The 60,948-nt window shown below is 44.9% G+C and overlaps 1 pseudogene; it reads right to left on the bottom strand.

Moving 5' to 3' along the window:
• Positions 1-2,172: 2,172 nt before the first annotated feature.
• On the bottom strand, positions 2,173-59,024 carry LOC141151193 (flavin reductase (NADPH)-like; annotated as a pseudogene).
• Between the last annotated feature and the right edge of the window lie 1,924 nt (positions 59,025-60,948).

Here is a 60,948-nt window from a genome sequence, read left to right as displayed (position 1 = left end):
ACTTTTATTGTTTTTTTTTTTTTTTTTTCATAATAATATTTATTGATGGGTACATTATATTTTTATGTTTGGTGGATTATTTATTTATTTTTTTAAAATATTTTTACAATTTTTTTTTTTTTCACTTTCTGACACTTTTTTTACTTTTATTGTTTGTCCCACTATGGGACTTTCACTTTTTTTATTCTGATCGCCTGTATAGCACAGGAATGCAGCACCATCCCTGTGCTATACAGGCTGTCAGTGCTGCAGATGCAGAAGATATTTTGGTCATGCACTGTGCATGACCAAAATATCTTCCTGCTGTCTGGTGACCCGGATGTTGTCATGACAACATTGGGTCGTCATGGCAACATCCAGGAAGCCGCGGCAGACAGCGCTGGAGGCCGGGAGAGGAGGTGAGTATAGCGATCACCTCCCCTTGCAACCGCAATGCTGCGATCGACTTGGATCGCAGCATTGCAGGGGTTAATGTGCCGGGGGCGGTGGGGGGACCACTCCCAGCATGTAGCACCGGGTGTCAGCTGTGACAATCAGCTTACACTCGGTGGCGATCGCTCCCGCACAGCGTGTGTGCGGACGCGATCGCAAAGACGTATTAATACGTATCAGGCTCTTAAAGCCCAGGGAGCAGATACGTATTAATACGTCTTGTGCTTTAAAGGGGTTAAAATTTAACACAGGGAACAGATTGATAGGGAGGGGAAGGAGAAGGAGATGGGAAATTTATTTTTCAACGTGAGAAGGGAAAAGAAGGGGGGAAGGGTAGGTGAAATAGGGAGAACTTAATTTGCTACAGAGTAGATAGTAACAAGAGCAGTACTGCAGTGAACAAATGAGAAAAAAAACAGTTTAACTAATATCATTAAACATATACTATATTTAAATGACCCTCAAGAGTACCAAAAAAAAATTGAAGATGAGGAATGTATTCATGTGAGTATGCCAAAGAAAAAAAATCTATGGAATTTAGAGGTCCAGCAGTTCCATTTTTTTAATATTTGGGAAGATAACTGTTAATTAGGGCATACCTAGATTTAAATGAATTGTGGAAGGAGATCTTTTCAATGATGTCACAGAGTTTAGGAGGTAGTAATTCTTTCCAAAGAGCAGCAATAGAGTTTTTGGTTACAAGGAAAATGTGAATTAGAAGTTGTCTTTGGGAAGGTTCGAAATTTTTCGAGAGGAGGGCCATTTGAGGAGTAATTGGAGTGTTGTTATTGAATAGATTAGTTATCAGAGAAAAAATCTGGTTCCAAAGCGATTTAATTTTAGGGCATCTCCAAAAGATGTGAAAAAGAGTGCCTGGTTGGCCACAGTTTCTCCAACAAAGAGGGGAGCAATCATTAGAAAAGTGAGTGAGCCTAACGGGTAAGATACCATCTGGATAAAATTTTGAAAAAGAACTCATTGAAAAGCATAGAGATATTTGAAGAGTAGGGGTAATCTATTGCGTTCTCCCATTACTCTGGGGTGAATACTTTATATAAATCTGTTTCCCACTTGAGCATGTAGGAAAATTTGGAAAAAGAAGGGTCGTCATTAAAAGTATTGTAAAGATATTTAGTACTCCAGAAGACCTTGTGACCACCATCATTAATTAGATTGCATGCGACCTCAGACAGAGGAGCTTTATTAAAGGGGTTATCCAGTACTTTATATTACCCCCCCCAATGTATCCCCCCAGGGCCCCTAAGATTTTTTGTAATTACCTTACATTGCAGATACTGCCTGTGTTAGCGGCGCTATCCTTGGCCGCTCACAGGCATCACGTGACCCCCAGCTGCAGCCGGCTCTGACATCCGCTGACGTCACGACAAGTACTGGCAGAAGCCGGGGGTCTCTGTCTTCTGCATTCCACGGTGGATGCCAGGCTGTGGGTGGGGTTATCCCCCCGCGTCACACCCAGCATCCACCGCGCGCTTTGCCTCTCCCCATTCATTGGGAAAGCGCTCTGTGGATGCTGGGTGTGATGCGGGGGGATAACCCCGCCCACAACCCAGCAGCCACCGCGGGGACCCCAGCGCTGAGTCACACCTCACTTGTCGTGATGTCAGCGCGGGGTCACGTGATGCCTGTGAGCGGCCAAGGATAGCGCTGCTCACAGGCAGAAACAGCAACGTAAGGTATTTACAAAAATCCTTAGGGGCCCTGGGGGGATACATTGGGGGTGTAATATAAAGTACTGGACAACTTCTTTAAATAAGATAGTGTTTATATTATCCTTCAGAGATGTATAATATAAGAAATCAGTCATAGAAAGATTATATGTTTCTTTTTTAAATCTTTGAAAGGAGTAAAACTGGAGCCATTATAAATATCTTTGATTTTTTTGGAGACCAGCTAAATTCCACGAAGGGAGTAAATGTTGATCAAGAATTGAGTTGACAGACAGGAAGTAGAGGTTTTTGATTTGGTCTGTTTTTTTTATTTTTTTCTTGGGTTTGGCCAGTGTTTTCCAAGCGAAAATGATGGCCTGTAGAATGTGGCGGTTTGGTTCATGAGAATTTGGATTAAGTAAGTCTTTAAATCGGAGGTTTCTCAAGGGTTGGTAATTATTATTATTCAAGGTCTAGCCAAGCCGGTGTGGACTCAAGGTTAAACCATCCCTTACTTTGTTTAACTAAGTTAGCGAGGTAATAGGCGTGAAGATTTGGCAAACTTAATCCACCGTGTAGTTTGTTTTTTGTAAAGAACATTGGTAGATATTCTAATTTTTTTATGATTTCAAATAAAATCGTTTAGTAACTTTTGTAACTTAGTGAGATAGAACAGAGGAATAACTGTTATGTACTGCAACTTAGAACTAAAGAATAGGAGGGAAATGAATAGCCCCACCTAAACTCCTGCACTGAACTCAAACGAAGACCTATAGGATGGGGAAAGGGGTCCCTAAAAGATCTAAGGACTGGGAGCAAAAGCAGGAGACCTCTTAACAGAAAAGTTAGCTGCAGAAACAAAAAATAAAGGAAACAAAACTGGTGGAACAAGTAGTCCCAGGAGAACAATAGTCCAAAGCAAGAAGAACTAAACAAGGCTACTTAGCCAGAGCACGAGCATTACAACACTGATGTCCAGCAGGGAATGGGAGCCAGGTACTGGGTAATAAAGAGTGTAGAGATCACATGACCAAGAAACCGAGCACCAGAGGAAAAGACTAGAAGCCAGCAAACCACAACAAGATGGCCGATAGTAAAACAAAATAGATCTTAACAGTACCTCCCCTTTTTACGAGGATCCTCTGGATCCTTTAGGCCGAGCCTTACCAGGAAATCTCCTGTGAAAAGCCTTAATTAGCCTTGAGGGCGAGATGTCCTCGGCCTTCAACCAGGAATTATCCTCGGGGCCGAAACCTCTCCAGGAGACAAGATACTGTAACCTTCCTCTATGCCACCTGGAATCCAAAATGCGAGAAATCTCAAATTCACCATCCTCATCAACAGGAGGAATAGTAGGCTTCGCCTGCTTATCAGGCATGTCCACCTTCTTAAGTAACGGCACATGAAACACAGAATTAATCCTCCAGGACGAGGGAATGCCCAACCTCACCACTGCCGAGTTGACAATCTGAACCACTTTGAAAGGACCCACAAATTTAGGCCCCAGTTTTTTGGAAGGAATCTTCAAACGAAGATTCCTAGAGGACAACCAAACCATATCCCCAACATCAAACAAGGACTCCTTTCTTTTTTTGTCAAAATACCTTTTTGATCTCCTTTTAGCCTCTTTAATGTTCAGAAGTACACTGGTCCAAACCTTCTCCAAATCACCAGAAAAATTGTCCTCCTCCGGTGCAGCTGCCCCAACTTTGGAAAATGGACCAAAAGATGGATACCTGCCAGTACAACAAAAAAAAGGAGAACAACCAGCCGAGGAAGAAGTATGATTATTAAGGGCAAACTCCGCAAGTGGTAGAAATTCTGACTCAGATTTGAGTTTTTGTATTGTAGCTAAAATTTCATCAGTTGGGAAGGGAAGGTTAAGAAATTCAAGGTCTAATGGGTTAATTTTAGGAAGATTAATATTGGAAAGAAAGTTGTTAATGGATTCCCTGTTTGGGGGTTTAATGGAAAGGTCAGAATCAAGATGATATAAATTTGAATATTATTCGGCAAAAGAATCAGCGATATCCTTGGGATGATATTTAATTTCGCCTGACAGAGATAAGATTTTATCGATTCTTTGTTTGATTCTGGTGTTTAATTCTCCGGGACATGAACTTAGATGGTTTATTAAGGGAACAATAAGATTTAAATTTACATGATTTAACATATGTATCGTATGGGGAGAAGAGTTCTTTTTTGAGTTCTTGTCTGAGTGTTATTATTTCCTGTTGAAGGGTGCGCGAGGAAGGGGTTAGGTTAGATTGTGAGGCTATTTTGGAATTTAATTGGGTTTGTAAATAGGACATTTTTTCTCTGTATTTTTTCTTGTGAATGGAAGATAATTTCATCATCTAATAACCACTTTATGAGCATTCTTGATATGGAACGGGCTTACTTCATCGGACGTGTTTTCAATAAAATATTGTTTGATAGTTTGTTTGTAGAAGGGTGGAGTTACATCTCCATAATTGTTTGTAGATTATGGCCAATTTGGATTTTTCCCATAACTGGGGAGTGATATGAGATGGATTTTGGTAGGATTGATACCTCTACAAATTTGGAAATAGAGAAGGTGTCAGTAAGCAGTAAATCAATTCTAGAAGAGGAGTTGTGGACATCAGAGAAGTGTGTGTATTCTCTAGAATATTAATTAATACATCGAAAGACATCAAAGAATTCATTTCTTGCCAACTAGGAATTTAAACTGGGGGAGGTTTGTCTTTTGGATGAGGAGGAGTCAATAAAGCAATCGGGTACTATATTTAAGTCGCCAAGTAAAATTAGATCACTCTTTCTTATTAGTTGAATCTTTTTAATAAGCTTATCCGAAAATTTGAAAATTCTTTTATTAGGGTCGTAGACTTTGACAATGGTGCATGGGCAGTTATTAAGATAGCAAACTAATATGTGGAATCTTCCCAGGTCATCTTCCAGCATCTTACAGTTCCAGCAGTGTGGATAGGATTTATAGAAATCTCATGTTCACTGTGCTTTAGCAAATGGGGACCCATGATTTCTATGTACGACCCTGGCTGTAAGACACTTTATATAACTGTACTGTAATCTCTTACATGTTCTGCAGGACTGGTAGCTACCACTATATGCTCACCATATGGCAGTAATATTGGTGTTGGTCTTTGTATAGTGATTTACTTTCAGTAGCATCATGGTCATCTGGTGGCTCAAGTCAAACTCAACACTAGAAATACAATGTAATTGTTCTATTTATGATTGGGATTTTTTTTTTAATAGAAGTAAATGTAAAATCCTGTTTACAAAATTATACATTTGATAATGGACATAGAAGCAAAGCTGAAACAGAATGCCAGTAATAGCACTTGTTGCCACATGCCAGAATTGTGCTGTTCACTCAAGAAGCATGCTTTATCTGAAAAAAAAGTGAACAAAACCAAAATTATAAAAAAGCAATTTCTTGTAAAACGTGTATTGTGCCGGCAAGGTTGAATAAACTCTATTAATGATCACTGCATATTCCTTCTTTTCATTTACATTTTACAACACATTGCCACTATTGTTCTAGTCCATCTGTTGTCGTTCAGAGTTGAGAGCATAAAGCGGGAAACATCTGCTCGCGATACTATATTCGTAATTGGGTAACCTTTTTCATCCGGGACAAAATATCCTTCATGGGTCAATATTTCTTTGTCTGTAAGAAATACAAAATAATATTTAGCTCCAAGCACTAAGACACATGTCACTCAAAACGTACCTATCATTTCTCCTGACAAGTCCGCTTTTCAAAAATTGGGTATTTCTTCTCCTGGAGAGTCTCTTATTACAGCTTTGTGTGGTGCCAATCCTCTGTAGGTGCAGGAAATGCAATTCCTACAGTCAAATGTCCAATCATTTAAAAGGGGTTGTCTCAAGTTCCAAATGGATAAAATTGCAAAAATAAGCAATTTACTCTTTATTAAAAAATCCCTTCTGCTATCAAGAACTGAGGGATTTTTAAATTTATAGTGTACAGCTCATTGTCAAGGTTAACAGCCATTCTTAGGTCTCAGGTCTTAGGTTGGCCGGTTACCTAGGCAAGGAACTCTGTTTTACAGCCTGCTCACGCCGTTCTGGAGCTGGCCAGATCACTGGATCCGACCAACCTCATTCTTCCAGCGCTTCTCCCATTCTGCAGAAGAAAAGCTTCTTCTGTTAGCTCCATGAAAGAGCGTTCAGTTCAGACCGGTGGAGCAAATATGCCTGAACTGTCAATCTTCAATATCTCTCCGCCCCCGGCAAAGCAGGAAGCTGAAGACCAGGAGCAGCATCTTGAGACAAGGCCTTAAATGAGTTTTACAACAGAACTAATAATATTTAGCAAAACCAGAATCTTCTGTAAAACTGAGCTGAGGTCTACTGATAAAGGAAAAGTTACCTGCTAACGGGTGCCTTTTCCTATCTACGAAAACTTTGGTTTGGCAAAATATCCTTAGTCATGTTTCAAGGCTTGTGAACTCATTAATGACCAGGCTGAAAAGGGCCTTAATGACCAGTCAATAAGTTTTTGGAGCCATATTTTTTTTATTTTTCACTGACATGGCTAAATGAGACTGCTTTATGTAGGACAAATTATATATTTTTAACACTGGTTTGGGGTACAAATAAATTAACATGTAATTTATATATATATTTTTTTGCAACACAAATACAGAGAAAAAGCGATTTTTGACCTTATAATTAGTGGTGACCGAGTATGTTCAGTTAACCCTTTCAGCGAGTATACTCGTGCGAGTACCGAGTATCTTCAGCGTACTCGGTGACATGTTTGAATCACTCCCGTGTGCATGATTTGCAACTGTTTGATAGTTTTAATACATGTGAGGAATGCTTGTTTCTTTTGCATTCCTCACATGTATTAAAGCAGTCAAACAGTCGCAAATCATGCACACGGGAGTGATTCAAACATGTCACCGAGTACGCTGAAGATACTCAGTACGCGCACGAGTATACTCGTCGAAAGGGTTAACTGAACATACTCGCTCATCACTACTTATAATCTTTACTTATAGACTTCATACCAAATAAGATGTTGAATGAATTCTCCAGGTTTTATACCTGTGTGGATAACTAATGTGTATATCTTTTTTTTGTGTGAAGAAAAAAAAAATATATACATATATATATATATATATATATATATATATATATATATATATATATATATGCTCTCCCAAGATCTTTTATGGTCACTGAGGGCTGTAGTATTAATTATTACATATTTTGGCCCTCAGAGATCATAAGGGATCTCAGGGGAACCTTTTAGCATGTGATCAACAGGTCCTACAGAAGTATCTGCAGATACTCCTGTTTACAAAATAAAACTTACTGAATGCTATGTAGCTGGCAAAAGAGAAGTTAGAAGCAGCTTTTCACGGTCTGTCTCATTCCTCGCCACTGGGACTGACAGCCAAGGAACAGACTTGCTCCTACTATATTGCAGGAGCTTTTAACCCTACACCGGAAAATTCCAGAATATGCCTTTAAGCAGGCAATTGCTTACAAATGCCAATGGTTAGAGATATCAGTGCAGATTTAGCTTTAGATACAAGGCTGTTTAGACTTATTCATTCAAAAGGTAAAAGTTACTACAATTGCCACAAAAATAAATTACAAGTGGAATACACTCCTTAATACTGAAATAACAGCATCAAGAAGGAAAAGTCATGGAGTTATAAAAATCACAAGATGGGAAGATATCTTAATGATATGCAAATTATAGAAAAATAATTCAAAACCTCCTAATTCAGTATAGAGTACGAGCACCACACGCAGATAAACTTGCACGTCTTGTCATGCTATCAATGAGGTTATTAATGGTTGTCTGAGGAATGTTCTGCCCGCTGAATGCTCATGGGCATGTGAATTATCAAGATCTGCTGCTGGCAATTTGCTTTCCAATTGCTGGCCGATGACGTCCCAGATGTGCGAGACAAGTCCGGAAAGGCTGTAGGCCATTGTAACACATTTAGGCCACGCAAGCTGCTCACAGCATCAAATAAATGTAACGCTGAGCTGTTTGTGTGCCTAAAATGAAGACTAGAGAGGTCAGCCTATCATACATTATGCCAGCCCACACCATACTCTGGGGATGAAGACTAGTGTGACGTCCCTCATGAATGCTTCTTCATGTCATTGCCCACATAGCCCCCAGATGGTCACTGGAATTTTGGTCTATCCTTTTCAGCAATGAGTCCTGCTTTTGTCTTAGACACAATTATAGTCAGAGATTGGTCTGGAGACCACGTGGGCAATGCCACAGAATATCACACCAGTCCTATTCCACCATTTTTCAATATGACAATGCTAGGAAACTACGAGCAGTTTGCATGGTGTAAACATGCTACTATGGCCTGCAGCATCTCGACTTGTTTTCCATCAAGCACATTTACGACGTTATTGTTCGACAATTGTAGCTGCCAGCAGCGGATGTTGATGATTTGCATACCCAAGTGCATTCAGTATGGCAGAACGTTCCTCAGACAGCCATTAATAACCTCACTGTTAGCTTGGCAAGATGTATAAGTGTGTGTATTTCTGCAAATGGCGCTCAATACAGAAAATATCAAGATGTTTTTGTTTCCATTTAATCATTTGCATACCATTAACAGGTCTATAGAACCTGTGATTTCCATAATTCCACGACTTCTTCTTGGTGTTGCAATTTCAAAGTTGAGGAGAGTATATTGGCTGAATGTGAACAAAGAAATAAGTTATTTCCTAACACGGTGAATAAGTGATGTGACAGATGCTATTAGGATTGTGGATTTGTAACTTAGCAGGACCTTCTACCTACCTGTCACTGGAGTATTTTGAAGTCCTGGTGGTCTTACAACTTAAGATCTGAACATTCTTTTTCTAGATATTTTTCCATCTCGAACATGTTTGTGAGGACACTTTTAATTAATGGTATAAGTAGGTTCCTCACGAAGAATGAGGCATTCTGTGCTGAGCCAGCTGTTATAAAAAATATAGATATATACATTAATGTACCAAAGGCAATACAACATGACTCAATTGTCTAGATTTTGATCCATTCCTGGACCAAGTACTAGATGCTGTATACAGACATATGCAGTGTTGCACTGGGGTGCTAAGGGCTCACCAGTAACCAACTCCAGGGCCTCACTTTTCAGCTACTTGCAAATGTGACATTATCCTCAATCACAATTTTATATAACAATGAACTGGGTAGATTGTTAAATGAATAAGATGCTGCCTTTGTCTGTACATAGTGATTAAAGTATATTGTGCCAAGTACTGGTTATATAAGAGAGTCGTGGCCCACTTCTGCAAAGGGGCCCACCGGAGGATTCTCCTCTTCTCCTGTGGGCCAGTCCAAGCCTGGACATATGGATTCTGTAGGTTAAAGCATGCAGCATTAAATTCTGTAGGATAGAAAATGTCCATGATAAAGCTTTAGGAACATGATTTATTAATGCCACTAATGTACAAAGGACCGGAGGACATTTCATATGTATGGGAAAAATAAATGTATAAAACAGTGTATAAAAGGGTTTTATACATAGTACTCTTTTAGTTGTCAAAGAAAAATAAGCTTGTAGATACATACTGTCTGTGTACCAGGAAGTCATTGTCACCATTCTATTCACTCCAGTCTGTCGCATGGCACCCACAATGGCAGTCATGGAGTCTGTGTAACCACTTATTGATGAGAACATTTTATAGGGGAATCCCAGACAAGATACAACTGCATCCTGTCCTTTGAAATGTTCTGCTAATGAGTCTGATGAAAATATATTGGCTTCAACTACCTAGAAAACAGATGAATACATAGTAATATAATGAATTCCCACAGTTTAAGCATAGAGCATGTTCACACGGCACAGATTTACACCAAATATACATATACCACCTTGAAATTCTGCACGTATCTTCAATGTGTGATTATGGCCTAAGATACGCCACTGATCTCTCACAAAAAATGTATGCAGCTCCTTAAAGCTGAGAGAACCCAAGACAAACAAAATAAACAAATACCCTGCTGTAAGTAGATAAGAAAAAGCAATAGTGCATATAAATAACATTGGGTACTTAGTAAACACCGTTTTTCATCAAAAAAGCGTAAGGCTATGTACGCACATTGAGTATTTGATTGCAGAAATTTCTGCAAGGTTTCTGCATTTCTTGGCCACAAAAACGCTGCTGAAAAAATGCGCATTTTTGCAGCGTTTTTGGTGCGTTTTTTGCATGCGTTTTTTGAAGTATTTTTGTACAGCAATGAATGCTTTTTGAAGCTAAATAAAGATATTTGAAAAAAGATACATGGGACATCGCTTTAACCCTTGGATTACCGTCAGACTTGAGTTAATTTAAATGATTAAAGAATGTGTCCGTTTTATTTCAAATAAAGTGTTTTATTCTCTGTGTGTGTGTTTATTTAACTCTTTGCTTACAGGTTTAGTAATAAGGGTTTCTAGCTGACACCACTTCATTACCAAACCTAAGGATTGGTGTCAGTGACACCTAATCCCATTACCCCTAATCCAATTACTCCTAATCCCATTCAAATATGAAGTGCCATTTCTGGGGCAGTTGAGGGCTGGTATTTTAGCCTAGGAAGGGTCCATTAGGCCAACATGTTTGGTTTGCCTTTAGGGTACGTCCCTACAATCAGAAACCAGCAGCGCTTTGGACTCAGCGTATTTTCGCTGTGTCCAAAATGCTGCGTTCTAATGCCGCACTTTTTTTGTCAGTACATGCGGATCCACCGCATGTAATGACATTTCAATCTGTCAAAATCTCCGCTACACAAATTGACATGCTGCGGGTGAGTTTAGGCAGCATTAAAAACAAGCTCAGTGAGTATGGGATTTCTTATATGAAATAAAGTGAAGAATTAAATTTAAAAAATGGTGTGGGCTCCCTTGTCATTTTCATAACCAGCAGAGGGAAAGCCGACCGCTGGGGGCTGATTTTACTAGCCAGGGAAGGGGCCATTAGGCCAACATGTTCCCTGGCTATTAATAACAGCCCACAGAGGTTTGATTAGTGTTTACTCACTAGATTACAGGGGGGACCCCAGAAAAAAATTGACATAGGGTCCCCCTATAAAATCTAACCAGCAAAGGCTAAACAGACAACTGTGAGCTGATATTAATAGCCAGGGAAGGGGCCATGTATACTGGCCCCCTCTGAGGCTAATAATATCAGCCCTCAGCAGCCCCAGAAATTGTGCATCCATAAGAAGTGCCAATTTTAGGGCTTAGCCCTGATGTGGTGGCAAGTGGGGTAATAGGGTTGGGGTTCATGCCAGCCTTGAATTAGCTGCTGACATGAAGCCCAGGTTAGTAATGGAGGGCGTCTATACTACGCTCCTTTTACTAACCCCATAGTAAAGGTTTTGAAATAAACAAAAGGTCTGAAAAAAATCCTTTATTTGAAAATCGCCTCCTGTAAAAATACAAAAAAACAAAAACATCCTTCACCTGTCTGATGTGATGACATAATGCAGAGTGTCCCATGGCGATTGGATCATGTGTAGAGCAATCACATCAGCAATCACTCATGTGACTGCTCTACATGACAGCAGGCTATACACTGACAGGAGCGTGATAGCTCTCGGCAGTATATAGTGATGAGCTGCCGGAAGAGAGGTCACTGGACTCCCCTGTGTTGACCTCATGTGGGTTGGTCTCTGCCCTTCATGGTTTTATTAAAATCTCTAACTTCTGCGATAACTTCTCGCTGGTTGACACTTAAAGCATTCTACAGTGGCAAACCATGCAGCCTCTCTACCATGTGCACAAGGCTCTATATTTCTTATCTTATGATTTTGGCTGTAAAATACAATGCAAAATTTGTGAGAGTTCATAATCTGGCGCAGATAGCCATAGGTTCATAAATTCTTATTTGTACCTCTCCTTCAATTGAAGCTTTTTTCATGGATTCATGAAGAATTAATTAGAAAAATATCCTGGTGTGCACTATCACTTTACATATTAAAAAGTATTTTTTGATATGTAGGCAATGGCATTATACATGCCACACTGAGTGCATATAGGTCTGTGTGCCATATTAGTCTCCATGTGCACGAGGCCTTATCCTCTTTCAAAACTACTTATGGCTTAAAAACGTTCCTAAAACTGTGCTGAAGTGGCATTTCTAGAGAACTGAAAGCGTTTTCCCATCTATAGCTTTTTTAACCCCATCACTTTCTGTAATTAAAAAATATTATATTATGTGTACAATTTTCCTGCTCTGGCATTCTGCTCCTGGTCCCTGTGATTGTTTACATGCTGCTGAAATGAATTCACTACTACAGAGCACATGGCATCTGCAGCCAGTCACTAGGTTCAGTTACTTGTGTCATCTACGTCATATCACAGCTGAACCCAATGATTAGCTGCAGCGGTCACATGCGCTGTAGTAGTGATGTCACCACTGGAGCCTGTAAACTGTCACTGGGAACAGGTGAAGGTGAATAAAACTGACTTATTCATGTTAACTACAGCAGGCTGATGGGAGTTAAAAAAAAACAAAACTATGATAGATGGAAAACCCCTTTACCACCTCAAAAACGGATGCCCATTTTTCTCATAAGTCGCTAGGGAAAGTATGACGTAGAATTAGGAGCCAAGCCTGCTTCATACTAAGCAGATGTCAGCTGTGTTACATGGTTGGCATCTGCCTGTAACTGCAGGGACCGGATGTAATACCAATCACTGCAGTTTAAGAATTTATTTGCCCCGTTAATCTCTGGGATTTAAATGACACCATGACTTCCATCCCTATCCCTCCCCCCACGGCACGATCATTGGGAACCAGTGGGTTACCATAGTAGCCATCTTGGTCCTTTTTTGAAGCTCAGGTTGAGCTTCACAGAAGAACCTCAATTTCACTATATACAGCAATACAGTAGTATATTTAAGATATGCAATCGAACAATTGCAGGTTCAATTACCCTAATAAAGTAAAGAAAAAAAAAAAAAGTCTACAAAAGTTTAAATCACCTCCCTTTCCCCCACTAGATAAAATACGACTAAAAAGTAAATATACTTGGTATTGTTGTGTCCAAAAAAGATCTATTAAAATATTCAATTCTTTAAATCATTCATTGAACAAAGAAAAGAAAAATCAGAATGCTTGAACTCAAATTTTTTGGTCACTGCTGTTACTAAAAAAACAGGTCATATGAGCTCTAAAATAACATCAATAAAATACATCAGCTTAGGGTACAAAAAACAGTCAGCCCCATTAACGAAAAAATAAAAAAGTTAGGGCTCACAAACACATCGGACAAGTGCTATCCGATATTTTTATGGGATAACACTCGGACCTATGTTATTGAATGGGACAGTGCAGATCAATTTTCTCACCCTTATTCAGCATGAAAGAAAATTAGAAAAAGAAAAAAAAAGACATTTGCTGCGAGTGGCTCTGCAAATCGGAGCATGTGCACCCATTCAATGGGCGCGTGTAAAATATCGGACTGCACTCGAAGGTCATTGCTTGCGTTTTATGCCATGAAGAAGGATCGTGACTGATCTGAAGGGCATAGCATATCTGCACTTTGTGTCTTGTTCATGATTTTTGTGGATTGTTCAGTGGAGCCATCGATTATTTTGTTTGGGTCTTGGGAGCTTGATGTTTCTTCATTTTCCATTCAAGTCTATGGGTGCGTATAAAGCATCAAATGCCATCGGAGTGCAGTTCGATTTACACATACACAGACAATGTAGAAAATGTACTCCGATTTTCTCATGCAAGAGAATCGGATCACACCAAGCTAACACTCTGCTCAATCTCGGATCATAGTTTGAGCGGAGTGCCTTTAATATAATCTATCTGATTCTCTCACAGTGAGCCTTACAGGTCTCAGAATATGGTGACAAACATTTTTTTTTCTTTTCCAGGGAAAAAATAAAAATAAATAAAATAAATATATATATATTATTTTTTGTACTGTGTTAGCCAGTAGATAGAAAAATATTTCGATTTGAGAGTCCTCAGTGGTTGATACCTTTTAATGGCTAACTGAAAATATGGTAACTATGGGAGAGATAAACATTTCTGCCTGTAAATATTTTAGCAGTTCATAGATAAGAACTGTGAAAGTTTTATGGTTTGGTGCAGTGTTGTGATATATTTACAGCCAGAAATGTTTATCTCTCCCAAAGTAATAGCTCTGCTATTCATCACCTGTCTCACCTATTGTATTATTTCTGTGCCATATTGTGTATAAATATGTGACTCTTCAGATTTTGGGTTATACTAGGCTGATGAAGAGGCCTGAGTAGTCTTGAAAGCTTGCAACCTGTTACCATCTTTTCAGTTAGCCATTAAAAGGTACTGTATCAACCAGTGAGGACTCTCAAATCAAAATATTTTTCTTTTCCACAAATTTCAAAATTTTTTCAACAGTAATATAATAAAAAGAAACTGTACAAGTTCGACATTATCATAATCATACTGATCAGGAAAATCATATTGCCAGGTCATTTTCGCCATATGTACACCATAAAAATAAAACCCCTAAAAAGAAAGTATGGAATCATGTGTATTTTTTCCCAATTTTCACCACACCCTCAAAAAACAAGTCCTTAGGCTGTGTGCCCACTATGCGTTTTTTAAGCGTTTCCTCAGCGGCAATTCCGCTGCAGAAACTCTTAAAAAACGCTTGGTAGAATGCCTGCCATGTTCCCCAATGATAATCCGCATGTGCTGTGCACATGCTGCGGAAATTTCCGCTGCGGATTATCATTGCAGAAAAATCCGCAGTACTACCATTAATTTTGCGTAAACGCGGTGTTTTTGCCGCCATTGACTTGCATTGGAACGCATGGATTCCGCATCATTGCATCTGTACATGCGGATTCCATGCGTTTCAATGTGCGGATGGTACCCAGGTCTGGAGAAGAGGAGACTCTCCTCCGGACCCGGGTACCTTAGAACCTTTAAAAAATAAGAATAAAATAAAAAATAAATATTATACTTACCTTCTGATGGCCCCGGGTCTCCTTGTCTCTGCTTCCCGGCAACTCGCGGTAGACTAAAGGACCTGCGCTGACGTCATTTAGTCATGTGATGGGTCACGCGACGTTGGCGTCGGCAGGTCCTTAAATCTACCGCGAGCTGCCGGCAAGCCGAGACGCATCGGATAAAGACAGCGCGGGCCATCAGAAGGTAAGTATATATTTATTTTTTATTTTTTACCATTCTTTACTGTCACACTACAGTATATAAATCCATGCCAGTTGCATGGATTTATATAGTGTGACCAAGTTGTCAAGCACTTTCCAACTGATGCTAAAATCGCTTGGAAAGCGCTTGTCAACCCGCATGCGGAAATGTATGTGAAGAACGCTTCACATCCGCTTGTCCCTGGCAAGAAAAACGCATGTACAATCCGCATGCGTTTTTTTCTGCCAGGGAGATGCAGAAACGCTCAGGAAAAATCCGGAGTATTTTTGCATCGTGGGCACATAGCCTTATATAGCTTTGTTGATGGAAAAATAAAGTTATAACTCTTGGAACAAAGGAAGAGAAAAACAATAATAAAACTGAAAAATGAAAAATTCCTTGGTGCTTTAGGGATTAAAGAGCATCTGTCACCAGGTTTCACAATACAAATGGAATACATTAGTGCATAAATGTCATAGACCTCATAACATTGCTGTATTCACTTTGAAAATCTATGTCAGAATGACTGCATAATTATTTATGAAAGTATCACTCAATCTCTGCCACCTACCTTATTGACAGCTCCTCAGTAGAGATGAGCGTTGTTCTACTCGAACTGTTCGCCAATCTCAAATTCGAGCTGTTTTGGGCGGTGTTCGAGCCGTTCGGCGAACACGAACAATTTGAGAAAAATTCGGCTGTTCGAGGTTATGTTCGATAACTGTTCGTGCACCAAAATCATAACTGGATTTTTTTCTCAGTAATGATGAAAATTAATGTTAATACGCAGTTTGAGTGTACAGCGGGGTGGGGGGAGGGGCAGGGGATGGATCTCTGCAGGAACAATGAAGATCTCCATTTTTTTTTCTCTTTCCCGCATTTGCAGTGGGGAGGTGCAATCTGTCAGCCTATCAGCAGCGCACACACGGAGCGAAGTGCTTTTTTTCACACAAGCAAGGGCATGTGTCATTGGCAGTGTATGTCACATGTCCTTGCCCTATAAGACCAAGCCATTTTCCCCGTCGCCACCATTTTCTCACTGCTGCAGCTGCGTGTTAGACGGCACCGCTGTTGCTGTGTGCGCTATACCTTGTTAATTTCAAGCCAATTTTCGCACAAATCTACAGATAGCTTGGGAGTAGGGAATAGTTGTGATTGCAGTCCTTTTAAGGACTAGGTTACAGCATTTCCTACGACTTTTATCAGGCAGGTCTGTGCTCTTAAATAGATAGATTGTGGGAGTAAAGACTAATTGTAATTGGAGTCCTTTTCAGGACTAGGTTACATCAGTTCCTATCAGTTTTTGCCAGGCAGGTCTGTGCCAGTGATGTGCAAGTTTTTTTCACAGCATTTGGCTGAATCTAGAAAAGCTAATCCTTTTTGGCCTATTGCAGAGTGTGTTAGTCAGTGGAGTAGCCTATCTGTGTTGCAAGATATACCACCTGTGTATAGAATACCAATTTTTTTACTGCACCTAGTGAAGTAAAATCTTTTGGGCATAGCATCATTCTATTAGTCCATCTATACTGACCTCCATCAGGTTGCAAACTGAATATATTTTTTTCTGCATCTACCTCTGAAAAAATATTGGGCTTCTAGCTGTGTGTGGGACTTGTTCTATTAATCCATCTATACAGACCTCCATCAGGTTGCAAACTGAATATATTTTTTTCTGCATCTACCTCTGAAAAAATATTGGGCTTCTAGCTGTGTGTGGGACTTGTTCTATTAATCCATCTATACAGACCTCCATCAGGTTGCAAACTGAATATATTTTTTTCTGCATCTACCTCTGAAAAAATATTGGGCTTCTAGCTGTGTGTGGGACTTGTTGTATTAGTCCATCTATACTGACCTCCATCAGGTTGCAAACTGAATATATTTTTTTCTGCATCTACCTCTGAAAAAATATTGGGCTTCTAGCTGTGTGTGGGACTTGTTCTATTAATCCATCTATACAGACCTCCATCAGGTTGCAAACTGAATATATTTTTTTCTGCATCTACCTCTGAAAAAATATTGGGCTTCTAGCTGTGTGTGGGACTTGTTGTATTAGTCCATCTATACTGACCTCCATCAGGTTGCAAACTGAATATATTTTTTTCTGCATCTACCTCTGAAAAAATATTGGGCTTCTAGCTGTGTGTGGGACTTGTTCTATTAATCCATCTATACAGACCTCCATCAGGTTGCAAACTGAATATATTTTTTTCTGCATCTACCTCTGAAAAAATATTGGGCTTCTAGCTGTGTGTGGGACTTGTTGTATTAGTCCATCTATACTGACCTCCATCAGGTTGCAAACTGAATATATTTTTTTCTGCATCTACCTCTGAAAAAATATTGGGCTTCTAGCTGTGTGTGGGACTTGTTCTATTAATCCATCTATACAGACCTCCATCAGGTTGCAAACTGAATATATTTTTTTCTGCATCTAGCTCTGAAAAAATATTTGGCCTTCTAGCAGTGTGTGGGACTTTCTCTATTAGTCCATCTATACTGACCTCCATCAGGTTGCAAATTGAATATAATTTTTTTCTGCATCTAACCCAGCCAATAGTTTTGGCCTAATACCACAGTTTGGCCACTCAGCTCTGCTCGGTTCCCATCCATTGTTTTTTTGTGCAAACAACTCCAGAGTTGTTAATTAGTTAACCACCAAAATGAGTGGAAAAAGGCCTGCTGCTGGTGGAAAGGGGAATAGGCGTGTTGGGAAGGGGAAAAAAGGTTGTGTCCGTGGGGTAGGTGTTAAAGCAACAGTAACATCTGCAGAAGAAAGACCATCTTCCAGCCAAACTAAAATGTCTACTTCTTTTAGCGGACAATGTGATAAGATCCCTTTCTTACGGCCACGCCAATCGCTACAAATTCCAGATGAGGCACAAAAACAGCAGGTGCTTCAACGGATATCAAGTGCTCCTTTAAGTGGGCTCTCCTCCACATCAACTTCAACATCACAAATACTCCAGTCCTCAAAGGTGTCACCCCAATCGCACTTGCTTCCTCACAGCTCCCAAATCTCCAGCTGCCCGTCTGAGTATGAGGTAGAACAGATGGTTGAGTCTGCAGAGCTGTTTACTCATACTATAGCCTGGGAATCAGAGGTCGACTCCAGCGCTTCTGTGAATCCAGACGAGGAAATGATCTGCACTGATGCCCAGAATCTTTATGAGTCGGATCCAGGACCAGACGCAGAAGGTTCTGACCATAATGTAGACCCTCATTCCCAAACTGTAACTCCTGTTGGTGGAGACAATGAGGAAGACGATGATAAGACTCAAATACCTGATTGGAGCGACAACTTTAGTTTTTTGTCAGGGCAGGAACAGGTTGGCTCTGAGGACGACGGGTGTGATAACGCACAGGGTGATGATGATGAGGTTGGAGATCCCACTTACAGTCAACCCACAGTCAGCCAAGAGATGAGGTCAGCAGAGGAGGTGGAGGAAGATGCTAGTGACGACGAGGTCAGGTTGCGCCTTCCTGGACAGAGACGTAGTACTGGAAGCACGTCAACAACTGCATCCTCAAACACAACTCTGCCTCTCACCACAAGTCGTGGTGGCTCTTCAGGTCGCATGGGTGCTAAGCCTTGCATAGCCTGGGCATTTTTTCAGATCGATAAAGATGACCCAACTCGTGTTATCTGTAACATTTGTCAGCAAAAGCTAAGTAGAGGCCAAAAAATACATAGTTTGAGTACTTCATGCATGAACCGGCACATGGACATGAAGCATAAGTTGCAGTGGGAAGCTCAGTGTGCTCCAATGCGGCCTAGCCGGCCGGGCCAACCACCGTCTGCCATATCTTGTGCATCCGCGGCCTCTTCATCCTCTGTGACTGGGGGGACAGCAGTCACACCTGTTTTGGGGCGCAGACCTGCCACCTCTTTACCCGCAACAGTCAGCGTGATTGGCAGGTCATCATTTTCTTTGGAGGTGGTAACACCAGCTGGTGTTGAGCGCTGTCCGACATCGATAGCACCACCTTTGGATCAAGGCAACCTAACATGTCCGCCTGCATCTTCCTCACAGACCGGCAGTTTGCCGGGGACACCCTTATCAACCCCGTCTAAGCACAATAGCCAGCCCTCGGTCCCTCAGATGTGGACAAGTAAAAGACCATTTCCTCCTAGCCATGAGAAAGCTAAGAGGTTGAATTTCACCATCTGCAAGTTCTTGGCTACAGAAATGCTGCCTTTCCGCCTGGTGGACACAGAGGATTTTCGAGACCTTATGTCCATCGCAGTGCCCCAGTACCAGATGCCCAGTCGGCACTACTTCTCAAAGAAAGGTGTGCCTGCGCTCCACCAGCATGTCGCACACAACATCACCGCTTCTTTGAGAAACTCTGTGTGTGACAGGGTGCATTTCACCACAGACACTTGGACGAGTAGGCATGGACAGGGGCGTTACATGTCGCTGACTGGGCACTGGGTAACTATGGTGACAGCAGGACAAGGGGCTGCTGTCCAAGTCTTGCCGTCCCCACGAGTTGTGCGTCAATCCTCTTTATGTCAAAGTTCCTCCACTGCTTCTGCCTCCTCAACCTCCTCTCGGTCTTCCACCTGCACCCAAAGCCTGTCTGGTCATGCCACAAGCTTTCTAACTGCGCAGAAGGGATCCTGCACACCTCCTTACTATGCTGGCAGTAGGGCTCAACGTCATCAGGCGGTTTTTACATTGAAATGTCTGGGAAATGTGAGTCACACAGCTGAGGAGTTGTGGTCAGCTCTGGAGAACCAATTTCATGAATGGTTGTCTCCACTGGACCTGAAACCAGGGAAGGCCGTGTGCGACAATGCTGCAAACCTGGGTGCGGCCCTTCGCCGGGGCAATGTCACACACGTGCCTTGTATGGCTCACGTGTTGAACCTGGTTGTCCAGCAATTTTTAGCCCACTATCCCAGACTAGATGGCCTTCTGCAGAGGGCACGGTCGCTGTGTGCTCACTTTCGCCGTTCGCATCCCGCAGCTCAGCGACTTACATCTCTACAGAAGTCGTTGGGCCTGCCACTTCACCGGCTAAAATGCGATGTGCCTACCCGGTGGAATTCAACTCTGCACATGTTGCAGCGACTGTGGCAGCACCGACAAGCCCTGGTGCAATACGTTCTGACGTATAGCCTGGGCCAACGAGATCTAGAGGTGGGGCAAATCACGCTGGAGGAGTGGTCTCAGATCAGGGACCTATGCACCCTTCTGCACAGTTTTGAAATGGCGACGAAGATGTTTAGTGCTGACAATGCCATTATCAGCATGACTATTCCGGTGATTTACATGCTGGAGCACATGTTAAACAGAATTCGGAGTCAGGTGGTGGCACAAGAGGAGGTGGAGGAAGTAGAGGAGGAGGAGTTGTATGCGGAAGGGCTAACAGCTGCAAGGTCCAGACGGTCGGCAGCACCAAGGCGGCAGGCATGTGAGGGTGGGGGAGATGGTTTTACCAGGGCGCATGGTAGCAGCCAAACTAGTGAGGAAGGTGCAGGAGCCCAGGAAGAAGTGGAGGACGAACTGATGGAAGACTCATGAGGGAGACCTTGATCACATTTCTGTTGTGCAAGGTTGGGGGGAGAGGACAGAGGAAGGAAGCATGATTGTTACCTCGCCACCAACACAACAGGGACTTGGAGCTCCTGGATGCGCAACACACATGAGTGCCTTCTTGCTGCACTACCTGCAACATGACCCTCGAATTGTGAGAATTAGAAATAATCCTGACTACTGGGTTGCCACACTGTTAGATCCCCGGTACAAAAGTAAATTTGCAGAAATTATTCCTGCCATAGAAAGGGATGCACGCATGCAGGAGTATCAGCAGAGACTGTTGCAGAATCTTACATGTGCTTTTCCACAAAATACCAGTGGTGCACGTAGTGAATCTCACAGTTCCAACTTGCCAACCGTGGGACCGTCAAGTGTTCAGCACTCAAACCGTAACAGAACCACAGTATCTGCTGGTAACATCAATTTTGCGGAATCATTTCACCACTTTTTTAGCCCATCCTTTGCAAGGCCACAGGAGACAAGAAGTCTGACACATAGTCAACGCCTAGAGACGATGGTACAGGAGTATCTCCAAGTAAACATTGAAGCCACGACTGTGTCACTGGACCCTTGCTCTTTTTGGGCTTCCAATCTGGATAAATGGCCGGAGCTAGCCACTTACGCCTTGGAGATCTTGTCATGCCCCGCAGCCAGCGTTCTGTCTGAACGTGTGTTCAGCGCTGCTGGTGGTGTGCTGACAGATAAGCGCACGCGGCTCTCCACTGATAATGTAGACAGACTCACGTTCATAAAGATGAACAAATCATGGATCCGAAACGACTTTTCTACCCCTGTGTCATCCTGGGGAGAGTAAAAGCTTGATGATTGGTTAAAATCACCCTACCAACCGTTTTAAGCTTTCAAATTACTAATCATGTTTATCTGTATCTTGGCTGGAAAATAATTTGGGCTTTGTAGCAGTGTGCAGCACTGATTCTATTAGGCCATCTATAATAAGCTCCACCAGATTTAAAATTACTAATCATGTTTATCTGTATCTTGACTGGAAAATAATTTGGGCTTTGTAGCAGTGTGCAGCACTGATCCTATTAGGCCATCTATACTAAAGCTTCACCAGATTTAAAATTAATAATAATTTTTAGCTGCATCTAGCCCGGAAAATAATTTTGGGGCTCCGAGATGCGCAAGACACATAAGTGCCTTCTTGCTGCACTACCTGCAGCATGACCCTCATATTGTCAGAATTCGAAGTAATCATGACTACTGGGTTGCCACACTCTTAGATCCCCCAAACTTTTCGATCAACCTTTTCATTTTAATAAAGACCAAAAAAATGGTCATTTTTGAAATTATAAGCATTAGCAGGTTGTTAGAAACTGAAATCAAACAGTTTTCAACTCAAAACTTTATTCTAGGTGATGTTACATTTTCCCATAGGACCCCTTGTTCGAAAGGAGCTTCTGAACTCTCTCGTCCATTGAATTTGTCAGGTTTTGGATGGTTTCTGCTTCAATTGTTTTGCATGAGGACAGAATACCCTCCCAGAGCTGTTGCTTAGATGTGAACTGCCTCCCGCCATCATAGACACTCCTTTTAATGATGCTCCAAAGGTTCTGAATGGGGTAGAGGTCAGGGGAGCATGGGGGTCACACCATAAGTTTGTCCCCTTTTATGCCCATATCAGCCAGAGATGCAGATGTTTTATGTGCAGCATGAGATGGTGCATTATCATGCAGAAAAATGATCTTGCTGTGAAATACACGGTTCTTCTTCTTGAACCATGGCAGGAAGTGCTGTTTGAGAAAATCCACATACATTATGGAGTTCATCTTTAGCGCCTTCAGGGATCCTAAAGGGGCCGACAATCTCTCTCCCCATGATTCCAGCCCAAAACATTACTCCACCTCCTCCTTGTTGGCGCTGTAGCCGTGTTTGCGTGGGGTGTCCATCAACCAGCCATCCTCCACTCCATCCATCTGGACCATCGAGCGCTGCACGGCACTCATCCGTGAACAAAACAGTTTTGAAATCAGTCTTCATGTAATGTTTGGCCCACTGGAGCCGTTTCTGCTTGTGTGAAGTGGATAGAGGAGGTCGACAGGATGGCGTATGCACAGCTGCAAACCTCTGAAGGACCCTGCATCTTGTTGTTCGGGGGACGTTGGAGGCACAAGCAGCTTCAAAAACTTGTCTGCTGCTATGACAAGGCTTTTTTGCCGCTGCTCTTTCAACCTGACGTAATTGCCTGTAGGAAAGAGTCCTCAATTTGCCCTTATCAGCACGCACACGTGTGTACTGTGAATCAGCTACATACTTCTTGATTGCCAAGACACTTCATCCTGATCATCGCACAATGTTGATTGTAGTCATGCCTTGACCTAAACACTCCACAATTTGTTGCTTCTCAGCAGCCGACACATCCTTTTTCTTTCCCATTTTGGCAGAAAATGTAGGCTGCTTAATAATGTGAGACAGCCTTCTTAAGTAGTCTTGCCTTTCATTGGACACACCTGCCAAACTAATTAGCACAGGTGTCTGCAATTGCTTACAGTGATATAAAGAGCCCTGACACACATCACCATCAATGAGTTTAACTGACAAACAAACAAATTCTTCCCTTATCACTCCTAAACACTTTTTGCATAATAATTTGGAACACAGTGTACATGTGCTTTTCCACAAAACACCAGTGGTTCACGTAGTGAATCTTACAGTTCTAACTTGCCAACCGTGGTCTGTATGGAGTTGTTCAATAAAGGGCCCAAAATTAAGATAACATAGATGGGAGAGGTCTCTATGAATAGGAATTCCTAAGTATTTGATACCCTGTGAGGGCCAGGCAAAGGGAAAGTTGGACTGGATGGAATCCTATATGGATTTGGGGAGGGAGACATCGCGGGCCTCAGACTTCGCTGCATTGATTTTAAAATTTGACCATGTAACAAAGTGATCTATTTCAGCCATAACAGCATGGATGGATATATGTGATTGAGTGATATATACTAGGACATCATCAGCAAATAGAGAGCACTTGTACTCGGTGCCTCCCACCTCAATCCACCTAATATTGGGGTTATGGCGAATTGATGAGAGCAGGTGCTCCGTCACTAGGATGTATAAGAGAGGGGACAGAGAACATCCCTGCCTTGTCCCATTGGTGATTGTGAAAGGTGATGAAAATGTTCTGACGCGCCCCCTGGGCCTTGGGACACCGGAGCCGGACCCTTTTTGGCGGATGCTGGTGGTTGTAGTCTCCGTGGCGGCAACTCGGTTCCGTGGCTCAGGGCGGTCAAACCAGTGGCGGAACTATTTATGTGGTTTTGATGTTTAAATGTCCGACTACGCCACCCGTGGATTGCGGTCAGAGTGAACCGCCACTCCAGGGCAGACCGCTGAGGCTGGTGTTGTTGGTGCAGCAGAGCGTAGCATAACTCCCCACGGGAGGAGTATAGCCTCAGGGCAGTGTATGCGGAGGATGGGGGTGATGGTGCAGGGCAGCAGCAGTAATGACACGGAGTCAGTGATGCAGTCCAGGGCCTTTACTCACAGTTCTTATTATCCAGACCACGTCTGCAGGTAACGGCTGCCCACGTCGTACTGTGCTCACCAGGTGAGGGGCTCAGACAACTCCCAGATAACTTTGGAGTGCTTCACAGGACCCCCTTTGTGTGTCCTTTGTCTGGCCTTTCTTACCAACCCTTCTGTCCGGCTGCCTCGGGCCTCCTCTTGGTAAACTTGGCGCCAGTTTCCCTGACCCTATGTGGTGCCTTCCTAGCGGGTGTAGCGAGGGGCTGCGCCACATAAAATGTCACAGCCTCCTGTTTCTAGCTGAGGGTCGTTTCCTGCCTCCACTAGTTTCGGGGACCGGTCTCCCCCTTTGGCCTGACCCCTCCACGCAGGTGGATTCGGGCGTGCGGTGGCGACTCGCCCGTCCGCACCCCTGAGATCCCTTCGTTCCTCGTTCCTGGAGCCTTCTCCGCTCCTCTTCCGTCCTTCTCCCTCTTCCAGGCCTGGGCCTCTGTTACTAGGCCCGCCTCCGGAGCAGAGCTCATGCAGAGCCCCTGCTCCCTGCCACTTCTGCTCAGACTTCTCTGCACTGAACTAAGATGGTGCCCACCTTTTATACTCCCTTCTCAATGCACCCAGGAACTGCTTCCTCCCTGCTCCTGCACTACAGGGATCCCCTTCCTCAGTGTTCCCTCCCCCCACTCCAGCCAGGGACAGGGACTGTCGTGCCCATCTCAGGGGCATATTGGTCGCCCTGCCCCACGGCAATGTGGTGTAATGCATGCAGGTGTCGGGTCCTGATCCACACTACATCCTTACCTGAGAGTGAGATATCACACCTCTGGGTGAGGTGCAATACCTCTGTAGCAACCGAGCCCTCAGGGTGCTACAGTTCCATTTATCTTCAGCCTAGGTGACGTATTGCGATACAGGGCCGTGATTTTGGCTATAAAAGGGTCCCCTAGACCCCTACCCCAAGCTTTTTAAGAGAATCAAATATGGCGTGCCAGGAGACTCTATGGAATGCTTTCTCAGCATCCAACGAGAGTATCTAATTACAAATTTTTAACTGCATCTAGCCCAGGAAATACTTTGTGCCTAGTAGCAGGGTCTGCTAGTCAGCGGATTATCCCGGCTGTTAAGCAAGCTACACCACCTGTAGCTTGGACACTTCATTTTTTCAAAGGAAATGCTTCGGGACCACGGGATACTCAGTGAAGAGCATCAGGAGGCACCCCAAGGCATAGGGGCTCGGACTGGCAGTAGGATGCCTTGCGGTGGACAGCCGAGCTCGATCCTTATAAAAGCTTTTTAACTGCAGCAGCTTTAGTGGACGCTACTGGAGCTGGAATTACGCGGCTGCTGGCATGAGACTTGCCCTCCAATAGATCCTTGTAAATGGATTTAAAGTGTATTTATTCAAATTAGAGAGACAATTTAAATTAAAAAGCTTAGAGCTGCCTCCACCACAGGGGGGCTCGCTCGACCCACCAGCGGACAGGCACCAGTATTGGGAGAGGGGGGCTGGCCGTCAGGGTTCACCGCGGCTCTGGCACAAACCCGGCGACACGGAGGTGGCACGGGCAGGAGCGGACTGAACGTGTCGGCTTCTCACTTTTTGGATTTTAGAAGGGCATGACATGCCTATATCTGTGTCTCCCCCTCCTTTTACTCCTCCACCTCTTTTCTTTTCACATGACTATATGTACTTGTCACTTTTCCATGTGTTAGTTGTGTCTTCTGAGCAGTTTGTCAGCTTTTGGACACCTTTGAAGGTGTTTTCTATGTGTTTCTATGTGTTTTTGTTTGCCTGCCATTGGTTTTAACGGTGTTCGAAGGTGTTCGACGAACAGTTCGGCGAACACACGGGTGTTCGACGAACCGAACCGAACTCGAACACTACGGGGGTGGCTCAACACTACTCCTCAGTGTCCCTGCTGCTGCTGAGATCTCACACTGCACAGTATAAGCTGCAGCTATTATTCAGGGTGGGTGAGTGGAGACTGAATCCTTGGACTCATAAAATGCTTATCTCAATATCAGGATTACACAGCCGAATGACAGATTTTCTAAATAAATCCACCAGTTTCATTAAATCTAAGAGATTTACTGAAAATTGTACACAGTTTGCTATGTGAAACCTGGTGACAGATCCTCTTTAAAGGGAGCCTGTCATTGTGACTATTATACCCCTACCTAATGCCATGTGTGCAAAGGCTCTTTAAAATGATTATTAAATGCTTACCTTGGTGGTAGAATTTAATTTGGAAAATTTAGAGAAATCCATATTTTTAGCTGAAAGTGCAGTGGGGAGTGCACTGCACTTACAGCTCTCTTGCCTCTCTCACATTTCCCTTCTGGCCTCTGGTCTTTGACAGGTCACTCTTCTCTCAGTGACCTGCTTCCCCTGCCCAAGAATTTGTGCAGGTGCCGTCAATTCCCAGGGTCTTCAGCGGGGTCAACGCATTAGCACATTGATAGTCTGGCAACATCATCAGGAGTCCAACCCACTACACTTTTGGCTAGAACTTAAATGCTGGATTTTTCTAAGGGCTCGTGCAGACAACCGTATTTTTGGTACAGTAAAACATCAATATTCGTATTGCACTCGGTCTTGCAAGTCAATGACTGGGTGACCTTTGCACCTAGCCTAAAACTTGCAAATGAAATTCTACAATCAAGGTAAGAATTAATCAGCATTAAAGAGCCTTTACAAACATGCCATTAATTAGGGGTATAATATCCTGATGACAGGATTCCGTCAATGGGAAAAACAAGTACAAGTAGAGCATATATGGTCTAAATGCATTTAAAAATATTGTGTTAGTGGGGTTGTTCATCCTTAAGATATAAGTCTGCAATCACTCTACCTTGTGAATGCACACAGCATGCGCTGTGAGGATTCCCTGGTGTAGGAGCTGGGAGCAGGCAGCCATGTGACCGCCTTCCGGCCACATTCCAACTAGACGTGTCCAGCCTTGCTCAATACTCTTGTATTATGTGAGACTGCACCCATCTAGTTGGCACGTGACCGCAAATATGCAAATCCCATACTTGTGGTCACACGCCTGTCCTTATCGGCGCCGTAGAATCCTTACAGGGCGCTGCGCATGCACTCTTGGATTCACGAGTCAGCAGTCCTGTAACCTAAGGCCGGACAACACCTTTAACTGGTTCCCGACCGCCCACTGTAGATAAACGTCCGCGCTGCCTGGGCTCTGTGCAGCGCCGACGTTTAAAAACGGTGGGTGGTCTCGCAGCGCTCAGGACCCCCAGGGTCCTGCAAGCGCTGCGATTCCGGTGCAGAGCGTTAGCTCTGACAGGGAACATCATCGGGACCTGATTAGATCAGGTCCCAGTGATGTTAACCCTTAGCTGTCTTCTATATGCTGTGATCTATAGTGATCGCGGCATATAGGAGACAGCAGGAGGAGAGGGGGTCGTCAACTTACCTCTCCGAAGACCTCCGAGTCCTTCCAGGACCTGGGGTTGCTATGGCAGCTGGAGGTCACATGACCGCCTCCAGCTCTGCCATATATGGTGTCCTGTCTGGCTCAGCTGCAGCTGTAGCCAGACAGGAGACTCTGACTGAAACAGTCAGGGAAGATCTCATGTAATGTAATATATGTCTATTACATTACATGAGATCAGAGATCAGAAAAATAAAAATTAATGTCCCATACAGGGACTAAGAAAAAATGTGAAAAAAAGTAAAAAAAAAGTTTTTAAACTATTAATAAAAAAATCACAAAATAAATAAAAATAAATAAATAAAATATTAAACCAATAAATCCGTATATTTTTACAAAACCAAAAAAAGTACACATATTTGGTATCGCCGCGTCCGAAACAACCCGAGCTATAAAACTGTCACACTAATTAACTCCTTCTGTGCACACCGTAATAAAAATAAATAAAAAACGGAGCAAAAAAATATGCTTTTTCATCATATTGCCAAACAAAAAGTGGAAAAAAATGCGATCAAAAAACAAAATAGAAATAGAAATGGTACCACTGAAAACGTCATCTTGTTACGCAAAAAAAAGCCGCCATACAGCTCCATCAGCCGAAAAATAAAAAAGTTATAGCGCTCAGAATAAAGCAATGCAAAAAAAAAATTTTTTTCTATAAAATAGTTTTATTGTGTAAAAGCGCCAAAACATAAAAAAAATACAGTAAGTGTAGTATCGCTGTAAACGTACTGACCCGAAGAATAACGCTGCCTGATCACTTTTACCACACGCAGAACGGCATAAAAAAAAACCTCAAAAAACAATTCCTGAATTGTTTGTTTTTGTTAATTTTACCTCCCAAAAAACGGAATAGAAAGCGATCAAAAAATGTCACATCCCCAAAAATGGTACCAATAAAAATGTCAACTCGTCCCGCAAAAAACAAGCCATCACATGACTCTATCGGCCGAAATATGGAAAAATTATAGCTCTCAAAATATGGTGATGCAAAAACTAGATTTTGCAAAAAAAGCGTCTTTTAGTGTGTGACAGCTGTCAGTCATAAAAACCCGATATCAATCTGGTATCTCTGTAATCACACCGACCCGAAGAATAAAGTAATCTAATCAGTTATATCACACTAGGAACGGCGTAAAAAATAAATAAAACCAATTCTTCACCTGCTACTGATTTGTTTATTATGTCCCCAAAGATCCCAGTAAGGCTCTGCCCACATTTATCCTGTGCTCTGCGCTGAGCACTTACACCAGAGTTTCCTTGTAAATCTCTGAAATACATGATTCAGCCGGAACCCATGACGGAAGATTCCCTGTAATGAGACAGATATAGGCCACTGTGGACGCCGTCTAGCCTGGGATCCCACGGTGTCATTTGTTTTAGGCGTGCATAAAAGTGCGGTTGGCCACAGTTTTGTGCACTTCTGAAAAAAAGGACACCGCTACACAGAGGCCAGACGGTGTCCAGAGTAACTCTGCTGCCTCATTACAGTGAATGGATCCTGCAGGGGTTTCATCTGAATTACATCACTTGGAAATTTAGATGGAAACCCCGATGTAAGTGCTCAGCCTAGAGCGCCGGATAAATGTTACGTAAAATGTTCCCAATAAAAGCTTCAACTCAGTCCTCAAAAAAAGCTAGTCCCCACTCAGGTCCATCATCTGTTAAAAATATAAGGGACTTCCAAGTTACTGGTAGCAGAAAGGCTCTGGAAAAGCAAAATGACCCTTGCCCCCCAAAAGAAATTCAGAAAATTTTGTGCTCCCAAATCCAAATGCCTATTCTACAATAATTTGTTCTCCAATTGTCAAATAGCACTCCGTCCCCCCCAGATCTCACCGTATGGCTAAGCGGTACGATACAGCCACATATGGGGTATTGACACTTTTAGAAGAAATTGTGTGACACATTTCGGCACCATTTTTACCCATTGCCCTGTGTGAAAATGTAAAATCTGAGGGTAAAACATTTTTTTGTGGTAAAAATATAATTATGATTTTTTCACTGCCCAATGGTATAAATTTAAAAATTAAAAAATACTCACTACTTCCCTAGATGAATTCCTTGAGAGGTGTAGTTTACAAAATGGGGTCATTTGTGGAGGTTTCTGCTGTTTTGGCATGTCAGCGACTCTTCAAATGTGACATGGTGTCTGCTGCCTATCCCAGCCAACATAGCGCTCCTTTCTCTTCCGAACCCTGCCGTACACCAAAGCAGTGGTTTTCCCCCACATATGGGGTATCGGCGTACTCAGGAGAAATTGTACAACAAATTTCATGGTGCAATTTCTCCGGTTATCCTTATGATAATGCAAAATTAGGGGATGAAAAACATTTTTTATGGGAAAAATGTGAAAATTTTATTTTCACGGCTCAATATTATAAACTTCTGTGAAGCAGCTGGGGGTGCAAGGTGCTCACCACACATCTAGATAAGTTCCCTAAGGGGTCTAGTTTCCAAAATGGTGGCACTTTTGGGGGGTTTCCGCTGTTTAGACACATTAGGGGCTCCACAAATGTGACATGGCGTCCGCTAATTATTCAAACAAATTTTACATTCAAAAAGTCAAATGGCGCTCCTTCCCTTTCAAACCCTGCCGTGCGCCCAAACAGTGGTTTTCCCTCACATATGGGGTATCGGCGTGTTCAGGAGAAATTGCACAACAAACTTCATGGTGCAATTTATCCTGTTACCCTTATGATAATACAAAATTAGAGAATGAAAAAGATTTTTTGTGGGAAAAATGTGAAAATTTTATTTTCACGGCTCAATATTATAAACTTCTGTGAAGCAGCTGGGGGTGCGAGGTGCTCACCACACATCTAGATAAGTTCCCTAAGGGGTCTAGTTTCCAAAATGGTGGCACTTGTGGGGGGTTTCCACTGTTTAGTCACATTAGGGGCTCCCCAAATGCGACATGGCGTCTGCTAATTATTCAAACAAATTTTACATTCAAAAAGTCAAATGGCGCTCCTTCCCTTTCAAACCCTGCCATGCGCCCAAACAGTAATTTGCCTCCACATATGGGGTATCAGCGTGTTCAGGAGAAATTGCACAACAAATTTCATGGTGCAATTTATCCTATTACCCTTATGATAATGCAAAATTAAGGGATGAAAAACGGTTTTGTGGGAAAAATGTGAAAATTTTATTTTTACGGCTCAATATTATAAACTTCTGTGAAGCAGCTGGGGGTGCGAGGTGCTCACCACACATCTAGATAAGTTCCCTAAGGGGTCTAGTTTCCAAAATGGTGGCACTTGTGGGGGGTTTCCACTGTTTAGTCACATTAGGGGCTCCCCAAATGCGACATGGCGTCTGCTAATTATTCAAACAAATTTTACATTCAAAAAGTCAAATGGCGCTCCTTCCCTTTCAAACCCTGCCATGCGCCCAAACAGTAATTTGCCTCCACATATGGGGTATCAGCGTGTTCAGGAGAAATTGCACAACAAATTTCATGGTGCAATTTATCCTATTACCCTTATGATAATGCAAAATTAAGGGATGAAAAACGGTTTTGTGGGAAAAATGTGAAAATGTTATTTTTACAGCTCAATATTATAAACTTCTGTGAAGCACCTTGGGGTTCAAGGTGCTCACCACACATCTAGATAAGTTCCCTAAGGGGTCTAGTTTCCAAAATGGTGTCACTTGTGGGGGGTTTCCACTGTTTAGGCACATCAGGAGCTCTCCAAATGCAACATGGCGTCTGCTAATTATTCAGACAAATTTTACATTCAAAAAGTCTAATGGCGCTCCTTCCCTTCCGAACCCTGCAGTGCGCCCAAACAGTGGTTTTCCCTCACATATGGGGTATCAGCACGCTCAAGAGAAATTGCACAAAAAAATTTGGGGTCCATTTTTTCCTGTTACCCCTGTGAAAATAAAAAAAATTGGGTCTAAAGTAACATTTTTGTGAAAAAAGTTAAATGTTAATTTTTTTTTTCCACATTCCAAAAATTCCTGTGAAGCACCTGAAGGGTTAATAAAGTTCTTGAATGTGGTTTTGAGCACCTTGAGGGGTGCAGTTTTTAGAATGGTGTCACTTTTGGGTATTTTCTGTCATAAAGACCCCTCAAAGTGACTTCAAATATGATGTGGTCCCTAAAAAAATGTTTTTGTAAATTTTGTTGGAAAAATGAGAAATCGCTGGTCAACTTTTAACCCTTATAGCTCCCTAACAAAAAAAAATTTTGGTTCCAAAATTGTGCTGATGTAAAGTAGACATGTGGGAAATGTTATTTATTAACTATTTTGTGTGACATATCTCTCTGATTTAAGGGCATGAAAATTCAAAGTTTGAAAATTGCAAAATTTTCTAAATTTTCGCCAAATTTCCGATTTTTTCACAAATAAACGCAAGTTATATGGAAGAAATTTTACCACTATCATGAAGTACAATATGTCATGAAAAAACAGTCTCAGAATCAGGGGAATACGTTGAAGCGTTCCAGAGTAATTACTTCATAAAGTGACAGTGGTCAGAATTTTTAAAAATTGGCCCGGTCACGAAGGCAAAAACAGGCTCTGGCGCGAAGTGGTTAAGGCCAAAAAAATATGTATGAAGACCATGGGCACCACTAATACAAATTTTGTAGAGCTGAGTTGATGATTCTGCTGCATGTTGCCCTAAGGATAGCCTTGTGCATGCTTTCATACAATGTAGCATTAATTGTGATTAGAGTGTGTACAGTACCTTTAGTCTCTCATGTTGGATGGTCATTTTGCTGACATTTCTCACAAGAGCCGTTACTTCATGTCCGTCCTGCAGGGCTTGTGTTACCAGAGTTGCACCTGTCTGACCGGTAGCTCCAAGAACAGATAGCTTCATTTTCAATTCCTGTTTATGATGACATTGAATATATATTATCCTTTGACTATTTCTGGATTTTTCAAATGCTTGGTAGGAATGGAATGCTGCCAGCTCCCCTTCCATACCTTCCAACTTTAACAGAACAGAAGGAGGGACAAATTTTGATCACCTCCCACCCAAGTCACACTCCCAAGCCACATCCATTTCCTATTTCTTTTTATACCGGCAGGAGGAGATGTTAGAAGGGGCATTGTAGCAGTGAGGGACGTAGATTGACATCCTGGACTCTCCAGCTATATCCAAGATGGTTGGGACCTATGGATTTATTATTTTGTTCATTCATTTATAGCTGTAGCAGCCATATCTTTCTCATTTTTTATATAAGCATCACCTTGCATTTTTGTGTCTGTAAGGGTATGTTCAGATACATTTTTTTTGCAGGTATCCACACTAAACTATGCATTAACAATTTGTTTTATGCATTTTACCCATTATTTGATGTTTTAATGTATTTTTTTATATAATCACAGAAAAGCTTTGATTTTGCATTTAAAAAAGCAACTGTGTTTTTTTTTTAATTGCATGTTTTTCAGGTTCCACATAGAAGCATATAGAGAAAAAAATGCACCAAAACTGCACAGTTCAACAGCGTCTTTAGAAGCCCTGGGGACAGGAGTTTTCATGATATCACATCCAGTTTGATTGGACACTTAAATGTATCCGATTTTCTGCGCAAAAATAATGCAGCCTTTCCATTACGTGTGAACACAGCCTAACTGTCCAAACAAAGTGGATGTGATTTAATAAAAACTCCTACCACTGTACAGTTGTAAGTAGGAGGAAAACTAATGAAGTACACATTTCCGATAGCTATCATTAGTCCTATTACAATAAATTTGAAGGTGCAACAAAGGCAGAAAGTCCCTTAGACCATGAGATGAAGAACATGATGCATAGGAATAGTATTATCAACATAATTCCATACCAAAATGTTAAAATAGTATGGTAGAAGGGAGCCTTCTAAAGCAATATAAAGTACTTCATAATACCAAAAAGTCAGCATGTCCAACAAAGACCAACCCTTGATGCGTCTTTCGGGTTAGCTTTATCAGATTCCAAAATTTCTTAGGTTTCTATCATCAGTGGATACAGGGAAAACCTTTGACCAGGTCCATTGGGGCTTCATAATAGCTCACCTGCACCCACTAGGCTTACAAACCAAATTCATAGAGAAAGCCTTCTCAAGAACCGATGGCACGGGTGAAGGTCAATGGCCTATTACGGTATACTCTCCAACAAATGGCGGAAGTATTCACTTTCCCAACATCTATATGTAATAGTAATGCAGCACCTGGCCACTGTGATCCAAAGCAACCCAAACATCCATGTAATTTCAACCAGAAATGGACAATGTAAAGCACCTCCAAACACAGACCATCTCCTAATGTTGGTGTTGTAACCTCGTATCTCATTCCCATCTATAACCAAGGAGTTTCAGGGTTTTGGCCATTTGAGTCATTTTAAGGTAAATTACTTGAAGTTGGTGCTGCTCTACATGTGGTATTGTGGTATATACTTTGTTATGCTGTTTGTAATACTGCTCATTGTTTTATTCTGCAACTCTTTACAATTTTTTGTGTTTTGTACCTATACATTTTGTGTTTTTTTTTTCTTGTGTTTTATTAGAAAAATTTCAATATAAATGAATGAAACAGAAAATAAAAAAAGGTATACCAAAAAAGTATCTAAAACTTTTAAAAAAGCCATAATGTAATTTTAAATACAAAAACAATAATGTGTGTGACAAAACCCAACAGTGCCTTGAAAAAGTATTTATACCACATAAACTTTTCCACAATTTTTCACGCTACATCCTCAAACTTAAATATATTTTATTGTGATTTTATTAGTGTTGAGCGAACGTGCTTACCACTGCTCGGTACTCACGCGAGCATCACGGTGCTCGACAAGCTCGGTGCCCGTCGAGTATTTCCGGGTTGCTCACGGGAACTCGGGTCCCCTCCCTGCATGTTTGGCGCTCTTTAGAAAGCCAAAGAACATGCAGGGATTGCCTGCCACGCACTGTAATGCCGTAGCCATGTTGGTTGTGGGCATTACAGTGACTGGCTGGCCGCACAGCATCATCAGGTCATCAGGTCTATATAAGACCTGGCGCCGCTATGCTCGTCACAGTCTACCCTGGAATCAGGCAGAGTAGGGAGAGGTGCTGCTGTGTCAGGGAGAGATTTGCTTGTTTATAGTTAGTATAGGTATTCCACAAAATATATACACTGCTCAAAAAAATAAAGGGAACACTTAAACAACAGAATATGACTCCAAGTGAATCAAACTTCTGTGAAATCAAACTGTCCACTTAGGAAGCAACACTGATTGACAATCAATTTCACATGCTGTTGTGCAAATGGAATAGACAATAGATGGAAATTATTGGCAATTATCAAGACACACTCAATAAAGGAGTGGTTCTGCAGGTGGGGACCACAGACCACATTTCAGTACCAATGCTTTCTGGCTGATGTTTTGGTCACTTTTGAAAGTTGGTTGTGCTTTCACACTCGTGGTAGCATGAGACGGACTCTAAAACCCACAGAAGTTGCTCAGGTAGTGCAGCTCATCCAGGATGGCACATCAACGCGAGCTGTGGCAAGAAGGTTTGCTGTGTCTGTCAGCGTAGTGTCCAGAGGCTGGGGGCGCTACCAGGAGACAGGCCAGTACACCAGGAGACGTGGAGGGGCCGTAGGAGGGCAACAACCCAGCAGAAGGACCACTACCTCCGCATTTGTGCAAGGAGGAACAGGAGGAGCACTGCCAGAGCCCTGCAAAATGACCTCCAGCAGGCCACAAATGAGTATGTGTCTGCACAAACGGTTAGAAACCGACTCCATGAGGGTGGTATGAGGGCCCGACGTCCACAGATGTGGGTTGTGCTCAAAGCCCAACACCATGCAAGAAGCTTGGCATTTGCCACAGAACACCAGGATTGGCAAAGTCGCCACTGGCGCCCTGTGACTTCACAAATGAAAGCAGGTTCACACTGAGCACATGAGACAGACGTGACAGAGTCTGGAGATGCCGTGGAGAGCGATCTGCTGCCTGCAACATCCTTCAGCATGACCGGTTTGACAGTGGGTCAGTAATGGTGTGGGGTGGCATTTCTTTGGAGGGCCGCACAGCCCTCCATGTGCTCGCCAGAGGTAGCCTGCCTGCCATTAGGTACCGAGATGAGATCCTCAGACCCCTTGTGAGACCATATGCTGGTGCGGTTGGCCCTGGGTTCCTCCTAATGCAGGACAATGCCAGACCTCATGTGGCTGGAGTGTGTCCGCAGTTCCTGCAAGATGAAGGCATTGAAGCTATGGATTGGCCTGCCCACTTCCCAGACCTGAATCCGATTGAGCACATCTGGGACATCATGTCTCACTCCATCCATCCACGTCATGTTGCACCACAGACTGTCCAGGAGTTGGCAGTCCAGGTCTGGGAGGAGATGCCACAGGAGACCATCCGCAACCTCATCAGGAGCATGCCCAGGCATTGTAGGGAGGTCATACAGGCACGTGGAGGCCACACACAATACTGAGCCTCATTTTGACTTGTTTTAAGAACATTACATCGAAGTTGGATCAGCCTGTAGTGTGTTTATCCACTTTAATTTTGGGGGTGACTCCAAATCCAGGCCCCCATTGGTTAATAAATTTGATTTCCATTGATGATTTTTGTGTGATTTTGTTGTCAGCACATTCAACTTTGTACAGAACAAAATATTCAATGAGAAGATTTCATTCATTCAGATCTAGGATGTGTTATTTAAGTGTTCCTTTTATTTTATTGAGCAGTGTATATCCAATTGAATTAACAGTCCTTCTGAGCGATAATCCAGCTGCATATATTCAGTGGTGATAGCAGGAGTTAGGCAGGCAGGCAGGGTATGTGGCAGACTGCAGTGCATATAGTGCAAGAGGGTCCATTGAACGTCCTGTTAGTATAGGTATTCCACGACATATATATACAGTGGGTACGGAAAGTATTCAGACCCCTTTAAATTTTTCACTCTTTGTTTCATTGCAGCCATTTGGTAAATTCTAACAAGTTCATTTTTTTTCTCATTAAAGTACACTCTGCACTCCATCTAGACTGAAAAAAAAACAGAACTGTAGAAATTTTTGCAAATGTATTGAAAAAGAAAAACTGAAATATCACATGGTCATAAGTATTCAGACTCTTTGCTCAGACATTCATATTTAAGTCACATGCTGTCAATTTCCTTGTGATCCTCCTTGAGATGGTTCTACTCCTTCATTGGAGTCCATCTGTGTTTAATTAAACTGATAGGACTTGATTTGGAAAGGCACACACCTGTTTATATAAGACCTCACAGCTCACAGTGCATGTGAGACCAAATGAGAATCATGCACTCAAAGGAACTGCCCAAGGAGCTCAGAGACAGAATTGTGGCAAGGCACAGATCTGGCCAAGGTTACAAAAGAATTTCTGCATTACTCAAGGCTCCTAAGAGCACAGTGGCCTCCATAATCCTTAAAGGGAAAAAGTTTGGGACCACCAGAAGTGTTCCTAGACCTGGCCGTCCAGCCAAACTGAGCAATCGTGGGAGAAGAGCCTTGGTGAGAGAGGTAAAGAAGAACCCAAAGATTACTGTGGCTGAGCTCCAGAGATGCAGTAGGGAGATGGGAGAAAGTTTCACAAAGTCAACTATCACTGTAGCCCTCCACCAGTCGTGCCTTTATGGCAGAGTGGTCCGACGGAAGCCTCTCCTCAGTGCAAAACATATGAAAGCCCGCATAGAGTTTGCTCAAAAACACATGAAGGACTTCCAGACTATGAGAAATAAGATTCTCTGGTCTGATGAGACAAAGATAGAACTTTTTGGTGATAATTCTAAGCAGTATGTGTGGAGAAAACCAGGCACTGCTCATCACCTCACCAATACAATCCCAACAGTGAAACATGGTGGTGGCAGCATCATGCTATGGGGGTGTTTTTCAGCTGCAGGGACAGGACGACTGGTTGCAATTGAAGGAAACATGAATGCGGCCAAGTACAGAGATATCCTGGATGAAAACCTCTTCCAGAGTGCTCTGGACCTCAGACTTGGCCGAAGGTTCACCTTCCAACAAGACAATGACCCTAAGCACACAGCTAAAATAACAAAGGAGTGGCTTCAGAACAACTCTGTGACCATTCTTGACGGGCCCAGCCAGAGCCCTGACCTAAACCGAAATAAGCATCTCCTGAGAGACCGGAAAATGGCTGTCCACCAACGTTCACCATCCAACCTGACGGAACTGGAGAGGATCTGCAAGGAAGAATGGCTGAGGATCCCCAAATCCAGGTGTGAAAAACTTGTTGCATCATTCCCAAGAAGACTCATGGCTGTACTAGGGTGCTTCTACTTAATACTGAGTGCTTCTACTTAATACTGAGCAAAAAGTCTGAATACTTATGACCATGTGATATTTCAGTTTTTCTTTTTTAATAAATTTGCAAAAATTTCTACATTTCTGTTTTTTTTTCAGTGAAGATGGGGTGCAGAGTGTACATTAATGAGAAAAAAATGAACTTTTTAGAATTTACCAAATGGCTGCAATGAAACAAAGAATGAAAAATTTAAAGGGGTCTGAATACTTTCCGTACCCACTGTATTTATCCATCTGAACTAACAGTCCTTCTGAGGACTAATCCAGCTGCATATAATCAGTGTTAGGCAGGAGTTAGGCAGGCAGGCAGTGTATGTGGCAGACTGCAGTGCATATAGCGCAAGAGGGTTCATTGAACGTCCTGTCTGCTGCTGCTGCTGTAATAATTACAGATATTTGTAGACATAGCCCCAGATATCAGGGACCAAGGCAATTTTTTTTTATCTTAATCCTGGTTATATGCTTAAAAAGCAATCCAGAGTACACCATTTTTCTGCTTCATTTGCTTGTTAGCACTGCAGAATACAGCCAGATCTGTTCCATATTTCAGCGATAAAAATCCAGAAATTTGAACTGAACCTGGAAAATATTGGCCTCCTTTTCCATTCTGTTGCAGTGTGTCGGTCAAGCTATTCACACTAGGTGTCTGTGAAGAATAGTATTAGTAAATTACAGGCCTGCTATTTAAAACCGTGGTTCTCTGTCAGACATAACACCTATAAGAGTGTTCCAAAATCATCCATTTCTTCCATTTTCATTTTGTTGCAGTGTGTCGGTCAAGCTATTCACGCTAGGTCTCTGTGAAGAATAGTATTAGTAAATTATAGGCCTGCTACTTAAAACTGTGGTTCTCTGTCAGACATATCACCTTTAAGAGTGTTCCAAAATCAGCCATTTCTTCCATTTTCATTTCATTTAAAATGGGCAAGGTGCGTGGCAAGGGACGAGGAAGTGGACATGATGGTGATGGTGCATGCAGAGGCCGAGGACGTGGCCGTGGGCAAGCTGAAATTGTGCCACAACAAACACCCACATCTTGTTGCTCGACCTTCCTGTCCCAATTACTAGGGGACCGCTGTACACCACTATTGAACCCAGAGCAGTCCAAAAGGTTGTTGGTTGGATAACAGATAATGCTTCCAGTCACTTAGCCACCACCACCACCACCCTGTCTTCCACACGGTCAAGTCTCAGTAGCCGTGAGGCTGGACAGCACATTCCTCACCCTGATCCTCCTTCCTCCCACCTTGCCGAGTGCCCGGAGACAACTGATCCCACATTTGTACACTCAGAAGAGCTGTTCACTTTTCCATTTGTAGATTTGGGCCACTCGCCCGGCCAGCTTCAAGTGAGTCAAGAGGAGAACGCGTGTAGCGATGCCCAAATATTGGAGCAGCCACGGTCACACGAAGGCAACAGTGGGAAAGTGCAATTACTGTCGCAAGAGGTGGATGATGATGATGATGAGACACAATTGCCAGATAGTCAGGAGGAGGAACAGGGTGCGGAAGTGGAAGACGAGGTGGTGGATGATATATTAACTGACCCAACCTGGCAGGGGGACATACAGAGCAATGACAGCAGCACACAGGGGGAGGGAGGCGTAGCACAACAACAGGCAGGAATAAGCAGTGTTGTGGCCGCTGACACAAGGCGGGAAAGCGTTCCTCGTAATGCCAACACGACAGAAGTTGCCAGTACAACTGTTTGGTCTTCCCGAGTCTGGTTGTTTTTTAAAGACTCTGTAGATAACCCCAAAAAGGCCATTTGCACCACCTGCCAGCCCAGCATCAGCAGGGGTAGCAAAACTAGCAGCCTGACCACCACCAGCATGATCAGGCACATGGCAGAAAAGCACCCGACTAAGTGGGCCGAACTCCAGGGTCCAGAAACAGTATCTGCAGGTGACACCACTGCTTCTTCCGCCGTTGTGCGTGCACGCCAATCCCCTGTCCATGGCACATGCCAAGATGCCTCCCACCCTGCACGTGTCATTGCACACTCTCAAGTAGCACCATCAGCAAGCAAGTCCACGTCCTTGTCCCAGCACAGCATCCAGTTATCCCTACCCCAGTCCTTGGAATGCAAGCACAAATACGCAGCCAACGCCCCACAGGCCACACTACTAAATTCACACATTTCACGAATGCTTGCGCTCGAAATGTTGTCTTTTAGGCTCGTGGAGATGGAAGCTTTCTGCAACCTGATGGCGGCGGCCGTCCCTCAGTACTTGGTCCCCAGCTGCCACTATTTCTCCCGGTGTGCCGTCCCCGCATTACACAAGCACATGTCCCACAACATTAGCCGTGCCCTCAACAGCGCAGTTACTGGGAAAGTCCACCTAACCACGGACACGTGGACAAGTGCTTGTGGGCAAGGATGGTACATCTCGCTGACGGCACACTGGTTTAATATAGTGGAAGCCGGGACCCAGCCAGACCTTGGAACGGAACACGTCCTCCCGATGCCGAGGATTGCGGGACCTGGGTCAATCAGGGTTGCTCCCACATTCTACAGCTCCTGCAACTCTTCTTCTTCAGCCTCCATCTCCGAAATGACCACATCAGTCGCAAGCTGTAAGCATTGCAGCACTGCCTCGGCCAAGAGGCAAGCGGCAACAGGCTGTGCTGAAGCTAATATGCTTAGGTGACAAACCGCACAATGCTGAAGAGTTGTGGACAGCTCTGAAAGGGCAGGCAGATCTGTGGCTGACACCGCTGACCCTACTGCCAGGCATGGTTGTGTGTGACAATGGCCGGAACTTGGTGGCGGCTCTGAGACGAGGCGAGCTCACACTCTTACCATGCCTGGCCCATGTGCTTAACCTCGTGGTTCAGCAGTTTCTCAAAACCTACCCAGATCTGCCGGATCTGCTTGTTAAAGTACGCCACCTGAGTGCCCATTTTAGAGAGTCAGCTACAGCTTCCGCCGGCCTTGCCGTGCTTCAGCAGCGTTTTCAGCTCTAAATTGTTAGTGGGTTTCTTCCTAAATTTTGGCAGCCATTGGACTCACTGCATACCCTATAACTGGATAGGAGACCCGCTCCTTTCTAATGGGAACATATTGTTTCTGAGGCCCACCTCTATGTGTCTTTAAATTGTTAGTGAGGTATTTCCCAAATTTTGGCAGGCCTTGCAGTCACTGCATGAGCATTTACCACTATAGGAGACCCACTCCTTTATAATGGGAACATTTTTTTTACTGAGACCCTCCTTTATGTCTCTTCAAAGGGGTATTGGGGTTCATTCAAATTTTTGGCAGCCCTTGCAGTCACTGCATACGCAATAACAGTATAGGAGACCCACTCTTTAATAATGGGAACGACAAAGCATAGCCGACTGCTGGCCCTTTAAGAATAGTAAGGCTGTAAAAATAGTGTTTGTGGCTTTCACAAACTCTCCTTCATAAATGAAACAGGATATGTCTGATGATGTTTCACACACCACATGGCCAGATAAGGTTGTAAAATGTTAAAATGACATTTCCCGGTGAATTGTCTTGGTTGAAAGCAATACAAAAGTGCAAAAACGCATCAAAAACACTACGTGTGAATATAGCCCAAGGTGTGGACTTGAAAATTGCTGTTCACAGATGCTCACCATCCCATCTCACTGAGCTAGAGCTAGTTTGCAAAGAAGAATGGACAAACATGTTATCCTCTAAATGTGCAAAGCTGGTGAAGGCATACCGTTGCACCAGTAATTGCAGTGAAAGGTAATCTTGCAATGCATTGTCTCAGGGGTACTGAATACAAATGCACATGAAAATTTTCAGATTTATATTTTTAAAGTATTTAGAAAACATGTATCATTTCCTTTACATGTCACAAATACTTGTTACTTTGTGAAAAAATGTGGAAAAGTTCACAGGGTCTGAATACTTTTTCAAACCAGTGTAAGGGTATGTGGTTCAGATTTTTTAATGTGGATTTTGAAGTGGATCTGCTCAAAAATCCACATATGAAGCTGCTTCAAATACTTTTTGAATAAGCATCTTGTTCATTTCCTATTGATGACTTGGTTTGAAAAACCACAGCCAATCTGCTCATGCACATACCATAAATAGTTCTAGTTGACTTTAATGTGGTACTTTCACATTATTTTTTCTGTTTGCCTTGGCAGTCTGGCAGAATGGAACCAAAGAGCAACCACAATAGTTTAGTTCAGCTCTCTGGTTATCCCAGATTAGGGGAAGGAGCTTGAGGCTGTTCAGCTTCAAAGGTTCTGCACATTATAAAACAATGAGGGAGAAAGCCAAACCTGCAAAGCTTCCAATTACCCTCAATCAGGAAAGATTTAAAGGGGTTGTCTGGTCAAAAGTGACTGTGTAACTGCAGACTTTTGAATCCCCCAAGTGCAGGCACTGTGCTCTGTGGGGATTTGCCGTTACGGGTGTGTCAGAGGTGACAGACAGTCGCCCTGCATTTGGTTGCAGGAGATCTCTACGTTTGGCATTACAGACATCTTCTTAGAGGCTGTCTCTAGGACCCAGTGGCTACCTTTCTCTGGCTAATTAACACCGTGCCTGAGTATATAAATACCTGCTGTGTTTCAGAGGGAGGTGCCTGCGATATTCATTGCTACCTGTGAAAGCTTTAGCAAAAACAGTACTTCGTCTTCTTTGAAGCTTGAGGACGTGTGCGCATTTGTCTGGAGTTTGTCTTAAGCTAAGCAATTTCCCCCTGTTTGTCCAACCCTGTTGTCTATAGTGTTTAGTGGAGATCGACTAGTGCTCATCTCCTCCCTTCCCTAGCCTTAGTCATATGCCAGGGAGAGACAGGGTGAGGCACGCGTGCAGCGATTGGTGAAGAGCCAATACAGGGATATTAGGGGAGACAGGGTGACGCTAGATCAACCTAGGAGGTCTCCACTTCCACCCTTTCCCTAGAGTCTGGGATCCCTTTCCCTCTTCCCTTTGTGTTGCACTAAGTCTTTCCCACACCTTGCGTGACATTATCGCCGGCCGAGCACATTTTGAAAAGGGAAAAAAAAAAGACTGACACTTTGTTTTTTTTTTTCCCTCTGTGTGTTTTTGGGTGTGGACTTTTGTTTCCCTTTCTCCCTTGGTATCGGTACTCTTGCAGAGCTCGCAGAGAAGTTCCGCTGTCTGTCCCTGGAGGTGAATGACCTCCGCTGTGAGGTTCAGCAGCAACATCAGAGGCTACTGGTCGCTAATTCGGGGGTATCTGCAGGTAGGCCTGCCCAGCCTGAATCCAAGGTTGCCCTCCTGGATAGGTTTTCAGGAGGTAGGGACAAGTTTTTTGTTTTCAAGGAGGCCTGCAAACTGTATTTTAAACTTCATCCTTACTCCTCCAGAAATGAGGAGCAACGGGTTGGTATTGTGATCTCTCTACTGCAGGGAGATCTTCAGTCTTGGGCGTTTTCTTTACCGCAGGACTCGGTTTGTCTCCAGTCTGTGGAGCGGTTTTTCGGTGCTCTAGCCCTCATCTATGAGGACCCTGACCGAGTCGCCTTGGCTGAGTCTAGGCTACGTCACCTTTAGCAGGGGAATCGGTCAGTGGAGACGTACAGTTCGGAATTCCGTAGATGGGCAACGGATTCCAAATGGAATGTCTCAGCCCTTAGAAGTCAATATTGCGAGGGGCTTACTGAAAGGTTGAATGAGACCTTGGCAGTATATGAAACCCCTCAGTCCTTGGAGGCTGCCATGTCATTGGCCATACGTCTTGATAGATGCTTTCAGGACAGATGGGTGAGACCACCTTCTCCGGGGCCTTCATGTCGGGGTTTTGTACCTCTGCCGGGGGAGCGGCCTAGGCTTGAGCCAGTACTGGGAGAGGTGGAGGAACCCATGCAGTTAGGGGGTGTCTCTACATCATACATCTCCCCGGACATTCGCAAGAAAAAAGGCATATTTTTTTTTTGTGGGAAAAAGGGACATTTTGTTGGGACCTGTCCTACAATTCCTAAACAAAAGGAGTCTCGATTAACTCTTGGTAGTATGGAGTTGGATAAACAAGGGGTGCATTTGTTACCAACCTGCAGTTTCCGCTTTGCCCTGTCAGCAGAGGTGGTGCTAGAGAGCAAAACCGAGAAAATTTCTGTGTTTGTTGACAGTGTGCTTTAGCTGAACCTATTTCTATCTTTGCCATTGACTCAGCGCCACTTGCACAGAAAGCATTTACTCAGATTGTACATAATGTAAAACTGAGGGTGGGGTCAGTTCATTGTGAAATAATCCCTTTATTGAATGGGGAGATTTCTGCCATGAGAACTGTTTAGATATTTCCCTTGCTACTGTCTCTACAGAAATATTACCGGCTTTTCTGTCTGGTTTTAAGGACGTTTTTTCTGAGAGGGGTTGTCAGGATTTGCTTCCTCATCGTGCTTATGACTGTCCTATTAACCTGAGCCCCGGAGCTAAACTACCGAAATCCAGACTGTATAATCTTTCTGGCCCTGAGAGACAAGCCATGAAGGATTTTATTGCTGAAAGTCTGGAAAAGGGACATATTAGAACCTCATCTTCGCCCGTGGCGGCAGGGTTCTTCTTTGTGAAGAAAAAAGATGGCAGCCTGCGTCGTTGTTTAGATTTCCGGGAATTAAATCAAATTATCATCCGTGATCCATACCCTCTTCCTCTGATTCCTGATTTGTTCAGCCAGGCTGTAGGCGTTAAGGTATTCTCCAAGTTGGATTTAAGGGGAGCCTACTATCTGGTTAGAATCAGAGAAGGGGACGAATGGATAACAGAGTTCAATACCCACGGAAGGACATTTTGAGAGTCTGGTTATGCCTTTTGGTTTGACCAATTCACCTGCAGTATTCCAGCATTTCATAAATTATATTTTCCATCATTTGATGGGGAGGTTTGTGGTGATCTGTCTGGACGATATTTTGGTTTACTCACCTGATTTTGAGACTCATTGGGGACATGTAAAGCAAGTGCTCCAGATATTAAGGGATGACAAACTTTATGCCAAGCTGGAAAAATGTGTTTTCTCTGTTCAGGAGGTGCAGTTTTTGGGGTACTTGTTGTCATATTCAGGTTTTCGGATGGATCTGGAGAAGATCCGTGCAGTCCTTGATTGGGAACGTCCCGAGAACCTGAAGGCTCTACAATTTTTTCTGGGTTTTACAAATTTTTACCGGAAATTCATCCAAAATGACTCTGTTATTGTGAAACCCCTTACTGACATGACTAAGAAGGGGTCTGATTTTTCCAAATGGTTGGATGCTTCCCTCCAAGCTTTTTCTTCCTTAAAGAATCATTTTGCCACTGCACCTATACTCAGTCAACCCGATGTTTCCCAACCCTTTATTGTGGAGGTTGATGTGTCGGATGTTGGGGTTGGGGCTGTGTTGCCTCAGGGTCTGTCCCCTGGTAAATGGCGTCCATGCGCCTTCTCTTCTAAAAATTTGTCTTCGGCTGAGAGAAATTATGACGTGGGTAATAGGGAACTTTTGGCAATCAAATTGGCATTCGAGGAATGGCGATGTTGGTTGGAGGGGGCTGTCCATCCTATTACTGACCATAAGAACCTGTCATATCTCCAGTCTGCTAAATGTCTCAACCCTAGGCAAGCCAGATGGTCCCTGTTTTTTACTAGGTTCAATTTTGTTGTCACTTTTCATCCAGGGGTCAAAAATGTCAAGATTGATGCTTTGTCCCTGAGCTTCCCTGGTGGGGGTGACCATGATAAACCTTCCCCGATATTACAGAAAGGGGTAGTCATTTTGGCACTGTATCCTGATCTGTAGGGTGAGATGTTGGAGGCTCAGGGGGACGCTCCTACCTCCTGCCCTTCCGGAAGGTTATTTGTACCATCTAATCTGCGCCGCAAAGTAATTAAGGAACATCATAACTCTGTGCTTGCTGGGCATCCAGGTGGTAAGGCAACCGTGGACCTCCTCTCTCGTCGTTTTTGGTGTCTGGGGTTGCATCGGGATGTGATTGAACACGTAGCTGCTTGTAGTATTTGCGCGCGTTCTAAGGTTTCGCATACCCGTCCGTCTGGTACTCTTCTTCTGCTACCTATCCCTAGTAGGCCATGGACATGTGGCACCCCTGTGGGTTCAGTCGCCACAGAGGTACTGCATCTCACCCAGAGGTGTGGTACCCCACTCTCAGGTAAGGAGGGAGTATTACCCGGGACCCACACACCCACATCCAATACACTGCACTTCAGTAGGGAAGGGAGAGCACAGTCCCTGGTCCCTAGCTGGAGGGTGGAACTAGGTAGAGGAGGTGGGTGGAGGAAGTAGATCAGGGGAGCACAGACAGGAAGAGTATAAGAAGAAGGGGAACCATCTAGAAGGAGGTCAGTACAGATGAGAGAGAGCAGGGAGCAGGAGCTCTGGAGGAGCTCTGCTCAGGAGGAGTGGAGAAAGGAGCAGGGCCCAGTCAGAGAGGCCCAGGAGAAAGAGTGAAGAGAAGAGAGGAGCAGTGAGGAGGGCTCCAGGAGGAACCAAGGGGATCCCAGGGGCACGGCGAGTGCGGATGCCACCCGTGCGCCCGAATTCACATGGGCGTGGAGGGATCAGGCACAGAAGGGGACCGGCCCCTAACTAGTGGAGAATAACCAGGCTCAGATAGACAACCGGAGGCTGCTGCATTTTCAAGGTGCTGCAGCCAACATCCACAATTACATTGCCAAAAAGGTGGCCGCATAGGGTCCAGGGGACTGCAGGTCGCCCGACCAAGCTCGAGGCCACTGGCTTGGGACATTGATTGTGAGGTGCAGGGCAGGAGGGCGAGAGCCAGTGCAGTGAGACGACCGGGAAAGGTACATAGAACGGGGTCCCGTTTAAGTGCTCCTGAGATACTTGAGAGATTGCTGAACCCTTGTACCGGAGGACACAGGACGACGTGGGAGGTTACACACTGGCCCTTGTAACCTGGAGAATTGAACAACTGTGAGTAAAACCTGAAGACTGCACCCCACTGTGTCCTTGAATTATTGCTGCGCCATCACCGGCCCCGCACTACACAGCATCAGCAACATCTACTTCATAGCATCACTATGTCCTGCCCTGGGGCTTAGCTCTACCTGTGGAGAGCTGAACCAACTCTGCTGCGTCACCATCAGCTCCAGGGGATCTGCACTGCAGCGGCGGCCCCATATAGCCGCATACCACAGGTGGTGTCACAAACATTATCTCTATAAAAACTTTATTCCCCTTTCACTTTCCCTTTAATTGACCGCCCTGGGTCACGGACCGGGTCACTGCCACCGTGACATCCCCCAGCATCGACAGGCCCGGCTACCGAGTACCCCACGGCCCAGGGGGCGCGTCAGACACACTTGTCCATGGATTTTATTACTGACCTACTGGTTTCTGCAGGCAAAACGGTGGTTTTGTTGGTAGTAGATCGGTTCAGTAAAATGGTTCACTTCATCGCATTGCCTGCACTTCCAAATGCCAAGACACTTGCTCAGGTGTTCATAAATGAGATTGTGAAGCTTCACGGGTTTCCCTCTGATGTGGTGTCAGATCGGGGGACCGAGTTTGTTTCCAAGTTCTGGAAGGCATTCTGTTCTCGACTGGGGGTGCAGCTGTCCTTTTCCTCTGCCTTCCACCCTCAGTCGAATGGTCAGACCGAGCGTGTCAATCAGAATTTGGAGACCTACCTCAGGTGTTTCGTCTCCGAAAATCAGGAGGATTGGGCATCCTACTTACCGCTGGCGGAATTTGCCATTAATAATCATCGTCAAGAATCCACTGGCAGGTCACCGTTCTTCGGTGCATACGGTTATCACCCACAGTTTGGTACATTTAATGGGGGAGGAGCTTCAGGAGTTCCTGAGGAGGAACGGTTTGCTTCGTCGCTCTCCTCGGTATGGCAGGGTGTTCTGAGTAATTTAAAGATCATGGGAGACAGGTATAAACATATGGCTGACAGAAAATGCTTGCCATGTCCGGACCTGAATGTGAATGACTTTGTGTGGTTGTCTACCAGGAATATAAGATTGAAAGTTGAGTCATAAAAGCTATAGAAATGGAACAGATAATGCACTCACCAACAGTGTTGCTTGATAATAGTCCTGTTTATTCGGGATTACGGGTAGTGGACCCGTTGAAGCGCAGGACTCGTGCGAAACGGCCGTTGTCCTCTTACCCCCCGCACCCCAGAACCTGCACCACCCCTCCGCATGTGTAATCCCGAATAAACAGGACTATTATCAAGCAACACCGTTGGTGAGTGCATTATCTGTTCCATTTCTATAGCTTTTATGGCTCAAGTTTCACTATATATGGAATTTGCACCACCCGGCTCGCATGCACACGGCTAGTGCCCTGTCTACGTGGTTTCCAGGCTAACACTCTTTTATATGCAGAGTGCAGCGATTAGTGCTCGACAATTGAAAGCTGCATAGTGTGATTGGTGCCTTACTATCTCTTTTCATATGCTGGACATAAGATTGAAAGTTCCTTCTTGGAAGCTGGGACCTAGGTTTATTGGTCCCTATAAAATAACCACCGTCATTAACCCAGCAGCGTTTAGTCTTTAACTTCCTCAGGCCCTTAAGGTTCACAACGTGTTCCACAGGTCCTTGCTCAAAAAGTATGTGGAACCTCTTAAGCCCTCACTTCTACCACCGCCCCAAGTAATGGTTGATGGTAATCTGGAGTTCCAGATTTCGAGGATTGTAGATTCTAGTCTCCAACGTCGTTCTCTACAATACTTGGCGCACTGGAAAGGCTAAGGTCCAACTTTCACTTTCTCCAGATGTTTGTTTTTTTTGTATGAGGGACAGTGAAGCTGCTGCTAATTGGTCGCATTGATCACATGACAGGTCACGTGAGCCCCAGCAGTGGGCAACCCCTTTAAGTCAGGAGTGTGAACAAGCATTGGGCACTCATGACATAATATAATAAAATATATGGCAGGAGCCTCAGTCTGCATCCACACTCTGCAATAACACTGCGGCTGAAAACCCGCAGCAGCCCTGTGTCATACTGGTCTTTCCACTGTTTCCCTGCATAGTCACTTAACATCTTCACCCCGGAGCCTGTTTTCACCTTCATGACCATACCAAATTTTACCATTCATATTGACGCGCCCCCTGGGCCATATTCTTTAGGGGAATACCCGGAGCCGGATCAGATGGGGGTTGTAGTCTCCGAGTGGCTGTGACCCGGTCCGTGCCCAGGGTGTCAAGCTCAGTGTGTGTGGCAGTCCTACAGATGTTATAAAGTTCTTTATGTCGACTACGCCACCCGTTGTATTGCGGTCACTACGGCCGCCGCTGCAGCAGGGTCCGCTGAGGCTGATGGTGTTGGTGCAGCTTTTGATAGTATAACCCCCAACGGGTGGGGTATAGCCTCAGGGGGTCAGGTGCAGAGGATGGGGGTTGTGGTGGTGCAGCGTAGATGTTAAGTGAAGACAGAGTCGGGTTGTGCAGTTTAGGGTATTTACTCACTGCTGATGTTCCGGTCACTCCAGCTTCAAGTGACCACCCGAGCCGTGCTGCGTCCACCAGGTCCTGGACTCCGCTAACCCCCAAGCAAGTCCGGAGCGTGACCCTGAGCCCTCCTTCCTGTCCTGTCTTCTGGCCGTCCCCACCAGGGATCCACCTAGGTCCAGCTCCCTCGGGCCTTCTGTTGGGAAACCCTTGGCCTTGGGTTCCCTGACCCTACACGTGGTTTGCCTTCAGGGTGGATGTGGTGGGTGGCCGTGGCAGATCCTGCCCACGGCCTCCGGTCTCTGGCTGGGGTGTGCTTTAGCCCCCACCAGTTTGGGATCCGGTACCCTTTTGCCAACTCTTCACCCTAGGTTTGTATATGGGTTCTCAGAGTTCCTGCTTGTTTTCTCTGGGTCCTTCTGACTCTCCTCTCTCACTCTCTCTCTTGGGCTGGGGCTGCTCTTCTGCTCTCTTCCTCTCCTCTGCAAAGACTCGCTGACTGCCTCTACTCTGACAGACTGACCCTGATCTTAGATGGTGCCCACCTTAAATACTCCCTCTATGTGTGAGCTCAGGTGACCAGCACCCAATGAGCTCCTATCTTTACCCAGGCTGCTCCCCCTATCTGCCCCTACACTACTTGGGATGTTCCACCCCCCTCCCACTCCAGCCAAGGACAGACTCGGTCGTACCTGCACATTTCCAAGTGGGAGTACCGTTGGTCTGCCCTCCGGAAATGGGATGTGTGTAGTGCATGCAGCTCTCTGGGCTCAGTCCCACACTCCATCCTTACCCGGGAGTGGAATATCACACCTCTGGGTTGAGGCGCAATACCCCTGTAGCAGCCGAATCCTCAGGGTGCTACATTCCCCCCTGGTAAATCACAGCACGTCCTCGGGCTGTAAGATATAAAACATCCACAAACATACAATTTTTTTTCATATAAACAACATAATAAAACATCATATAAAATATCATATATATATCAGCATCATCATAAAACTTTTCATATTAATAACATTCTCGTCGCCTCTGGCTCCTCCTCCGGTCACTGTGCAACGTGTGACCGGGTAAAGTGCGACAGTCTTTGGAACTCGTGGCTTTCCTATAAAACCAATAGGGGGCGCTTTAGGACGCGCAACTATTTACAAGGGATATGGCCGCTCTCAGTCCTCGGCCAGGTATTAGGGAGGAATGACCGCTCTCAGTCCTCGGTCAGTGGGATTTAAGGGATAAACGGGTAAACAGTTCACACTTGCTGGTCCCAACGGGGACTATATTATCAACAACAGTTTCTTTGGTACCCCTACGGGTAACTATATACAGCTTCTACTCTGCCGTACTCAACGACGACGTCCTCCTGCTCTTTCTTTGTGGTTACCTTTAGCTTCAGACCCGTCCGGGTCCTCTTGTTCTTCCTCCTCACACCGCAGCTCTTCCTCCGTCAGGCGATGCACATGGAGGGCGTAGGGTCCTTTGGCACACTTGTGCCGGGTGAAGGTGACCTCGTCCCCGATGTAAAGGTCACGACCTCTGTGTCCCTCCGGTAGGTGGGACTCAACGTCTCTCCTGGTCACGAAGACGTCGCCTGGGGTGCGGTGGTCTCGGATGAAGCCCCACCCATGCTGCATGTTAAACTTGATCACAGTCCCGGTGGTGCGGGGACTATGCGCTGCACGGGGGTCTCTCCTGGCCCGGCTCTTCTGCTCCGCGCTCCTTACTTGAGCTTGCTGTTCCCGGACCCGCCTCTCTCTCCGCTCTCTCTCAAAGACCTCGAGCTGCTGGCGGCAGCACTCTGCACGCTCCGCTGCAGCTGCCCGGGTCTCCTGAGTGAACCCCATGAGGTCTTCTCCGGTGGGGTCCCACTCAAACTGCGCTTCTGCTAGCGGGGGCGAGATCCTCTTGACGGGCTTTGGAGCCGGGATCAGGGGTTCATCTAGGGGCCTCTCTTTCCGGAGTCGGGGATGGTGAAACTCCGGTGGCCATATGAAGGGCTGCCCATCCGGGCACGTATGTTGGGCGAACAGGTCCTCACCCAGGTGCGGCACTCTTGGTCTTATGGGCGCGGTGGAAGTGGCGCCCGGGTTGCCCAAGCCTTGCGGCCAGGCCTGGGGCACCTGGAAAGTGAAGGGCACCGTAAGGACGGCGGCGCCCTGGGCTACTTGGCCCTGCGACCAGGCCGGGGGCTCCGCGGAGGTAGGGGGCGCTGTTGGTATTGCGGCGCCCGGGGGTACTAGGCCTTGCGACCAGGCTGGTCGTACTTCCTGCTTGGTCACGCTCGGGGTCGAGGCGTGTGACGTCACAGGGGTCGCGGCTGCGGCTTCCGGTTGAGGCCTAGTCTGTGGCGGTGACGTTGCGGTTACGGGCACGGCAGGGGGTACTTCGGGCTCTGCGACGGGGAGCTGGGGCAGGCACGCGGTTTCCCGGTTTGGGGTAGAGACGTCCCCTTTACCTGCCTCCTTTCGTTCGGCTCCCTTCTCGGCGCCGTCTCCGGCCTTCAGTCCTCCCGCGCCATCCTCAGAGGCGGTCTGTCTCCTCGTCTCGGGTGGCGTGCTCCGCTGACGAGTCTCGGTCCGCTGGGCCATCTCTCGGCTCCACTCCGCCAACGTCTCTCGCTGCACCCGGGCCATCCTCCGTGCGAGGCCCTCCAGCGCAGTCTGCGCACACTCCCGATCTCGGGGGAGCTGTGCCAAGACCTCCACTAAGCCTAGTGGGGTCGTAGCTTCTAGCAGGCTCCTGACCAACGGGTCGGTGCTGCTCTGCTCTCCTTCTGTTGTCTCCAGCAGGCTCCTGGCCAGCGGGCCGGTGCTGCTCTGCTCTTCTCCCATCTCCGGGTAAGCTTCTTCTGGACTCAGCTCCAGGCTTCTTGTCTCCGGGTGCGCTCTCTCCAGACTGCTCCAAGCGACACCCATCTTTGTTCTCTTCTTCTCAGTCCTTCCACTTCGAGGGCGGTCCCGGGGCCACTTGGTGATTGTCAGCTCCAGGGGCAGTTCTTTCACGCTGACAGACACCTCTAGCGTCACAGTCTCTGTTGGTGGGGGCGGTTTCCACTTTTGGCGCCATTTTCGGTCCTGGCCCACGATGGGAGGCGGCCTCTTGCCACCCTCTGGCACGCCCATAATGGCGTCCGCTCTTCCAAGGCGGGAAACCTTTGGAAATGGCGGGAATCGTCTCCCAGTGGCGGGAAACTCTGCAGATGGCGGGAAAACGCTGTTAATGGCGGACAACCAGCGGGAATCGACCTGTGATGGAGTCCGATGGCGGGGACCCTCCGGAACCGGCAGAAGACTTCTTTTTGAGGTAAACTCGTTCTTTTCTTCAGGCACGCAGTACCCGGTTGTTGTGGGCACGTAATCCTGCCGACTACGCCAAAGTTGACGCGCCCCCTGGGCCATATTCTTTAGGGGAATACCCGGAGCCGGATCAGATGGGGGTTGTAGTCTCCGAGTGGCTGTGACCCGGTCCGTGCCCAGGGTGTCAAGCTCAGTGTGTGTGGCAGTCCTACAGATGTTATAAAGTTCTTTATGTCGACTACGCCACCCGTTGTATTGCGGTCACTACGGCCGCCGCTGCAGCAGGGTCCGCTGAGGCTGATGGTGTTGGTGCAGCTTTTGATAGTATAACCCCCAACGGGTGGGGTATAGCCTCAGGGGGTCAGGTGCAGAGGATGGGGGTTGTGGTGGTGCAGCGTAGATGTTAAGTGAAGACAGAGTCGGGTTGTGCAGTTTAGGGTATTTACTCACTGCTGATGTTCCGGTCACTCCAGCTTCAAGTGACCACCCGAGCCGTGCTGCGTCCACCAGGTCCTGGACTCCGCCAACCCCCAAGCAAGTCCGGAGCGTGACCCTGAGCCCTCCTTCCTGTCCTGTCTTCTGGCCGTCCCCACCAGGGATCCACCTAGGTCCAGCTCCCTCGGGCCTTCTGTTGGGAAACCCTTGGCCTTGGGTTCCCTGACCCTACACGTGGTTTGCCTTCAGGGTGGATGTGGTGGGTGGCCGTGGCAGATCCTGCCCACGGCCTCCGGTCTCTGGCTGGGGTGTGCTTTAGCCCCCACCAGTTTGGGATCCGGTACCCTTTTGCCAACTCTTCACCCTAGGTTTGTATATGGGTTCTCAGAGTTCCTGCTTGTTTTCTCTGGGTCCTTCTGACTCTCCTCTCTCACTCTCTCTCTTGGGCTGGGGCTGCTCTTCTGCTCTCTTCCTCTCCTCTGCAAAGACTCGCTGACTGCCTCTACTCTGACAGACTGACCCTGATCTTAGATGGTGCCCACCTTAAATACTCCCTCTATGTGTGAGCTCAGGTGACCAGCACCCAATGAGCTCCTATCTTTACCCAGGCTGCTCCCCCTATCTGCCCCTACACTACTTGGGATGTTCCACCCCCCTCCCACTCCAGCCAAGGACAGACTCGGTCGTACCTGCACATTTCCAAGTGGGAGTACCGTTGGTCTGCCCTCCGGAAATGGGATGTGTGTAGTGCATGCAGCTCTCTGGGCTCAGTCCCACACTCCATCCTTACCCGGGAGTGGAATATCACACCTCTGGGTTGAGGCGCAATACCCCTGTAGCAGCCGAATCCTCAGGGTGCTACAATATCACTGTCACTTTATGAGGTAAAAACTCTGGAACGCTTCAACGTATCCCACTGATTCTGAGATTTTATCGTGACATATTGTACTTCATGATAGTGGTAAATTTTTTGTCAATATGACATGTGTTTATTTGTGAAAAAAATGGAAATTTGGTGAAAATGTTTAAAGATTTTGCAATTTTCAAACTTTTAATTTATATGCCCTTAAATCAGAGAGTTATGTCACAGAAAATTTACTTTACATCAGCACAATTTTTGAAACATATTTTTTTTTGTCATGACGTCATAAGGGTTAAAAGTTGACCAGCGATTTCTCATTTTTCCATTTTTTTTTAGGGACCACATCACATTTGAAGTGACTTTGAGGGGTCTATATGACAGAAAATACCCAAAAGTGACACCATTCTAAAAATTTCACCCCTCAAGGTGCTCAAAACCACATTCAAGAAGTTTATTAACCCTTCAGGTGCTTCACAGGAATTTTTGGAATGTAGAAGAAAACAATGAACATTTAACTTTTTTTTCACTAAAATTTTACTTTAGACCCAATTTTTTTTTATTTTTGCAAGGGTAACAGGAGAAATTGCACCTTACAATTTGTTGTACAATTTCTCCTGAGTATGCCGATAACCCAAATGTGGAAGAAAACCACTGTTTGGGTGTACCATAGTGCTCGGAAGGGAAGGAGCGCCATTTGACTTTTTGAATGTAAAATTTACTGGAATAATTAGAGGACGCCTTGTCGTGTTTCGAGAGGCCCTGATGTGCCTAAATAGTGGAAATCCCTCACAAGTGACACCATTATGGAAACTAAACCCCTCAGGGAACTTATCTAGATATGCATTGAACACCTTGAACCCCCAGATGCTTCATAGAAGTTTATAATGTTGAGCCCTGAGAATAAAAAAAAAAAAGAAAGAAAATAAAAAAAAAATCACATTTTTCCCACAAAAATGTTTTTTAGCCCCAAATTTTGCATTTTCACAAAAGTAACAGGAGAAAATGGACCCCAAAAGTTGTTGTGCAATTTCTCCTGAGTATGCAGATGCTCCATATGTGAGAGAAAACTACTGTTTGGGTGCACAACAGGGCTCAGAAGGGCCATATTGGAGTTCAGATTCTGCTGGAATGGTTTGAGGGTGCCATGTCACATTGGGAGAAACCCTGAGGTGGCAAAACAGCTGAAACCCCCATATGTGACCTCATTTTAGAAACTACACCCACCAATGAATTCATCTAGGGGTGCAGTAATCATATTGACACCACATGTGCCTCATAGAATTTTATACCATTGGGCGGTGAAGAAAGAATAATTACATTTTCATCATTAAAATGTTGTTTTAGCCCCAAATTTTTAGGACTAGTAGGAAAAAGTGGACCTCAGTCTGTTGTAAAAATTTCTCCTAAGTGTGTCAATACCCTACATGTAATCAGGAAATACTTTTCAGGCATAATGCAAAGCTCAGAAGGGAAGAAGCGCCATGTTAAAATGCAGATTTTACTGTTATGGTTTGCGAGGCCATGACACACTGGGAGAGCCCCTGAGGTGTCAGAACAGCAGAACCCCTCATAAGTGACCCCATTTTACAATCTACACCTCTCAATGAATTCATCTAAGGGTGCAGTGATCACATTGACAACCCGGGTGTGTCACAGAATTTCATATATTACATTTTTACCACAAAAATTTTGTTTTAGCCCCAGATTTTACATTTTCACACTGGGAAGTGGGTAAAAACGGCACCAAAATTTGTCCCACAATTTCTGCTGAACATGGAAAAACTCTATATGTGGCTGTACAGTACTGTTATTTGCCTCCTGGAGCACAGATTTTCCTAGAATAGTTTGCGGACTTCACATACAAAGACCCTAAGTGCTAGAAGAGCAGAATCACCCCCTCAAGTTACCTCAATTTGGAAATTATATCCTTTGGGAATTTATCTACAAGTGTAGTGCCGATTTTGAGTCCATAGGTGTTTTCCAGAAACAAGCAGCAGTGGATGTTGCCAAGTGAAAATTGCAAACTGCCATTGTGGTGACCAGTACGTTGTAGTGACCAGTACGTTATGCCCAGTTCAAACTTCTGGAGACACGCTCCCGTAAATTAGGCGTGCTCTCATAGCTACAGAAATGCCAAACATGTGGACGTTAAATGTGGTTTAGACACACTGTGGCTCAGAAGGGAGGGGGCATTTTGATTTGGGAGCATATCATTTGTTGTATTACTTTTGGGGGGTGACGAGCCATTTTGCTCTTCCAGAGCCTTTGTGCTACCAGTAACGTGGAAGCCCCCTATATTTCCATTGACAGATGATGGACCTGAGTGTCGGCTTGCTTTTTTTGTGGATTGATTTGGAGCTTTTGTTAGGAACATTTTACATCACAATTATCCAACACTCTACGCTGAGCGCATACTTTGGGGTTTCAATCTAAATCTCTGAGTGACGTGATTCAGATGTAACCCCCAAAGGATCCATTCACTATAATGAGGCAGCAGAGTTACTCTGGATTGCGTCTGACCTCTGTTCAGCAGTGTCCTTCTTTTCAGAAGTGCACAAAACTCATTTATGCACGCCTAAAAAGACAGACACTGCCGGATCACAAGTCAGACGGTGTCCATAGTGTCTCCATCTGTCTCATTATAGGGAATCTTCAGCCAGGGGTTCCCTTTGAATCACATATTTCAGAAATTTACAGTGTAAGCGCTCAGCGCAGAGTGCAGGATAGATGTGAGCCGAGCCTTACTGCGATCTTTGGAAGGCAGAATCAAGAAATCAACAGCAGGTGACAAATTGGTTTTATTTTTTTTTATGACATTCCTCGTGCGGTGTAAGTGATGAGACGACTTTATTGTTTGGGTCGATGCGATTACAGCGATACCAGATTTATATTGGGTTTTTATGTTTGGCTGCTGTCCCATACTAAGACGCTTTTTTTATTTTCATAGCTATAATTGTTTCCATATTTCAACCGACAAAGTCATGTGAGGGCTTGTTTTTTGCGGGACGAGTTGACTTTTTTATTGGTACCATTTTTGAGCACATGACATTTTTTGATCGCTTTCTATTCCAATTTTTGGGAGGCAGAATGAACAAAAACCAGCAATTCAGGAATTTTTTTTTGGGGTGTGGGGGTTTTATGTAGTTCCGCATGTGGTAAAATTGATGAGGAAGTCAGTACGATTACAGAGATGCCACATTTATATCTTTTTTTCATGTTTTGACACTTTTACACAATAAAAACTATTTTATAGAAAAAATAATTATTTTTGCATCGCTTTATTCTGAGATCTATAACTTTTTTATTTTTCCGCTGATGGAGCTTTATGGCAGCTTGTTTTTTGCAGGACAAGATGTTGTTTTCAGCTATGCCATTTCTATTTACATTCATCTTTTTGATTGCGTTTTATTCCACTTTTTGTTTGGCGGTATGATGATGAAGCATAGTTTTTTATTTATTTATTTTTTATAGTGTTCATTGAAAGGGTTAACTAGTGTGACATTTTTATAGGGTAGGTCGTTCTGGATGGGTCGATACCAAATATGAGTACTTATTTTTATGAAAAGAAAAAAATATATATATATATTTATGGGTACAATATTATATATAATATTTTACTATTATTTTGTGAGTTTTTATTTTTTTTACTTTTTTACTTAGTCTCACTATGGGACTTTCACTTTCTGCACTGTGATAGCAGTTATAAAGCATAGCAATGCAGGAGCATTGCTATGCTTTGTAATTGTCAGTGCTGCACTGACACAAGTTAGTTAGATCATGTTCTGTGCATGATCTAACTAACTTGCTAGAACCTGGTGACCTGGATATTGTCATGACGACATCGGGTCATCATGGCAATGATCGAGCCCTGCGATGACATCGTGGGGGCGCTGAACGGAGGGGTGAGGGGGCTCACTCCCTCTGTCTTCCTTCTAAATTCTGCGATCGATATAGATCGCAACATTTAGAGGGTTAAATTGCCAGGAGCGATGCGGGCACTGCTCCTGGCAGTGAGTTCCGGGTGTCAGCTGTCAGAATCGCTGAACACCCAGCGGCCATCGCACGAGCACAGCTCGTGTGCACGCAGAATCGCCTGGACATATCAAAACGTCCAAGGTCGGTAAGGGGTTAAAGCACCACCAGCGATTTTTTTTTTTTTTTTTTTGCATTGCTGGAGTGGTGCTACTAATGTAAGGTCCCCACACTGTCTTATACCTCCCATCCGCCATCTATATCATTTTTCCACACCACTCTCTTCGATCTCCAGCAGTTTGTGACTTGCTGGACAATAATCCAGTGTTTTCTGGAGTGAGCTGGAAGTCTATGAGAGCCTTGTTCTGACCTTGTTCTGGCTCTCATAGACTTGCATTGAGAGCTTGTGACCGTTACCTCTGACTTCTGATCAATCACAGGTTGCGGTCACAAGATGGTGCTGTGGGACTGTAGGGGCTCTGGAATGAGCTGAAGACAGTGGGTAGTAAGTATATTACTAGATGCAGGGATCTTGCGTTAGTAGCACCACTCCAGCGTTGCAATAAAAATACGCTGGAGTGGTGTTTAAGGTAATATATATAATGTGATACACATTTGTACAGATTTAGAGCGTGTCCACTAGATGGTGCTGTAAACCATAAAACATGGTGCGGGTTAGGCGTGTCTCAGTATTATGCTGGTTCCTGTATATCCTATATACTTGTTTTGCTTTTCAGCCGTGACCTTAGGACATTGATGTTCTCATCCTGTATAAACCCCACTATGGTATACTAACCAAGTATAAGATAAAACAAAGAGCCCCATTCAGTGTGTGTACAGTAGCTTTGACTCTAACGTTTGTAGATGATTGATTTGACATCAGAGGCTTCTTCATTTATCTTGTGAACTTTCCTGATACATTTAATGTCCCATTTACCACAGACTATTCCTAGAGACAGCTGGACAAATGAGAAATACTTACCAGAGCAGGCTCGTCCACACCTTCTGTATGGACCGTGGTATTTAGTGTGTTTGTACATAGTCTTGGTTATGCAATCCTTAAAGGGGAGGTCTTATTACACAACCATGTTTAGAGTGTCATGTTACATTCTATGTCTCCAGGGTTTGCGCACAGTTAGAGGACATATTCCTGTAGCCTGGCCTTTAGCTATAAATTGGGAGTAGTACATTGTGGAGAGAATCTGCACTTTAAGACTACGTTCACACATTCAGTATTTGGTCAGTATTTTACCTCAGTATGTGTAAGCCAAAACCAGGAGTGGGTGATAATACAGAAGTGGTGATGTGTTTCTATTATACTTTTCCTCTGTTCCACTCCTGGTTTTGGCTTACACATACTGATGGAAAATACTGACCAAACCCTGAATGTCTGCACATTGCAAAGGCTGTGTGCCCACAATGAGTACATAGCTGGCCTATAAGGCCAGCTATGTACTATTACGCGCTCTGTGATCGCGCCGGCACACAAGTGGCGAGGGGCACTCGCTGCCGGGTGTCAGCTGATTGTCACAGCTGACACCCGGTGCTATGTGCCAGGAGTGGTCCCGCACCTCTGCTGGCAAATTAACTCTCGCAATGCTGCGATCGATCGCAGCATTTTGGGGGCAAGGGGAGGTAAGCATCGGTACTCACCTCTCCTGCCGGCATCCCGTAGTGTCGTAGGGTCACCAGACAGCAGGAAGTTACTTTGGTCATGCGCAGTGCACGACCAAAGTAACTTCTCCCTGTGCAGCGCTGACAGGCTGCATAGCATAGGGAGCTGCTGCTCTCTATGCTATATGACGCGCCCCCTGGGCCGTGGGGTACTCGGCAGCCGGGCCTCTGGTTGCTGGGGGATATCACAGTAGCTGGCCCGGTCCGTGACCCAGGGCGGTCAGTAAAAGGGGAGTATTTATAAGGGATTTAAAGTGTTCGTGACGCCAAAAGTGGAATGCAGCTAAGGGGTGCCGCCGCTGCGGAGCAGTCCTCTGGAGCTGGTGTTACGGCAGCAGGATGGTGTGGCTCTTCACAGGTAGAGCTAGCTCCAGGGTAGCGTTGGGGTGTAATGGATGGTGGTGCAGGGGAGATGGGACCCAGCCAGGTCAGAGGAAGAACAGACACACACACCGGGGCTAGTTTCAGTACCTTTACTGCAGATGGTAGTCAGGTACGGTCCGGGGCACTTGTAGGTGGTGTGCACTTCTGGTCTTGCTCCCCAGTGTGCGGGTGTAAGGCCTCCTTTCTGTATCTTCCTGTCTCTCTACCTGGAGCTTCTGACCTGCCTGGAACAGGGTCTAGCTCCCTTGATGTTTCTCTCACCTGTCTTGCTTGGCAGCGAGGGCTTTTGTGGGACGCTCGAAAGCCCTACCCTGGGAGATGGGGACTCGGAGCCGGGTTCTAGTGTTGTAGATGGGGTGCAGCCGTGGCCCGGACCCGCTCCGTGCCCAGGGCCGTCGCACTAAAAAAAGGATGGTATGGGCTTATCCGGGTTGAGTGACTGATCTCGACTACGCCACCTGTGGCACCTGGTGAAGGCCACCAGAGCTGCTGCAGTCCGCTGAGGCATGGTGTTATTGCACCCGTCGTTGTTACTACTCCCCACAGGCGGAGCAGGGCCTCAGGGCAGAGGGACAGGATGGAGGGGGTTGTAGTATAGGATGTCTGGTGCTGCGTAGTGTGGTGTAATGCAGAATAAAGAGTCTGGAGGCCATAGGGGTTAACTTCCAGGGTTTTTACTCACGGTGGAGATTGCAGTTGAAAGGCTTCTCCCTGCTCCTCGCGGAGTTCTACGGTCACCAGAGACGAGGGGAGTCCGACAACCTCCGAGCAAGTCCAGCGTTCAATCAGGACCCCGCACCAGAGTGTTCCTAGACTTCAGACAGAGTCCTTTCCTGTCTGTGTGTGTGTAGATAGGCCGGGTCTCCCTCTGAACATCTCTCAGAAAAAGGGTACGGGTGGCAGCTCCGCTCCTTCCGTTACCCGGTGGGGTCCTCAAGGCCTAC

Source organism: Phyllobates terribilis, unplaced genomic scaffold, assembly GCF_046119375.1.
Source record: "Phyllobates terribilis strain yellow unplaced genomic scaffold, ASM4611937v1 Scaffold_1__5_contigs__length_1240528914, whole genome shotgun sequence".
NCBI lineage: Eukaryota > Metazoa > Chordata > Amphibia > Anura > Dendrobatidae > Phyllobates > Phyllobates terribilis.
Note: the sequence above shows the minus strand (reverse complement) of the source record. Positions and strands in the feature narration are given on the sequence as shown.